Source organism: Lactuca serriola, chromosome 8 (genome assembly GCF_051521515.1).
Source record: "Lactuca serriola cultivar US96UC23 chromosome 8, Lser_US96UC23_V15, whole genome shotgun sequence".
Lineage (NCBI taxonomy): Eukaryota > Viridiplantae > Streptophyta > Magnoliopsida > Asterales > Asteraceae > Lactuca > Lactuca serriola.
In genome coordinates, this window is record NC_136415.1 from 288398143 (window position 1) to 288470231 (window position 72089).

General features: G+C 34.7%; 2 protein-coding genes and 1 long non-coding RNA gene across 5 annotated transcripts; 1 reads left to right on the plus strand and 2 right to left on the minus strand.

The window, feature by feature from the left end:
• Window positions 1-19987: 19987 nt before the first annotated feature.
• On the minus strand, window positions 19988-26525 carry LOC145069081 (uncharacterized). Its single transcript, XR_013689268.1, has 3 exons — window positions 26375-26525; window positions 26085-26176; window positions 19988-20899 (listed from the first exon to the last, which is right to left on the minus strand). It is a non-coding gene; the product is annotated as an uncharacterized LOC145069081 (long non-coding RNA).
• A 726-nt stretch (window positions 26526-27251) lies between these two features.
• On the plus strand, window positions 27252-34585 carry LOC145068168 (uncharacterized). The gene is made up of 13 exons (XM_079015143.1): window positions 27252-27271; window positions 27645-27787; window positions 27896-27973; window positions 28097-28246; window positions 28393-28524; window positions 28603-28791; window positions 28898-29333; window positions 29421-30346; window positions 30451-31668; window positions 31804-32532; window positions 32660-32803; window positions 32888-33300; window positions 34490-34585. The coding sequence occupies exons 1-13, from the start codon at window positions 27252-27254 to the stop codon at window positions 34583-34585; spliced, it is 4674 nt and encodes a 1557-aa protein (XP_078871269.1).
• Window positions 34586-39025: 4440 nt separating this feature from the next.
• LOC145069782 (alpha-glucan water dikinase, chloroplastic-like) lies at window positions 39026-48225 on the minus strand. Of its 3 annotated transcripts, XM_079016727.1 has the most exons (32): window positions 48069-48225; window positions 47510-47808; window positions 46909-46953; window positions 46677-46777; window positions 46496-46574; window positions 46284-46375; window positions 46040-46193; window positions 45516-45929; window positions 45327-45434; window positions 45072-45170; window positions 44680-44817; window positions 44480-44571; window positions 44267-44401; window positions 43984-44146; window positions 43813-43902; window positions 43553-43738; window positions 43411-43473; window positions 43269-43331; window positions 43136-43195; window positions 42907-43059; window positions 42742-42825; window positions 42486-42662; window positions 41728-41834; window positions 41300-41617; window positions 41073-41214; window positions 40851-40976; window positions 40303-40413; window positions 40110-40208; window positions 39843-40016; window positions 39673-39765; window positions 39481-39596; window positions 39026-39403 (listed from the first exon to the last, which is right to left on the minus strand). In XM_079016727.1, exons 2-32 carry the CDS (start codon window positions 47774-47776, stop codon window positions 39199-39201), a joined length of 4254 nt encoding a protein of 1417 aa, XP_078872853.1. In that variant the 5' UTR covers window positions 47777-47808; window positions 48069-48225; the 3' UTR covers window positions 39026-39198. The 3 variants fall into 3 exon arrangements, with proteins under 3 accessions (XP_078872853.1, XP_078872852.1, XP_078872851.1); XM_079016726.1 differs by lacking the exon at window positions 48069-48225 and having other exon boundaries at window positions 44480-44568; window positions 47510-47875; XM_079016725.1 differs by lacking the exon at window positions 48069-48225 and having other exon boundaries at window positions 47510-47875.
• Window positions 48226-72089: the final 23864 nt, after the last annotated feature.

The following is a 72089-nucleotide window of genomic DNA, read 5'->3' on the forward strand; positions in this document are numbered from 1 at the left end:
ATCCTTGACTAAAGATGATTAAAACCTCAATATAAGCTTTTAGAATTGAAATGAAGTATAATTTCCTCTCTCTTAATTATAGAAAAACAACTTTTCAACCCCTACAACTTCACGAATTGAAACTTTTCTTTTCTATAATTAACATTGATATCTTGCAATACTAATAATAATTACAATGCTCCCACTAACATGATGATTATTAGCATGAAGCTTATGCTCCCACTAACATGATGATTATTAGCATGAAGCTTATGCTCCCACTAGCTTTGACATGTACTCAAAAATATGTTGGACTTCTAGAAGTCAATATTTTATTGACCTTCTTACCAAAGTTCATATTTTTGATACGAGATGCTTTAATAAAACTTTATCAAAATCATACATCTTTCCTTAGATAACACCCATGTGTGTCTAAACAATTTCAGAACTATGAAAAGAGATGTCGTAATCATAGTCTCAATTGTTTAGACCTTTTCCGTTTCTCACAAGTTCACGTTAGTGTGCCGGTTAACCACACACGCTCCACTAACGACTTTGAGAATGTGAATATCACAATTGCTATCTACCTAAAATCTACTTAGTAAAGTGTTTCCTCACCATCATTTTCATGAATCGGAGAGAAACCTTATGACACTTAGAGTTTATGGTGTATGTGTTCCTATCCATGTGAATTTGTCAAAACCATAATCACAAGACAAGGTTAGTGACAAATCCAAACTCATATGGATTGAACTTGTGCAATCTTAACTTCTTGCCACCTGGCAGCACAAGGGCCTGCCATTGCTTCCAAGTTGTTATGCAACCAATTGAGAACTCTCAGAACTCATATACAAATCCAACTTTAACTAGAATGGACACAGAAATAGAAATATGTCAACACGATAGGTTATAAACCTCACATCGTGTGCTAATGTGAAACTTCAGGTTTTTATTCTTGATTAGATCTTGAAAATCTTTCAGGATCTTTAAGACTCCCAATATCCCCTTGACATATAAGACTATCTTGCCAAAAATTCAAGAGATAGTGCGGATTCTTTGTCAAGATAAACACTTCACACAATTGGCCTTAGTTGGTCTTTGTTTTATCCAAAACATCACAACTGACCAACTTCAAATATACAAGAGTAGAAACCATATTACTCTTACATTTGACAAGTGTTATACACCTTTCATTAAGATATGTCACTCAACTTACAGTCTTGGAGTATGACTCTAAGACTTATTTTGGAACGAAGTATGACTTATCTTCTTGATTTAACCATTTCAACAATTCAAGATTCCTCCTCTTAGTCATAAGAATGAACTAGGATGTCCTTAGAGAAACAATTGTGAAATGGTTTCTTAATCATTGAGATGATCACAAAACTTGACACTAAAGTACTCTCCCATCTTTTCAGATTTGAGAAACTTTTATCCTTCTGCCTAATTTGATTCTTCTCATTCGCTCTGCCATACATCGAAACTTTTCTAATGTTTCAGAATTATACTTAAACTTGTAAGTATAACCATATTTTCTAAACTTTAGTAAATCATGACGAATAGACTAATTGATCTTTTGTGGTGAACTTGATCAATGTACAAGAATATGTACTCGATCCCTTAGTCCTTCACTTGACTCACATATAAATGTGAACAAGGAATTAGTCTTAATTTTCCAAAGGTGAAAATTCTCATTCATCATACTATACAAATTGTATGATTCCAAGTTTCTATCCAACTGAAAACTTGGGTAATGAGAATCTTTCCTTATTTGGTAAATTTAGACACTACCTCAAATGAAAGAATCAAATTCATATTTCCATTATTGCTATCAATGGAATCATATAAGCAACAATTTTTCACAATTGTCATTGTAAGGATACTTAGAATAAATGGAATCAAAATTTTTCCTTTTATTTTAAAGCTTTGCGGAAACACTTATCCTTACAGTGCAAAATCATATGAAAAACTTGTTGTTATCTATTCCTAAGCAATATCTCATAACTCCTAAGCAACAGCTCAAAATTCTGATCACCGAACCATGCGATCTAAATCCATCTTCGCGATCAGAATCAACATATACTTCCTTTAAGTTTCTTCACTTTTTCTTTGATTCTTCAGACATCAACATGTGACCCAATCACATCATGTAATAAGAATCTCATAATAGAAACTTAACAAAGTTAGATAGTGGACTTTACCTGAAGTAGAGTCAAACTTCTTGAGTTGATCAACCTTATGATCTTTCAGGTAAATAGGCAGCTTCGCAAGCAATGCCCCTTCCTTTGGCAAGAGAAACATATGGACTCTTTGGAAATGGTACATGGGACTATCGCAGACTTACATTTCTCTTTACCATTTGGTCAACCGAGTTGACTATGGTCAATCCCTTTCCTTGGGAAGAAAAGGATTTTCTAGATGTCTAATGTTACCATTGTCAATGTCCATGGAAGTCTGGGAAGTTGATCTTCTTAATCAAATTTGCTCTACCAGTGCTCCAAATTGTTGCTAATTCAGCAGCATCAAGCAAATAGATAAGATCATTAAGGGTCATGTCATAGTCTTTTACATAGTAGTCCCAAAGGAACTCACTATGTGACTTAGAAAGTGATTGAACATCAAACTTCCTTAAGACTTTGACACCCAACTCTCCCGGCTTGTCAATATGTGACTTCATCTCCAAGATGCAATTACACATAGACCTTGCTTGCCAATAGGGCTTGAGTGACCTTGAACTTGTGGGTTAGGGAGAATAATAGGAGGAGGTGGAGGAAGTGAAATTCCAAGAGATTTAGGAAGATCATAGATGTTTGAACTAGACATCTTTTGGGAGATATTCAAGATAGTTGATCTAAAGTCCTTAATATAACACCCAATATGAATATTAAGGCTAAGACCCAACACAATACTTTTATAACTTAGAAGAGGGATGTCGTAATCCAAGCTATAAATATTTGAAGGTAGGCGAATGACTCACCAATTTCCACCATGAAAACGAAATGATTAATTAGGTTTTACTTGGATTTGAAACTCCTAGATCTTTTGAGATTCATTGAACTGCTCAATGGCATTTTTCAATCTCGATTGTGCCCTCTCAAATTTTGTGACTGGGATGTCGAGGATCACAAAACAAGGTGTGAATAACCATGCAAGTATACTTGGTACCCTTAATAATTTACCCCTCAATCGATGTGTCGGTTAACCACACGTGCTCCACCGATACTATGATAAACATTAAGTTACCCTTTGCATACCTTGTTAAATCCAGGTTAGTGTGTCGGTTACCCACACACTCTCCACTAACCGACATAAGCAAAGTGCAAAGTGTAATTTCATGGGTTAGCACCAAATTCACATTTTCCTAAAGTAACTAAGATTGGGAATTTATAAAAGTTTATTTACTTTATATTTATCACTAATACTTTTAATGAAGGGAGAATTCTTGCCCTTGTCCTACCCGTTCGGCTAACGACCCTCCACCAGTCAAGGAAGCGGTGGGTGAGAGTGGACACCCATTAAACTGCCATTTTATAGGCAGTAACCTTATACCCCCCTTATAGACCAGCTTCGTGAATGAGGCCTACTAACAGTAAGACTGACTTGCTCTTATACATATATATATATATATATATATATATATATATATATATATATATATATATATATATATATATATATATATATAAACTTATAATACTATAAAGTATAAGGGTTGAATTTTAACTTTTAAAATTCTAAGGGCTTAACATGGAATTAAAGTATTCATAAGGGAAAACTTTATAAACTCCAAAACTTGAGGGCAAGTTTTGAAACTATTCAAAACTATTCAATTCCATAACTTATGTGTTTAAAGTAGTTTTAATTCAAAAACTCTTCAAGTCCATAACTTGAGGACAAGTTATGGAAGACTTTAAACTATTAAAAGAATATGAATTTTCTTTATTTATAACCTATGGAAATATTTATGAGTTTTATGAATCTTAAATGTGACTTTTCATATAACTTGAGGACAAGTTACAAAAACACATTTTAGAAACAACTCTTAGATTAATTTGGATTGAAAACAACAATTTCACATAACTTTTCTATTAATCTAAGCAACTCATAAGAACAATATAATTCAATCAAATTTTTTCATGTAATTAGCCTAACCATTAAACTAATACAAAACATGAATCTATTGACAATTATCTTTGAAATTGGATTAGCATGAACATTACCACACCAAAAACAGGTTTATAAGTTGAAAAACAGCTTAGGGTAATGTTCCTAGTCCAATTCCAACCAAAACAGTCGAAGATATGATGTCCGGGGGTCCAACTCGTCGAGTGCATGAACCAAATCGGCGAGTTAGATGACTTTAGCCTTGGACACGTCGAGTCCCTTCATGGACTCGGTGAGTCTGCTGAGCAGACAACAACAAACTTCGATTTTTCAGCCAATTTTGCAAGTATAACAAGAAAACAAGCCTAGGCTCTGAAACCACTAATGGGTTATGAGCATTCTAACACTCCTAGGTGTACATGCAACCCTAAATACCTTGGATCTATGTTTTCTCTATTTTACATGCAAATATGAATATGCCAAGGTATTACCCTAACTAGCATACAATCATAAGTACTAGTATAACAAAACTAGATAGAATACATACTATTTTGATGTAGTTTGATTCCATGGAGCTCAAGAGCCAAGTGCCCCAAGTGTGACACCTCAAATGGTTCACACAACATCAAATACACTTGGAATAACTTAGAGAAATATGAACCACTTCATGAAATTGGCTAGCCCTCACCATTCCTTCATAGTGCCAATTTTTGGGAAGAATAAGATGCTTATATAGTGTCACAATTAGGGTTACACCATGTAAACCCTAATTGTCATGGCCTTTCATTTCCATGATCCATGGGTACAAAAACACCATGGAGCATCCTATAGGTTTTAGCCCAACTTGATAATCCATTGAGCATTAGCCCAATATACAAGTATGGATGATTTACACAATCAACCCATATATTTAATTAGTCTCCTTTTGATCACTTTATTAATTCCAAATTAATTCTTGATCAATACTAATTAAATAATCTTATTAATATATTACAACTTATAATATATTAATAAACCTTAAGTGTTATTTCTCTCATTTTATTCTATCCAAATGTATGATGCCATACAACCCAAATGGACCATGCCAATCGGGTCAAGTACATACCAAATATAGTTATGGACTTAGACACTAATCCAACAGTCCCCGATCAGGATTCATGTATGCTTGTGTACGTTGAGCGTACCCAGGGAGGTACACCCCGCGTAACCCCACTGTGGACTTTTTGGGCTAAGTCTTATATTGGGCCTTAAGTGTTGGGCCTGGAGTTTGGGGTTTTTGTGCTAGAGATTTGGACCAGAGGAATATGTATATGTGCCTTGGGCCCTTGTGTTGGGCTTGCCTCTTGGACTTGAGAGTTAGGCCTCGGGAGAGCCCATTTATTATTGGGCCTTGGTGGGCCCAATGGGTTTTGATTTATTTATGGCCTAGTTATTATACTACCTTAGACCTAGAGAATGAGGGTTGGGACTTAGATCCTAATTTAGGATAATTGTAGATTTGGCTTAGAGGTAGAGGCTGGTGCGTAGCGGCAGCATTTATAGGAGTTGTTTATCATTTGAGGTGAGTCTTCTCACTATACTTACCATGAGTGGTATCTTTGTGTGACCGGAGGGTCTTGTATGCTTATCTTGAGTATTGTGATAGCCTGCATTATTTCTTTGTGTTGTGTATTATACTGAGTTTACTGAGTTAGGACCGGAGGGTCCACCCGAGTTATAGGACCGGAGGGTCCCACTGAGACACATTGACCAGAGGGTCTTATTCGAGTATAACCATGAGAGGCTAATGAGATATGTGTGGTAGTTTGGGGAACTCGCTAATCTCCATGCTTACCGTGTTATGTGTTATGTGCTTCAGGTATTTCTCAAGATCACGGGAAGGCATCGGCTTGATTGTACACACACCTGAATTAGAGACATGTTTTTGGAGGATCTTGGATCGTGATATATATATATATATATATATATATATATATATATATATATATATATATATATATATATATATATATAGTTTATGGACATGTGTTTTGATGATGTGGTATTTGTGGGATTTCTGTGAAATTTTGAAATGAGATAATTGTGTTTTTATATGAAAATTTTGATTTGAAAATTTACGGTGTTACAGATTGGAAACAATGAACTGTCTGAACTGCTCAACAATATGGGGATCCAAGGTGGATGGTGGTGTAAAATTTGTTTCATTATCAACTGAAGGTGCAACAGCAGCATACTGTGGTGGCCTAAAAGATCGAAAAGAGGGACGTAAATGAGACTGTCAAGAAGACCTATTCTGTTGTGAAGGCTGAGACTGTGTGGGTGATCTTGTTTGTTATTGCATCTAATTTCCCTTGCTTATCAGCAAAGGACAATTTTCCTTTCAATGGTTCTTCTTCTTACAGAAACAATACTCATCAAATGTAACTTTGGAACGATTATGGTTTGAAGATTGAGGTCATTGTGGAACAGCATAGACGGCAGAAGTGGTTGTCTTAGGAACTTTATCAATATAGGACTTGATACGAGTTTCTTTAGCAATCAACTCATGAACAACCGAATCAATAGTGAGAAGAGGTGTGTGATGCAAGATTGTTCCACACAATCCTTGAAAATTTGAACATAATGCCATCAAGAATTGAACAAAACGTTGCTCTTCCCTTCTATCACTAAAAAGCTTAAAAGTATTCAACACATCAGGTTCTATAAAAGCATAAAATTCCTGAACACTGAGATTGTTCTGTTGGAGGGCTCGAATAAAATTCCTGAACACTGAGATTGTTCTGTTGGAGGGCTCGAATATCAAAATCTAACTGATACTTCTTTTCAAAGTTAGACTGAGTATACACCCTAGCCAAGTGATCCTATACCTCCTTTGTTCTGTCATACTTCTCCAACTAAGAACCAATAGACTACATAACAGAATTATTAATCCAAGTAATGATCTTGGAGTTATCAGTTTCCCATGAATCCAGTAAGATTTCATAATTAGTAGCCTTCTCATCTCTTGGTTTCTTCTTGTCACCTGTAACAATCTTCCACAGAGTCTTGCCTCACAAGAAATTTTTCATAACATAACTCCAATTGGCATAGTTCTTGCTATCGATTTGGATACTAACGGACTAAAGAGAGTCATCTCTCGGTGCCATATTTCCAATATCAGTCAAACGAGAATAACCAAAACAACAGTAAATACGAGTAGCAGTAACAACAATCAAGATCTTGAAATCAACAAAACCAACAAACGAAACGAGACCCTTGAAATTGACGAAATGAACAAATCAATCAAACAGAATACAGAAACGAGAAAGAAAACCATACATAAAATTACGCAATGTTGTTCCTGCTACAACTTGTGACATCCCCTAATTTCTCGGTCAGAAAAGATCGATTTAATTTATGCTTTTTAAAATAAACTCAGAATAATCCTTTTAAAAGATGTTGTGGAATTTGTTCCCAAAACAAAACATGATAAAAATTTATCAAAACCTTTCTTTAAGAAATATATTTTCATTTTATATCAAAACCTCGGGATGTCATGTTCCGATACAGATCAAAAGCATAAACAAGACATTATAAGCCTTACAACAGTTATTTACAACTACTGGCCCATAATCCAAAAATCTCTCATCATCATCTGACTATGCTTGGGGTCCACTACCTGTAATATAAAAAGCTGAGTAGGTCAGGCTTGGGAGTCTGGTGAGTATATAGGGTTTTCAACCCACAATAATAATAAATCTATTAGATTTGTCAATCAACAATAACCCATATTACCCATTCCCGTTATCCTCACTTTACGTCCATAAATACCTATCACAAGGGACCTAGCCTAAGGAATATCATCAGGATGGACACTACTGCTAAGGGGACTCCTCAGCCATGCATGTCCTAAAGGCAACCATGAGGGGGATGGAGTACACCAATGAACATATAATTCACCAACACCTATACGATACGAACCTGCTAGTGTTCCGCTAGACTGTCTAGAAAGGTCTGTGGACGTCATCTATACTCCGTTGGACGACTACAACAACAACAACATCGAGGCCTCTCATCATTTTAACACACATAGACTATTTCGTCTACCCATGTTTTACCCAACATATTTGTAGATAAAATACATATAGAGTTTAAAACTTGTATAAAACATCTATTCAACAGTCACCTCAAATAAACAATTAATATAATTACACATAGCACATATTTTATAGAAAATACTTCATATCAATGTGTAAGATGCAAGTGACTACACACTCACTTGATTTAATGATAATCGGGCAGCACTTCGTTTCCTAAAACAGTCGTTTCTAATAAAACCGAGAGTTTTATTGAGAAATCGGGCTCTGCGAGGGTTGGGCTTCAAGACCGAAAAGATAAATTTTCCTGGGTCTTTGGGCACTTCAGAAGGTATTTTGGGTGTTTGGTATAATATCGGGGCTTTGGGGAAGTTGGAATAGAAGAAATATTTCTTAAGGGGTGAAAATTACACTTTTCCAAAATATACCCAGGAGGTCTCGCACCCTTCTATTTATAGCGGCAAGGCTTCTGATCTGAGGGTTGAGAAGCGAACAGATATCAGCAGATCCGAGAGGCTGGCGGCACGCAAGTGCGAGGCTCCATGTGGCGGTTTCTGATTGGACCGAGGTCTATGGTGCGAGGGGTGGAGAGGTGGTGCGCCTGCGAAGCTTAGACATGTCAGGAGGGAACGCGTCGGACGCCCATTGAACTGCGCTTCGGATCTGCCACCGGTGCAAGGCACGTCGAGTTCCTACTATGCCGCACCTTTGGTCGAATAAAAAATGAGCACGTGGCGGACACGCAGCGACCTGCGAGCGAGGGTGACGTGGCCGAAGTCTCACCATGCGAAATTTCTCGGATTTTGGGATTTTCTTGATTTTTGAGCCAAAACTTCTAAAATCCATAACTTTCACATACGGGCTCTGTTTTTTACGTTCTTTATATGCACGGTAGGTAAAATTACGCTCTACAACTTTGGTTTAGACTTCGTCGGCTAATTTTGACTTTAATTTTAATATTATTATTTTTAACAGACTGGGACAGGAAATCCGTTAAAAATTCATAACTTCTTCATCCGACGTTCGTTTTCGTCTATCTTTTTACCATTGTACTACTATTGACGAGACCTTCAAATCTCTTTTAGGTTGCGTCGGCTAAAAATCACTCGATCTAAAATTCGAGTTTTTAGTTGTCTACTGCTAAGCTGAAACTTAGAAAAATCATAACTTCCTCATACGAAGTCAGATTTGAATGTTCTTTTTATAAATACTCTCGGTTTAACGAACACTACGACTTTCATTTAGATCACTAAGGCTAAAAAGTAGTTTATCAAAAACTCACTTTTTACGTCATTCGGCGTCGTGTCGGTTTTGTCGTGGAACTTCGATAGGTCATAACTTCTTTGTTATAACTCGGATTTCGGTGTTTTTTATATATCCGGAATCCTTGTCACGACCACTACAACTTTCTTAATAGATATCGGCTTTATCTAATATTTATTTTCGACAATCATCTTTATTCTTAATTAATTAAATCCTACTAATTAAGCATAAAACACATAATTCACATAATAATCACATAGTTCCTCTCCATTTCTTCAAAATGAGTTACAAAGGTTGACCTAGACTATTACATCATCATTAATGCCTATCCTAGAAACACGGGCGTTACAATTCTCTCCCCCTTAGGATGATTCCGTCCCCGGAATCACACATCAGCAAACAAATGCGGGTAGCGACTCATCATGTCACTTTCCGTTTCCCAGGTGAGATTTGGCCCATTCGTATGTTTCCATTGCACAAGCACTAAATCGACAATCTTGTGTTGCAACTTCTTAGTCTTACGGTCAACGATTGCCTCTGGTTCTTCAATTAACCTCTTGTTTTCATCCAACTTTAATTCAAAAATTGGAATTATGTCAGACACATCTCCCGTGAACTTTCTCAAATAACACACATGAAAGGTAATATGAATACCCTCTACTTCTTCTAGTAATTCTAGCCTGTAAGCTCAATTTCTAATCCTCTGAAGAACTTTAAACGGTCCAATAAACCTTGGACTCTATTTTCCCCTCTTACCAAATCTTATAAGTCCCTTCCACGGCGAGACTTTGAGTAAAACCGAATCTCCAACTTCAAATGATATCGGTTGTCTTTTCTTGTCAGCATAGCTCTTTTGTCTATCTTCAGTTGCCAACATCCTTTCCCTAATCACTTTCAACTTTTTAGCATTCTGATGGACTATTTCAGGTCCCATAAACTGCTTTTCCCCAGCTTCCAGCCAACATGACGGCGTTCGACGCTTTTCTCCATACAAAGCGTGATAAGGTGCCATCTTGATGCTCGAGTGGAAACTATTATTATAGGAAAATTCTACTAGAGGTAAGTGTTTATCCCAGTTGCCTTGGAATTCCAGGGTACATGCTCTTAGCATATCCTCCAACGTTTGAATTGTTCGTTCGCTCTGACCATCGGTTTGCGGATGGTAAGTTGTACTCAAACACAACTGGGTACCCAATTCCTCTTGTAGACTCCTCCAAAACCTTGAGGTAAAACGGCTGTCACGATTTGATGCAATCGTTAACGGAACACCGTGAAGCCTCACAATTTACTTCACGTAAGAATTCGCAAGCTTATCCATAGACCATTTCTCGTTAGCTGCTATGAAATGTGCACTCTTAGTGAAGTGATCAACGACCACCCAAATCATGTCGTGAATGTTCCTTGTTCTGGGCAGTTTAGTCACAAAATTCATGGTGATGTCTTCCCATTTACCCATGGGTACAGGTAAAGGTTCTAAACTCTCATACGGTTTCTGATGTTGTGCCTTAACCCTAGCACATGTTACACACTCGGCCACATACTTAGCAACATCGAGCTTCATTGTCAGCCACCAGTAATAGGGTTTTAGATCCCTATACATTTTTGTGCTGCCCGGATGAATCGAGTACATGGTCTTGTGAGCTTCTTCCATCAGAAGATCTCTTAATCCTCCCGTCTTAGGTACCCAAATCCTATCTTGGAATACCTTCAGTCCTTGACTGTTTGTATCAAACACTAACGTTTTTCCCAAACGTTCTTCCTGTCGATCATTTTTTTCTAAAGCTTCCTCTTGAGCTTTCTTTATACTTTCCACAATTATACAGACAACTTCAATTCTCAACGCTCTTGGCCTTTTCTTTTCAAGGTTTACCTTCCGACTGAGAGCATCAGCAACAACATTTGCTTTACCAGGGTGGTAAAGTATCTCACAGTCATAGTCCTTGAGTAACTCTATCCAGCATCGTTGCCTCATGTTCAATTCCTTCTGATTAAAGAGATATTGAAGACTCTTATGATCAGTGAAAAGTTTTCATTTAGTACCATAAAGATAGTGCCTCCATATCTTTAAGGCGAATACTACCGCTGCCAACTCCAGATCATGAGTGGGGTAGTTCTTTTCATGCTCTTTTAATCGCCTCAATGCATACGCTATCACTTTATCCCTTTGGGGCAGAACACAACCTAACCCAACTCCAAATGCATCCGTATAAACTGCGAAGTCATCAACTCCTTCAGGTAACGAAAGAATCGGTGCTTCACACAATTTCTTCTTTAACTTCTCAAAAGCTTCCTTATCCTTCTCATTCCAAGTATAAGTAGCTCCTTTGTGGTTCAAAGATGTTAATGGAGTAGCGATCGAAGAAAAGCATTGGATAAACCTTCGGTAATATCCAGCTAATCCTAAAAAGCTTCGGACCTCCGTAGGACTTTTTGGTTGTTCCCACTTTACCACAGCTTCAATCTTCGCTGGGTCAACCATTATCCCTTCTTGGTTAACCACATGACCCAAAAATTGGACTTCTTGAATCCAAAATTCACATTTGGAGAACTTTGCATACAACTACTCCTTTTTCAGAACTTCTAGCACTTCACGCAGATGCTTTTCATGCTCCTGCTTGCTTTTTGAATAAATCAAAATATCATCTATGAACACTATCACAGATTTATCAAGGTATGGTTTACGAACCCTGTTCATCAAATCCATGAAAGCCGCTGGAGCATTGGTTAGTCCGAACGACATAACCAAAAACTCATAGTGTCCATATCTTTTTATGAACGCAGTCTTCTCAATATCCTTCTCTCTTACCTTTAGCTGATGATATTCTGACCTAAGATCGATCTTCGAAAAATAACTCGAACCTTGCAACTGATCGAACAGATCATCAATCATCGGCAACGGATGCTTGTTCTTTATTGTTGCTTTATTCAGCTCTCTGTAATCAATGCACATTCTCATGCTCCCGTCCTTTTTCTTTACAAATAACATTGGGGCTCCCCAGGGTGATGAACTAGGTCGAATAAAACCTTTTTCCAATAATTCATGAAGTTGTGTCATAAGCTCTTTCATCTCTGTTGGTGCTAGTCAGTACGGTGCTTTTGCTATTGGCGTCGTTCCTGGTAACAAGTCGATACAGAATTTTACTTGTCAATCAGGGGGCAATCCGGGAAGATCTTCGAAAAAGACTTCCGGATAGTCACACACCACTGGAATATTCTGTACCTCCTTCTTTTCCTTCTTAGCATCGATCACGAATGGTAGATATGATATACATCCCTTGGCCAAACACCTTTTGGCTTTCATTAGGGAAATGATTCCAGAGTTTACTCTGTGTTTGTCTCCATACACCATAAATGACTCTTTCCCTAGCGGATTTACTTTTACTATCTTCTTCCTGCACAATATTTCGGCATCATTGGCGCTGAGCCAATCCATTCCTAGAACGATGTCGAAACCATTTAACTCGATAGGTAATAATTCCTCGTGGAACTTATTCCCATTCAAGTCAATGAAGATGTTTTTCATACGATGGATAAAAGGTATAAACTTGCCACTAGCAACCTCGACTAGTAAAGCATTAACTAGTTTATCGACAGGAAAAGCTAGTTTTCTACCAAATTCATGCGAAATAAAGGAGTAATTGGCTCCAGAATCAAACAAAATTTGGGCAGGCAATTCGTTTACGAGAAAGGTACCTGAAGCGACATCAACTTCTTCTTTCACAGCTTCAACTGTCATCTGAAAGGCTCTCGCCTTCGGCTTTGGTGGAAGATTGGGCTTTGTTGCGTCCTTCTTCTTCGAGCAATCCTTCAAAATATGCCCCTCTTCATTGCACCCAAAAAAGACTTTCTTAACAAAGGTGCATTCATTGGCATAATGCCCAGGCTTTCCACATTTGTAACAAGTGACTTCCTCGCTGCATTTCCCAGCATGTCTCTTCTTACACTTGTCACACCACTTAACTTCGACTCCTCCTCCGAATTTCCTCGAACCAGTCTTCGAGAATTTGTTTTTTTTATTGGAACCTAAAGTTCCTTTAAACTTTCTCTTTTCGCCAACTTCAACCTTTCTGGCGGCTCTCCCCTTAATCATATCTTCAACAGACTTGGCAGCCCAGACAGCTGCCTCCAATGTAAGTGCATGACATACTGGCACAGCATACTCCCATGGAAGTCCCTTTGCGTACCTGTCAATTTTCATCAGCTCATCTGGAACAATACGCAAAGCAAACTCCATTTTCTCTGTGAAGCTATTTGTGTATTCATCAACGGTCATACTTCCCTTCTTCAACGTCAGAAATTGTATTCTAGCTCAAGCACATTTGGGGCCAAGCAGTACTTGCGCTTGAAGTGCACCAAGAACTCTACCCAAGTCAGCTGCAGTGGCTCATTAGGGCTTAAGGTTTTCCCCAGAGTGTTCCACCAATGAACAACACTACCTCTGAACTAACGCACTGCAAATGTGGTTTGTAACTTGCCTTGGCAACCACATGTCATGAAAGCCAACTCCATTTCTGAGATCCAATCTAATACTCCGATGGGATCTTCTTTTCTAATGAAAGTTGATGGCTTCCAAGTCATAAAGTCTTTATACTTGCATCCATTTCTCTCCACTCTATCCTCGTGGTTATTTCTCCCAACCACAAGCGGATCAGTTTGACCAACAGATCTACTGTTGTTTCCTTCTTCAGACTGACTATCATTTAATTCAGATTGTTCAACAGGAATTGACGGTTCACTCCTGTTGCTTAGCAACATTTGCCTTATTTCCTACTTTTGTTCGGCCATCATTGTCTGAATCATGTCTTGTACTCCAGCCATGGTGATGGGTTCTGGTGCAGCTCCTGCTACAGGCACCTGTTCCACCACTTAGGGTTGAGGTTGTTGGTTTCTGTTTGCATTTCCAGCTCCACTTCGAGTTCTTGCCATTAAAATCTATACACCGAATAAGGAGAATTTATTTCTTTATCCTTGATGGATATTTAAATTCTCCTTATCACTCCGAAACGTTTACATGTTAATTCTAATATCGTAATCGTACGATTAGAATCCTACACACATAAGTTTTCCAGATCCGATCGGAAACAGACCATAGGTCCGAACAAATAACGGCATATATGACAACCATATAGCATTTAGCATAAAAAAGCATTTTAGGTATCTTTCCTAAAATATACTAGTGCTCGTGTCTAAAATATACTAGACACTCATCTCACGATTATCACTTAACATTCTAAGTTTAAGTCTAGAAATCCTACAAATTCCTAGTTCGCTTAAACTAATGCTCTGATACCAACTGTGACATCCCCGAATTTCTCGGCTAGAAAAGACCGATTTAATTTATGTTTTTTAAAATAAACTCAGAATAATCCTTTTAAAAGATGTTGCGGAATTTGTTCCCAAAACAAAACATGATAAAAATTTATCAAAACCTTTCTTTAAGAAATATATATTTTCATTTTATATCAAAACCTTGGGATGTCATGTTCCGATACATATCAAAAGCATAAACAAGACATTATAAGTCTTACAGCAGTTATTTACAACTACTGGCCCATAATCCAAAAATCTCTCATCATCATCCGACTATGCTCGGGGTCCACTACCTGTAATATAAAAAGTTGAGTGGGTCAGGCTTGGGAGCCTGGTGAGCATATAGGGTTTTCAACCCACAATAATAATAAATCTATTAGATTTGTCAATCAACAATAACCCTGATTACCCATTCACGTTATCCTCACTTTACATCTATAAATACCTATCACAAGGGACCTAGCCTAAGGAATATCATCGGGGTGGACATTATTGCTAAGGGGACTCCTCAGCCATACATGTCCTAAAGGCAACCATGAGGGGGATGGAGTACACCAATGAACATATAGTTCACCAACACCTACAGGATGCGAACCTGCTAGTTTTCCACTGGACTGTCTAGAAAGGTCTGTGGTCGTCATCTATACTCCGCTAGACGAATACAACAACAACAACAACATCGAGGCCTCTCATCATTTTAACACACATCGACTATTTCGTCTACCCATGTTTTACCCAACATGTTTGTAGATAAAATACATATAAAGTTTAAAACTTGTATAAAACATCTATTCAACAGTCACCTCAAATAAACAATTAATATAATTACACATAGCACGTATTTTATAGAAAATACTTCATATATATATGTAAGATGAAAGTGACTACACACTCACTTGATTTAATGATAATCGGGCAGCACTTCGTTTCCTAAAACCGTCGTTTCTAATAAAACCGGGAGTTTTATTGAGAAACCGGGCTCTGCAAGGGTTGGGCTTCAAAACCGAAAAGACAAATTTTCCGGGTCTTCGGGCACTTCGGAACGTATTCTGGGTGTTTGGTATAATATCGGGGCTTTGGGGAAGTTGGAATGGAAGAAATATTGTTTAAGGGGTGAAAAATGACACTTTTCCAAAATATACCCAGGAGGTCTCGCACCCTTCTATTTATAGAGGCGAGGCTTCTGATCCGAGGGTTGAGAAGCAAACAGATGTCAGCAGATCTGAGAGGCAGGTGGCACGCACGTGCGAGGCTCCATGTGGCGGTTTCTGATTGGACCGAGGTCTATGGTGCGAGGGGTGGAGAGGTGGCGCGCCTGCGAAGCTCGGACACGTCAGGAGGGCACGCGTCGGACGCCTATTGGACCGCGCTTTAGATCTGCCACCGGTGCGAGGCGCGTCGAGTTCCTACTGGGCCGCACCTTCGGTCAAATCAGCAACGAGCACGTGGCGGACATGTGGCGACCTGCGAGCGAGGGTGACGTAGCCGAAGTCTCACCATGCGAAATTTCTCGGATTTTGGGATTTTCTTGATTTTTGAGCCAAAACTTCTAAAATTCATAACTTTCGCATACGGGCTCTGTTTTTGACGTTCTTTATATGCACGCGTAGGTAAAATTACGCTCTATAACTTTCGTTTAGAGTTCGTCGGCTAATTTTGAATTTAATTTTAATATTATTATTTTTTAACAGACTGGGACAGAAAATCCGTTAAAAATTCATAACTACTTCATCCGACGTCCGTTTTCGTCTGTCTTTTTATCGTTGTAATACTATTGATGAGACCTTCGATTCTCATTTAGGTTGCATCGGCTAAAAATCACTCGATCTAAAATTCGAGTTTTTAGTTGTCTACTGCTAAGCTGAAACTTAGAAAAATCATAACTTTCCCATACGAAGTTAGATTTGAACGTTCTTTTTATACATACTCTAGGTTTAACGAACACTAAGACTTTCATTTAGATCACTAAGGCTAAAAAGTAGTTTATCAAAAACTCACTTTTTACGTCATTCGGCGTCGTGTCGGTTTTGTCGTGGAACTTCGATAGGTCATAACTTCTTTGTTATAACTCGGATTTCGGTGTTTTTTATATATCCAGAATCCTTGTCACGACCACTACAACTTTCTTAATAGATATCGGCTTTATCTAATATTTATTTTTTGACACTCATTTTTATTCTTAATTAATTAAATTCTAATAATTAAGCATAAAACACATAATTCACATAATAATCACATAATTCCTCTCCATTTATTCAAAATGAGTTACCAATGTTAACCTAGACAATTACATCATCATTAATGCCTATCTTAGAAACACGGGCGTTACACAACTCGCCCCCAAAAGCGAAAATACAGACGATCAAACCGACCTCTAATACCATGTAAGCTAACACGACATAGAATTGCTAGGGTTTTTATTATTATCAAATGAGAAGTACAAGATACAATGAAAGGAAACCGAAGAATATACAGACTAGCTAATTAGGGTTTTCTAGCTTATGAACCAACATAAAACCCGATACATAATAAAGTCCAAAATCTTATTAATCGATTTACCGCTTAAACATTAAGGGTTTCAAAAGCTAAAAGTCAAAATGAAATAGAGACCATAAGTCGATTTAGGGCTGAAAACATAAACTAGTAGAATACCTGAGACGGTGAGATGACGAACATGTGAAATGGGAAAGAGAAAACCAAATGAAACAATCAGGCATCTTCTTAGTTTTCTTCGGGAACAAGATCAATATAAAGAATTCAAACCACAACTTTGCCAAGGGCAAAAATGATATTTTAATTTAATGAAGCAACGAACAACAAGAGCAAAAAACCCTTGAAACATGAGAATTTCAAATGTTTGATGGAGGAAAGAGGCGGTGTGTGGAGAAGGAAATTGGCCTGAAAGAATGGGAAAGAAGGAGGGTTGCAAATCTTTGAAATTTGAATAGATAAGAGTAAATGAACCGAACAATCCAGCATATTTTGAATTCTTGATTTTCAGGAATGAATGAATTAAAGGACCAGAAGGGTAATGAAGTAAATTAACATTCATGGGAAAATGATTTAGGAGTGACATTTATAAATAAAAAAATGTATTTTATTAGATAGGGGGATATATATATACAGAAATTAATATACGAATATGATAGTTGCATACTTCATCAAAATTCTTTACAACTTCTTTTAGCTTCCTTGCAATCATCAACCCTTCATTTTGGGAAGAGCATTGCAAAAGAATAAGTACAATGTTATTATTGGATCTAGTGTGTGCTAGAAACAAAGAGTTTTACTACATATACTAGTGATTATATATGAACATACAATAAGTTTATTATTTACCCCCTAGACTAAATAGTTTCAAAATGGTTATTTATTATATTTAATAAAGAAAAATAAAATAATGAGTTTTATTAAATAAACAATCATTTTATGTATTAAAGCATTTAATTAAGGAAAATAATTATTAAAGGTTTTGACTTACTAATTTAATGGCTTGAAAGAGAATTAAAAGGTTTCACCAATTAATGACAATCTACTCTACTAATAAAACAGTACCAATACAGACACGTGTAACCTCCTTGCGTCCAACTCCATTCATTTTCCCGCTCAATAGTGTTAACTGAAATTACCACTTTGCCCTTCCGTTGAAACAATACTGCAAATCCGCCAAAAACAGCAAATTTGATTTTCAAAATTCTAATTATCAATTATACCATATTAATCTGCAACAAATTAGGAATAAAATATGAGCTAAACTTTATCTCTATCCCAAATAATCAGTCAATCGAATAGCAATCCCAAAAAATCAGGCAAAGTCTTTCTAATTTGAATTTAAATATATGTATATACACAAACACCTACGTTCCTCTTTACTTTCCTCTTTCAGTACGAATAAGTCGATTATTCATCGTCTGGTAAGGGATACTACATTGTTTTGATTTTGTTCTTCATATATCGATCTTATACTCATCGATCTTATACTCATTTGTTTTGTTTTTGTTCTTCATATATCGATCGTATACCAATCGCCTTCTTTTTCTGGACTGCATAATCAACCAGGTTTACCTTTCTTACGTATATTCATTCTGTCTTTCTATGTTATATAATTTATGCTTCTATATATATTTACTATTTTACTCTTTCCCCTACATTCCTGTTTCTCTATAATTATAGTATCAAATACAACAAATAGAATTAGTAAAATACTATTTGGTTTTTTCTGTTTATGTATTCTGAATAATAAAACTTCTGTTATAGTCTATGATATAGGTTTCGATTTTTTTTCTCATTATATTATTTTACTTTCAATGCTTTATACATATGTTATATATAACTATACTTTCTAAACCTCACAACTGTTATACAGATTTTTAAACGATAATTAAACCATAATGTGACCTCATTATCAACTTCATTTACTATAGAAAATACCATAATGCCCTTAATTTAAAAACAAAAAACTAAATGTATATTGCTATTTATGTATTCTGAATAATAAAATCTGCTACTTATGTATTGTGAATAATAAAATGTGCTATATCAATCAATCTATGCCCTTAATTTGAAAACAAATAACTGAATTTATATTGCTATTTCTACTTTTTTTTTGTTTTTTATGTATTCTGAATAAAAAAAAATTCTACTATAGTCTATGATATAGTTTTTTATTGCTTATAACTGTCATCTTACCCTTTTCTACTTCTTTTACTTCAAAAATGACCATATTGCCCCTAACTTGATAAGTATTTCATATATCGCAATTAACAATTAAGACAAATAAATGAATCAATCAATTTGTATAATAAAAATACTGCTATATATGTAAAGACCATATTGCCCCTAACTTGATAAGTATTTGATATATTGCAGTTAACAATTAACACAGATAAATCAATCAATCAATTTGTATAATAAAACTTCTACTATATATGTATTCTGAATAATAAAATCTGCTATTTATGTATTCTAAATAATAAATCTGCTATATCAATCAATCTATGCCCTTAATTTGAAAACAAATAACTGAATGTATATTGATATTTCTCCTTTTTTTATGTATTCTGAATAAAAAAATTTATACTATAATGTATGATATACTTTTTTATTTTTTATAACTGTCATCTTACCCTTTTCCATTTCTTTTACTTCAAAAAGACCATATTGCCCTTAACTTGATAAGTATTTGATATATCGCAGTTAACAATTAAGACAAATAAATCAATCAATCAATTTTTATAATAAAATTCTGCTATTTATGTATTCTGAATAATAAAATATGCTATTTATGTATTCTGAATAATAAAATCTGACCTATAACAATCAATCAATCTATTTGGTTTTTTATGTATTCTGCTATTTATGTATTCTGAATAACAAAAAATTCAATGTGTATTGCTATTTCTACTTTTTTTTTTTGTTTTTTATGTATTTTGAATAATAAAACTTCTACTATAGTCTATCATATAGTTTTTTATTTTTTATAACTGTCATGTTACCCTTTTCCACTTCGTTTACTCCAAAACGACCATATTGCCCCTAACTTGAAAATGTTTTGATAAATGCCAGTTAACAATTAAGACAAATATATAAATAAATCAATCAATGGCTTTCGATTTTTCTTTTTATATTTTAACATTTTTGTTAACAAAACAATTATTTTTTAATTGCAAGGTACAATGGAACATATTACTCCTATAAAGGAAATTGACTCAATCAAGGATGATTTCACAATTAAAGTTCGAATCATACATCTTTGGACTCAAAAGTCAAAATTTAATGCAAAAGAAACATACTCGATAGAAATGATTTTGATGGATGAGGAGGTATATGATGTATATATTCAATTATTATTTTTGTAAAAATTTGTATATATTTATAAACAATTATATATAATTATTTGTTATTTGTTTATTTTTTAGGGAAGGAAAATTCATGCATCTTGTGTGAAAAAATGGTTTCCAAAATTCAAACGCTATCTTAAAGAAGATAGTTCGATATATGTGAAGAAACCTAATGTCGCACCAAATACTTTAAATTTTAAGTTTGCTGATCCAGAAAGAAAAGTTAACTTTTACCACGATACAACTGTGAAAGAGTGTGAAAACTTTTCTGGATCTGCACACGGCTTTGATTTTGTTGACTTCAATACAATCGTTTCGAACAACATCCTGGAGTCAAAATCTTTTGGTTAGTTCATTTAATATTAACTTTTGTTATATAACATCCTACTTTCTTTTTTATCTGCTACAAATTGATAATTTTTTTTAACTTAAGCAATCTATTTTGTTGCTTTTCTAGATATTATTGGACACATATTCGAATATGGGCGTATGGATACATCTGAAGAAGATAAATCAAAACACAAAATGCTCTTGCATCTTCAAGATATAGAGTATTTACCATTATGACAAACAAATAATATACTTTCTTTTATATTAGCTACAATATTTTTTTATTCTTGTCAGGGATACTAAGCTTAAGGTAACTTTGTGGGGTCATAATGCATACTACATGACAGAATTTCTGGCTAATAATAACAGCCTTGCACCGGTTGTTGTTATTGTTCAGTTTGCCAGAGTGAAGTTTATTAATGGTTTGTAATTATTTTTAAAACGTATTTTTTAAAATTTTATATATAATTAATTAATCAGAAGTGTTTTTGCAGGTCGTCCTTTTTCCTCCACTTACTTTGATGTTAGTAGGTTGTTCATAAACAATGATATCGATGAGATTACAAGCTACAAAAATAAGTACTTATATTTATAATGACCATTGTAGTTTGAGATTTATTTTTTTCATAATGTATTTAATTTAATTATTTTTTTGTTATGAATTAACAGATTGGTTTCTGAAAATGGACAACAACTTTCGTCAAGTGGAATCAAGATGATTGCATCAAAACAAAACACGGAACACGATGACTTTCTCAAAAATCATATGTTTTCTAACATTGATGATTTGTTTGAACCTTTAGAGGTACTTTACATTATTTTTAAACAAACTATATTGTTAGTAAGAAACAACCAAAGTATATTGTTATAACGAAACTATAATGCATTTTTGCATACTAACATTTATTCACATTGCACATTTTTTAAATTTCAAGGAGAAAACGGTCATTATTGTTGGTACTGTTAAGGGAATACGTCAAAACATACGATGGTATTACCTTGCTTGTAGCAACTGCTACAAGTCAGCAAAAGAAAAAGATTCTTCTACTGATAAGGTTGATGGTTCTCATGAAGTGGCCGAAATTGTTACTTATGAATGTTCTAATCCTAATTGCAAAAATACCAAAATTTCGGTTATTCCAAGGTATTACATATTTATTTTATATAAAAACAATATATGTTTATCATAATTTTTTAATATAATATCATTTTATACTTTATTTAGATTTAAAATCCCACTTCGGGTTCAAGACAACACAGGAACTTTGACTTTAACCTTATTTGATCAAGAAGCAAAGAAGCTGTTTAAATACACAGCTAAAGAGTTGTATGATAAAAACAAGAAGGTAATTATTTTATGGTTTTTAATATATTCTATATGTTATACATTATATGTTTTACATACAAAATATTTAACAATATTTATTTTTATTTTAGCTTGGCATCAGTTTGGATTTGTATCCAATGGAGTTGAAAGTTGTTGTTGACAAAAAGTTGGCAATTAAAATTGATATCACGAGTTACAATGTGGATAATAAAAGTAATATTTATGGGATAGCAAGATTGACTGAGAATGCAAACATAATTGATGAACTAGAGAAAAAGAATCTGAATTCACAGGTTTTTTTCAACAATTATATATATATATATATATATATATATATATATATATATATATATATTTACGACATTGGCCCAATTATACATGAGTAAAATAACATTTTCTTTTGATCTTATAATGCAGCCTGATAATTCTGATTCATTCATTATTGGTTCTTCAGATATTGCCTCCCAAGAGACCAAAGTTGTGAAGGTTCTACTTTTTTAAATATAATTTTTAAATATTTCAATTTAATGTATAAGAACTAACTAAAATTTATTGTAGGATTCTTTTTCACACACATGTGAAAATTTAACACCGTGTGCTAGGGACAACTCAACTGCAACAAGTCCTACAAAGTTGTTTTCTACACCAACCGAATTAAAAAGAAACCTTGCTACATGCATAGATCTTGATGAAATGGAGAATTTGTCTACTTCTAAAACTCCTCGGTTGTCACCACCAGATGAACAACCAATCCCTCTTTTGGTACCCAAGAAAGAAAAGTAAATGCACTTTACTTCTACAAACAATATTACTTCGTGCTTAATTTTGTTTCAGCATCATAGACTCCTAAGCCGTTTACATTTTTAAGTTTCTTTATTTTAAGTTGGATTTATTGGAATTTTATGATTTTCATATTCGTTTCTTCATATTACATTGGCTCAACTTTTTCAGTACTCTAATGGCATTTACTATGTTATTTTGTTTCACGTTTCTGAACATCATATAATCCCAAAATTATTATTCACTTAACAATCACGCTACCCTATTAAAATATTCGTCATTGATCTTAATTTTGGTCCCCATTTTCTTCTTACCTTTTATTCCTTTTGGTTTGTTCATTATGTAATTATCACATGTCACTTGACTTGAATGTGCAGAATTTGATTCATTTTTTAAAGCATAAAGATCTAAAAATTGTCAATTCGTATTAATTATATACTGCATATTATTTGCACAAAGTCTGTTTCATTCTCTTTTATGTTCTTATTGCATATTAGAAGGATACCAACATACATTAGCTTTTATGCTAACTTATTCTATTTTTCTGTTTTCTAGCATGTCCTAGGTAGAAAGAAAACTCAAAATATGTTCATTGGCTTCATTTATATTGTTTTTTTTCATACTGACAGTAAAAATGATCAAATAAATATTGTTTTATGCTACTAACCTTAACATCACCAAATAATAAATATTGTTTTATGCTACTAACCTTAACATCACCAACTTCTGTTACTAGCCAAAAATATTGCTCTTTCAATAGTAAACAAAAAATAAAAAATAAATGAAAAATTATAAAACAACACAAAAAATCAAAAAGGAAATCAATACTAAACTCCTTAATTTTATTGTTATTTATACTTTTTTTTTGTATCCAATGTATTCTGAATAAACAAACTTCTATTTTAGTCTATGATATACTTTTTTATTTTTTATAACTGTCATGTTACCCTTTTCCACTTCTTTTAATTCAAAAATATCATATTGCACCTAAGTTGAAAAGTATTTCATATATGTCAGTTAACAATTAAGACAAATAAATCAATCAACCAATCTGTATAATAAAAATTCTGCTTCTATATGTATTTTACTATTTTAATATTTCCCCAGCATTGCTGTTTCTCTATAATTATAGTATCAAAAACAACAAATTGAATTACTAAAATACTATTTGGTTTTTTCTGTTTATGTATTCTGAATAATAAAACTTCTGTTATCATCTATGATATAGGTTTCGATTTTTTTTTCTCATTATATTATTTTACTTTCAATGCTTTATAAATATCTTATATATAACTATACTTTCTAAACCTCACAACTGTTATACATAATGTGATATAGATTTTTATTTTTTATAACTGTCATGTTACCCTTTTCCACTTCTTTTACTTCAAAAAGACCATATTGCCCCTAAGTTGAAAAGTATATCATATATGGCAGTTAACAATTAACACAAATAAATCAATCAATCAATTTGTATAATAAAAATTCTGCTATTTATGTATTCTGAATAATAAAATATGTTATATTTTCTAAAACTCACAAATGTTATTCAAATTTTTTAACGATAATGTGACCTTAATTTGAAAATGTCGGTTTTAAAACAGTCTTTTTTGTCAGCGAAATGGGACAAACTGCAGCACTTTGTTGTATACACCAATGTGTTTGGAAGAAGCATCCACTTAATAGAAAAAAATGTAAAATGATATACTTTTAGATTTATAATTATTTACTCAGTATATTATTGTACCTTCAATGCTATATATATGTATGTTCTTTAACTGTATTGTGCTTATAATTCACAACTGTTGTTCAAGTTTTAAAATGACCATCTTACCCTTTTCCACTTCAATTAATCCAAAAGATACCATATTACCCCTAAGTTGAAAACTACTTAACACATATACTTATACAAGTTTAAAACCGACATAATGGCACTTTTCTAACCGATTTACTCAAAAAAAGAGCATATTGTCCTTAAGTTGAAAAGTATTTGATACATACGTTATACAAATTTTAAAATGACCATTTATCCTTTTACACTTCATTTACTCCAAAAAAGACCATATTACCCCTAAGTTGAAAGGTATTTGATAAATATGTTATATAAGTTTTAAAACAACCATTTATCCCTTATCCACTGCATTTACTTCTACTTTTTTGAAAACAAAAAACTGAATGTATATTGTTATTTTTACTTTTTTTTTTTAAGTATTCTGAATAAAAAAAACTTCTACTATAATCTATGATATACTTTTTATTTTTTATAACTGTCATGTTACCCTTTTCCACTACTTTTACTTTAAAAAGACCATATTGCCCCTAAGTAGAAAAGTATTGAATATATGGCAGTTAATAATTAAGACAAATAAATAAATCAACCAATATGTATAATAAAAATTCTGCTATTTATGTATTCTGAATAATAAAATCTTCTATATTTTCTAAAACTCACAAATGTTATTCACATTTTTTAACGATAATGAGAACTTAATTTCAAAATGTCGGTTTTAAATGGTCTTTTTTGTCAATGAAATGGGACAAACTGTAGCACTTTGTTGTATACACGAATGTGTTTTGAAGAAGCATCCACTTAATAGAAAAAAATGTAAAATTATATACTGTTAGATTTATATTTATTTATTCAGTATATTATTTTACTTTCAATGCTATATATATATATATATATATATATATATATATATATATATATATATATATATGTTCTTTAACTGTATTGTGCTTATAATTCACAAGTGTTGTTCAAGTTTTAAAATGACCATCTTACCCTTTTACACTTAGATTAATCCAAAAGATACCATATTACCCCTAAGTTGAAAACTACTTAACACATATACTTATACAAGTTTAAAACCGACATTTTTACACTATCGTAACCGATTTACTCAAAAAAAGACCGTATTGCCATTAATTTGAAAGACTAAACTAACAAAAGTTGAACTGTTGCAATGGTTTTATTTCTTTTCTTACTCACCAAAAACACTACAATATTCAACAATTAAACTAATTGGCTTAATATGTTACCTTGATGAAAGAACATAACAACAAACAACACACCTGGAAAACAGTGTAGCAACAACAATTTCTGCATAACTCTTCTTCTCAGATGTAAAAAATGTACTAACACCAATCTCTGGACCATCATTTTCCTGTTCAGGTTCCAAAAAACAAATTTATATGTTCATACATATGTTTTTCATTGCTGGTCCATTATTGAAAACATAAATTTAGAAATCAACAAAAATCATCAAATTTGTCGATTTCCAAATCTTGTATATTTTACATAAATAAAAATCAATATTTTCTTAATTTACTTAAGTACATAAATATTTTGTATGAATAATCACCTGAATAATCGCATTTTCAAATTTCAAATTTCAAATTTTGAAGTTTTGATTGCTGAAAAGTCTTCAAAACAGCCAATAATTTATTTCAATAATTTTACGTTTTTTTCCACTTCTCTGTATGTCTTCTTCTGTGTACACTCCTACTCCATCGATTCTACTGCAAAATTAACAGGTATGTTTTATTTTTACTTTAATCTATTTTCTATGAGAAAAAATTAACGAATACGATGAAATTGCAAAATATTCTAAATAGATATTAGTGGATACCCGAACTAGATAAACGAAGGAAGAAAAAACAAATGAATATGTAGCATATACATGTAATCGACTTCGGTTGATGACATACATATAAGAAATCGATAGATGAAAACAAAATGTTAGAAATTAAACACATGAATGAACGATACTTACTGTAATCGGGATGATAATGATTTCAATATGGGTGGTGAATCATAACGATTTTGTTAGGGCAATAATATTGGATTTATAAATACCATTCATCCAATTTCTCTAACCTTCAAATCCAGAAAGGTAAAGTTACAAATGGGTGGGAGGAGGATTGCTTCTGTTTGTGCCGATTACATTTCCCATTTCCCAAAATGTATAATTTGTCTGTAACCACAGATATTATAGCTACAAATTTATTATTTAAGATTTATAAATAAAAATAAACTATATAATATAAATACATATATTCTTAATTTACGGTTCATTTTTAATACAAAAGTGTAAATGCATTTCTATAATATTAAATAAAATTGAATTATTGTATTGGTTGATTAAAACATTTTGAAAAAAAAAAAAGAATGATAAAAATTATGTTTTAAATTTATTTAGTAATAATATAAAAAAATTTAAATGCAACCAAATTATAAGGATGGTTCCACTTACAAACTTGTATAAAAAATATTGCAAATTTATGTCAAAATCATCGTGTTGCTTTATATCTTATCTTTTCTATATTATATTTTGTTTAATATAAATATTATTTGTTTATATTTTATTTACCAATAATTGACCGACTTAAAAATTAATTACGTTTTATTTATATAAAAAAATATTGCAAATATATGTCAAAATCATCATGTTGCTTTATATCTTATATTTTCTATATTATATTTTGTTTAAAATAAATATTATTTGTTTATATTTTATTTACCAAAAATTGACCGACTTACAAATTAATTAGGTTTTATTTAGATAAATTATTATATTTTTTAAGTTTCATCTTATTTTATAAATTAATTGTTATTATTTGTTTATTTTGCAGACATATCATGAAGTCGTTTAATTCTAAAAAGAGTAGAAAATTAAATAGTTTTTATTTAGATAATATAAGTAACATTAACTTGTCCACTATATCAATCGAACAAGCTTCAACCACTACAAATGTTATTACTTCAGCTAACAATGGTACGTTTTTTCTTTAACATTTATTTATAAATTTCTTATTACAAACATTTTAACGCCTAAATAGATCATTTAATAACATATAAATATGATTTATATTGACATAACAAGAAAAAGCAAATACATTGCCTTCTTCATCGACCACTGAATATTCATCATCTGCGGTATTTGTTAACAACGGTCACAAAGGTACATTTCTTTGTTCACTATTATTATTCATTATATATTATTACGAAAAAAATATAATGTTAACCAACTTTCAATTATTTTTTATTTTACATTTTATATCATATACTTTTATTTCTTATGCAGAAGCAAACCATAATATGTACTATTTGCAAGCAAGAGAGAAAAGAAGACAAAGAAAATTATATCTGGATAATAAGAAATCGAAGAAAATGAAAACAAAATCGAGTGTTCTCAATCCATCTGCTTCAACTGTTTTCAAAAACACGGATAACTGTAATTTACTTATTTTATTTTTCAATTTTTACACTACATTTACCTATATAAAAAAAATGCTTTATCATCATTTTATATTATTGCCTACATTCTAATTATATTTTATAACGTATGTCTTCCATTTTTATAACAAGTTTCTTTTACAGATCAATCAAAAGAGATTGTTCATCAAAATGAAAATGTCAATCCATATAAATCACGTGGAAAACAAAATTCACCCCTACAATCATCTTCTTTGTATATAAATGTTAGAACTCCGTTATCTAACATTTCAAATGGTAATAACTTTTTTTTTTTCAAAACTTACTTTAGTCCACTTTCTAATAAATTTATATATGATCGCTATTTTTTTACAGTTAATGTTACATGCAGAAATGCATCTACAATAACTGTTTCTTCATCATCAATCAAGTTAAGTACAGGATGTCATAAATTAAAAAGAAAGTTGAAAGATTTATCTCCTATTCCATTGATTGACTTGACAACAGATGTAGAAAATATACATGAAGTCCTTACTGATAACCTAATAGTTGGTATTTCCAAAGGTAATCACTATGTATACCTGTTTTTTTTTCTGTTACAAATAAAATACCATATTTTATAAACTTAAAATTTTAAATACTTTACTTATACCGTTTTATTTTTTTACAGAATATTTGGATCATGGTGATCAAATTGTTGTATGTAAAACATGTCATGCAAAGTTATGGAAAAATGAATCTATTAGAGGAAAACAAAAAGGGAACACAAATTATTCATTATGTTGTGGTTATGGCAAGGTTCAACTACCAGATTTAAAGAAACCACCACCAAATTATGAAAAAATGTTTCGACTAACAGATTCTAAAAGCAAAAACTTCATGAAAAACATTCGACGTTACAATTCAATGTTTTCTTTTACGTCGATGGGTGGTAAAATAGATTCTTCAATCAATAAAGGAAATGCTCCATACATTTTCAGACTTGGTGGCCAAAATTATCATAGTATTGGAAGCCTTTTACCACCAAATGGATCGCAACCGAAATTCTCTCAGTTATACATTTATGATACCGAGAACGAAAATTCAAATAGACAAAAATGCTTTGGGTATATTTTCAAACTTCTTATTCATATTTAATTTTTATATTTTTATCTTTTTTTTACTAATATTATGTATATATTCAATTTTTTTAGTGGGGAAAAGCATCAATCTACATCCATTGATAATGATATTATTGAATATTTGAAGGTGATGTTAGATTCAAATAATGTCTTGGTTAGGTCTTATACAATGGTAAGAGATGTTTTTCAGAAAAATCCTCAAGTTGATGTGAAGTTAAGAATTATTGGAAAAAGGGATCGAGATGGAAGGACATATAACCTACCAACTGCTTCTGAGGTTGCTGCTTTAATTGTAGGTGACATTTCTGATTCAGTTCAAAATAGAGATATTGTTGTTCAAACGAAATCCGGATTTCTACAACGTATCAGTGAATTGCATCCTTCTTATATTCCTCTCCAATATCCGCTACTATTTCCATATGGTGATGATGGTTACAGCGTTGATATTCTTCATAGAGGTGTTACATCTACAAAAAACAAGCGGGCGAAATGTACAATGAGAGAATTTTTCGCTTTTAGAATTCAAGACAGGGATCATTCGTTCTCACTAATTTTAAATTCAAAAAGGTTATTTCAACAATTTTTGGTGGATGCGTATACTATGATTGAAAGTGAGAGATTGTATTATATACGCAGGCAACAACATGTTCTCAGATGTGATTCTTATGAGAATTTACGTAACCAAAAAGCTCAAGGAAATACAAATATCTCCAACATTGGCCAACGTGTCATATTACCTTCATCCTTTACTGGTGGTGCGCGCTATATGCTGCAAAACTATTTGGATGTCATGTCGCTTTGTAAATGGTTTGGATATCCTGATTTATTCATAACCTTTACGTGTAATCCCAAATGGCCTGAGGTTAAAAGGTTTCTTAAGGATACTTCACTTCAACCAGAAGATAGACCTGATATACTATGTAGGTTGTTCAAGATCAAGCTTGATGCATTTATTAAAGACCTAAGGGAGAATCACATTTTCGGCATTATTCAAGCAGGTAATTGAATTATCTTTTATTCATAATCCATAAAAGTTTAAGTTTTTTTTAATATTTTTTCTTACGGTCTATTACAATTTTATTTTGTTCAAAATGTTTTGCAGTTGTTTATACAATAGAATTTCAAAAAAGAGGTTTGCCGCATAGTCATATATGTCTATTTATGCATTCTGAATACAAGTTACCGACTGTTGAATTTATCGACCCGATGATTTCCGCCGAGATACCAAACAGAGATGAAGATCCAGAATTGTATTCACTTGTGAATGAGTTCATGATTCATGGTCCATGTGGAGCTGAGAATATCAATTGCCCATGCATGGTGGACGGAAAATGCTCTAAAAACTTTCCAAAGCAATTCTGTAACCATACGTCTGTTGATCAAAATGGTTTTCCCTTATATAGGAGAAGAAACGATGGTCATTTTGTTGAAAAATCGGGTGTGCATTTGGATAATAGAAATGTTGTTCCATACAACAAGTATCTATTGAGAAGATATCAAGCACATATTAATGTTGAATGGTGCAATCAGGGGTCTTCTATAAAATATTTATTTAAATACATAAACAAGGGACCTAATAGAGCTACAGTTGTCGTTGAACAAAGCAATAATGAATGTGATAATAATGATACGGTCGATGAAATCAATGAGTATTACGACTGTAGATATCTATCTGCCTGTGAAGCATCATGGCGAATTTTTACATATGATGTTCATTACAGGTATCCTTCTGTGGTTAGACTGCCTTTTCATCTGCCTGGTCAACAACAAATTATTTATGGGGAAGACGATGATATTGACGATGTTCTCGACAAAACTTTTGTTGCTTCTTCAATGTTCACAGCTTGGATGGAGTGTAATGCAGTTAACAGTGATGCACGGAAACTTACGTATGTTGAATTCCCTACAAAGTTTGTTTGGCAACGTGGTGATAGGATTTGGAAGCCACGGGAGGTAGGAAAGTGCATTGGTAGAATTCATTCGGTTTCACCTAATCTAGGGGAAGCCTATTTCTTAAGAATTTTGTTAAATAAGGTCAAAGGTCCGAAATCATTTGAAGAAATCCGCACAGTAAATGGTGAACTATATTCTTCTTTTAGGGATGCTTGTTATGCTCTTGGGCTCTTGGATGATGACAACGAATACATCGATGCAATCAAAGAAGCAAGTCATTATGGATCTGGTTTTTACCTACGATTTTTATTTGCTACATTATTGATGTGTAACAGTATGTCTAAACCGGAGGTTGTTTGGGAAAACACATGGGAATATTTAGCAGATGGAATTCTTTATAACCAACGACAGAGATTCAAATCTCCAGGTATTAAAGTTTTATTATTATTACTATTTATTTAAAAACTCAATTATTTATTTTTAAACATACATTAACTATTATTTTAATTATAAATAAAAATTGTTAATAATAATTCTAATTAATTTGCTCTTTATCCTCCAGACTTATCACTCAATGAAGATCAACTTAAGAACTTAACTTTGTTCGAGATAGAACAAGTTTTACTAAGGAACAATTCCACTCTCAAAAATTATAAAAACATGCCTATCCCAGATGTAGATTCTGTTTCTTCTTCAAACAATCGACTTATCACTGAGGAGTTAGATTATGACATTCCTGTTATGAAGGCTGAGTTTGATCGTATGTTTCTTGCATTGACAAATGAGCAGCGTCACATTTTCCTTGATATCATGGGTGCAGTTAAAGAAAATAAAGGAGGTGTCTTCTTTGTTTATGGTTATGGTGGGACTGGTAAAACTTTTTTATGGAAGACAATATCTGCAGCTATTAGATGTGATGGTCATATTGTTTTAAATGTTGCTTCAAGTGGGATTGCTTCATTATTATTGCCTGGAGGTAGAACAGCACACTCTCTATTTATAATTCCATTTGAACTAACAGAGGATTCTGTTTGTAAAATAAGTCGAGATGGTGACCTCGCTAGGTTATTGAGAAAAACCTCTTTGATAATTTGGGATGAAGCTCCTATGGTCCATAAGCATGCATTTGAAGCTTTAGATCGAAGTTTGAAAGATGTATTTAGGTCTGAAAATTCTAGCAACTCAGATATTCCTTTTGGAGGGAAAGTTATTGTTTTTGGAGGAGATTTCAGACAGATTCTACCTGTTATTCCTGGTGGAAGTAGACAAAACATTGTTAATGCTTCTTTAAGTTCTTCATATTTATGGGAACATTGCAAGATCCATAAATTAACAAAAAAACATGAGGCTAACTGTTGGAAGGGATCAATCTGGTATAGAAAAAATCAAAGATTTTGCAGAATGGTTGTTGGATATAGGAGAAGGCAAACTTGGTGGTATCAACGATGGTGAAACAGTTATTGATATTCCAGATGATATTCTCATTGATGATCCACATGATCCTATAGGTTCATTAATCGACTTTGTATATCCTTCAATTTTGGAAAACTACAACAATACAAGTTATTTTCAAGAAAGAGCAATACTTGCTCCAAAGAATGAAGTCGTTTAGGAAATAAACGATCGTTTGTTATCGAAGTTTCCAGGAGATGAGGTTGAATACTTAAGTTCAGATAGTATATGCCAATCTGAATTTGTCCATGATCAGTTTGATGCAAATTTATATTCACCTGATGTTTTAAATGGTCTAAAGGTATCAGGTTTACCAAACCATAAGTTAGTTTTAAAAATCGGTGTTCCAGTTATGTTGCTGAGAAATATTGATCAGAAAAATGGCTTATGCAATGGGACAAGACTCCAGGTTATATCATTGGGCAAACGTGTTATTGAGGCGCGTATCATATCTGGAACTAATATTGGAAACCGTACTTTTATTCCAAGAATGTCTTTAACTCCATCAGAAAAGAAGATTCGCTTCAAATTCCGAAGAAGACAGTTTCCATTGGTTGTATGTTTTGCAATGACCATTAATAAGAGTCAGGGACAATCATTATCGAAGGTTGGTTTGTTTCTCAAACATCCAGTGTTTTCACATGGGCAATTGTATGTTGCCTTATCTAGAGTTCAAAGCATAGATGGATTAAAATTATTAATTTTAGATAAGGACGGTGCCCTCACAAATCAAACTTCCAATGTTGTTTATAAAGAAGTTTTCCAGAATTTATAAACAGTGTTTTTGTACCATATTTTATTTACTTGTAAAAAATAATATTTCATCCATCATATTAAATAAACAATTTAAAACACTTTATTGCATTTCATTTATTCATGTAAATTACAATATCACTATTCTTCATTTTTTGTGAACTTTGATATGTTTTTTTATTATACAAACAAAATGAAAATTATAATTCTATTTCAATTTATCAACCGTGGATTTCCACGAGTTTTAACCTAGTGTAAGTATATAAGGAAAGTTTCTATAGGCTTTAAGAACAGGGCTGATTTTTCCACATAAGTATTTTTATCCATCCACTAAATAATTAATGTAATGACAATTGTGCTCCTCTTTTTAATTTAAAGATATTGAATAAAGGCAAGAAACACAAAAATGTCAAGAACTAATGTATTGACATTTATCCATCGGCTACATCTTCCAACGAACCACAAGTTTAAACATCTCCCTTTCTCCAATGGCGCCAACGCCTTCCCAAGTCCTAAAAGACATCGAATATCATTTTCTAAAAGCTTATGAATCTGGTGTTGAATTCTCAAAATTGCTAGCATTCTCCAATGTGGGTCCTCTTGATCATCTTCATTCAAAAAGTATTAGTGTTTAAAAACCTTATATTCGTGGCAATTCACCATAACCAAAAGTAACCTCAATCTAATTCGCATTTTTTTCTTCTTCAATTGATGGAAATCTCCAAGAAGTTTATTCCATCGATCGCATGTCACAAATCGGCGATAACCAGATCACCATCGTGTAGAACAGTAGAAGTTTTCTCTCTAGCAGCTCTCAGAGTTCATCGACATCGTCGGGAGTCAACAGTAGCAATGATATCTTCGAGGAGACCGGAGGAATGGAATCCGACAGTCATTTATTGACGTCAGGGAGGTTATACACCTGGGAGAAGAAGCTTTACGATGAAGTTAATATATGATAACGGATAACAAATCGTTGAATCATAAAACCTCAAATCTTTTGCGTTTGTTGAGTTATTATCGATGATTTCGACATTTTTTAGGCTGGTAGCAACAAGCATGAAATCCAAGAAGAAGTCAACGATTTGTACTCCATGATGTTGGTCAGCATAAAGATCTGCAATTCCATCTCGAAATGAATTGAGAAAGTGAGAGATGCGAACTTTAGCCACAGCTTATCGAGTTGAAACCCACAACTTTGTAAACTTTGCTATAGAATATCAAATTGGGTAGCATTTGAAAAGCAAACTTTAGTTCCATTTAACTTGTTCAAGTTCCCATCTTTGTTGTTTTTACCTCTAATTTCGTTTTTTTCTCTGCAAATTACGATCAGGTTTTAGATAGATGTGGAGGAGGAAATTAAAGTGGAGATGAATTTACTAGAATTTTATTTGGGTAATGAGAAGATAAGAGATCATGAAGGTTGAAGATGAAGAACTTACATTTCGAATTTAATGAAGGCAAGATGCAAAGTAATCGGAGTGACAGGGGATTGTTGAGCGTTTCGTGCCTTTGTTTGAAAAAAATTCTTTGGATCTTTCTGTCTCTTCATTAGTTAAAGGAGGGCATAATTGTCCAATGCATTAAATTTTCAGTGGAAAGATAAATAAAGGTCGTGGAAATTTTCTGTCTCTTCATGGTTTGATTTTACTTGTGGAGTATTATTATTTTATAAAATCAGCTTGCATGCATTTCATAAACAAACCACTAACATGTTTTGCAACATTTTCAGATTTTGCTCAAGATGATAATGTAATCTTGGTATTTTTCCATGAAAATTTCATTCGTTGATAGAATAGATATATACACGTATAGATCAAAAAAGGGCCAAATACAAAGAGGCCGTAAATAAAATGGGCCTAAATATAATACAAAACAATACTAATATTTATACACTAACAACCCCTCGCAGTGAGAACGGTCGGAGAAGACCGAACGTTTAAGCTGGACCAAAAAATCAATAAACAATGGTGAAGGGAGACTTATGGTAAAAATATCGGCATGTTGAGATGAGGATGGAACCTGAAGGACGCGAACATGACCCGTGGCAACTTTGTCGTGAACAAAATGAAGATCAATCTCAATATGTTTAGTTCGTTGATGTTGAATGGGATTGGAAGACATGTAAACGGCACTAACATTATCACAGTAAACAATAGTAGCCCCGTGAGGCGAATAATGAAGCTCAAGGAGTAAATTACGAATCCAACATGTCTCAACAACTGTATTAGCAACGCCCCGGCACTCGGCTTCAGCACTTGAGCGAGAGATAGTGTTTTGACGTTTCGAAGACCAAGACAATAGATTGTGTCCTAGGAAAACACAATAACCAGAGGTAGATCTTCTAGTTACCGGGCACCCTGCCCAGTCGGCATCCGAATATGCTACAAGATTGCGATTAGGAGATGTAAACAGCTGAAGGCCATGATCTGTGGTACCTCGAAGGTAGCGTAAAACGCGTTTAAGAGCTGTGAAATGCGGTTCCCTGGGATCATGCATGTACAAACATATTTGTTGAAACAGCGTATGTGATGTCAGGTCTCGTAAATGTAAGATACTGCAAAGCTCCTGCAAGACTACGATATAAAGTGGGGGTCATCAACAAGAGGCTCATACCCATCAAATTTAGCAGACAAGTCAGTCGGAGTTCTGGCTGGCTTACAGTTGAGCATACCCACACGTTCAAGGATGTCATTGACATATATCAGATGATCTAACAACAGAGCTACCAAGAAAATAATGAAGATCACCAAGATCAGTCATAGAGAACTCCGTACTCAAAAAGGAGATAATGTGAGTCAGCAACTGTGAAGAGAAACCGGTAAGAACAATATCATCGACATATAGAAGTAAATATGCCATATGTGATCCCTGCCTGTAGATAAATAAGGATGAGTCACACCTGCTATGAACACAACCAATGCGTGAAATAAACATTGTAAAACATTGAAACCATGCTCATGGAGCTTGCTTGAGACCATAAAAAGACTTCTGAAGAAGACAAATATGACTAGGTCTGGAAGGATCCCGAAAACCAAGAGGTTGTTGAAGATACACTGTCTGTAAATGACCATGAAGAAAGGCATTCTTCACATCCAACCGTCTAATGGGCCACTTGTGGGTGATAGCAATGCTGAGAACCATGTGAATGGTGGTAGGTTTAACCACAGGACTAAACGTCTTATCACAGTCAATGCCAGGTCGCTGACTTCTACCGTTAGCAACCATTCGTGCTTTATATCGCGACAAGGACCCATCTACATTAAGCTTCTTTTTGAACAACCAAATACAATTTATAATATTGGCAGCAGGTGGTCGTGGCACAAGAACCCAAGAATTGTTAGAGATAAGTGCATTATATTCTTCAGTCATTGCATTTAGCCAGTTAGGATCTTTAAATGCCTGAGAATAAGTCTTAGGGACAGGAGATTCGGAGTCCACATGAAGATTAAGTTTTCGAATAGGTTTAAAGATACCTTGTTTGGCACGAGTAAGCATGGGATGTTGAGATAAAGGATTAGTGATATTGGGTGATGAAAGCGGGGGAGAGATTGGAGAATTTGGAGAAGTTGGGCTACCAGGAGAGGAGTTATCCTCGGATGAGGGGTTGGCGGAAGAGAAAGTTTTGAGAGGAGATCGACTCTCAGAATTAATAGAAGTATTTTGTGAGGTAGGAATAAAAGGAATAGGTGAAGAAACATGATCGAGAAAAGAATAGGAAGGAGAGGTGTTAAGATTCATGGACCCGAAAGGGAAAATAGATTCATGAAAAACAACATGACGGGATAGAATGATTTGATTTGTATCAAGATTGAGACAACGATATCCTTTGTGATTAGTAGGATATCCTAGAAAAATGCATGGTATAGATCGTGGAGAGAGTTTATTGGGAGGCTCAATATGAGGGAAGCAAAGGCGGCCAAAGACACGAAGATGCGAGTAGGTGGGTTGTTTTTTAAAGAGTTTGTGAAATGGCGTGTCATTGTCGAGAGTGGTTATGGGTAGAATATTAAGCAAGTGAGCAGCCATATAAAGAGCTTCAACCCAGTAAGTGGGAGGAAGACGGGCATTGAAAAGAAGTGTACGAATGACATTATTAAGGGAACGAAGCATGCGTTCTGATTTACCGTTTTGTTGAGATGTGTAAGGACAAGAGAAATGCATTTGAATGCCATTTTGATCACATATTTGATGAAACTTATGATTGTCATATTCACCCCATTGTCACATTGAATAGATTTGATTTCGGTTTTAAAATGATTATTGAAAAAGGAACGAAAATGAACAAATTTATCAAAGACATCAGACTTGGCACGTAAAGGATATACCCACACATAATGAGAAAAATCATCCAAAAATATGACATAATATTTGATACCACTAGCACTTGCAATAGGACAGGTCCAAACATTCGAATGCACGAGTTCAACTAGACAATGAACTCAGGAATATCTCTATTGGCAGTTCTACAGTTATAGAGTATTGTAATCGTATAAAAAATCTAGCTGATCTTCTGCATAATATGGATGCCAAAGTTCCTGAACCTAATCTGGTTGCTTACACTTTGAACGACTTGTCTCCAAAATTTCGAGTTTTTGCCACCACAATCAGACATCGGGATCCTCTACCATCGTTTTGGGACATCAGGTCTATGCTTATTCATGCTTATTCAGGAAGAACAACAAACTCTTCAGGAGGAGTCTCGACAGTCCTCCCTTACAACTTCCGATAATGCTTCTTCTCCTCACACTCTCATCGTCGACTCTCAAAATCTGTCGCAATCCAACCATCGAGGGGGCTATCGTGGGGGACGTAATAGAGGAGGTCAAGGCGGAAGACACGATGGCCGGCAGTCTCACGGTGGCAACGGCAATTTTTTTCACGGGCAGCAACAGCAACAGCAAACCTGCGGAAATCCCTCCGGAAATTAGGTATACGGCTGGCATCAAGTCAATTCTCCAATCAATGGGTTTAATACACTCAATGATGCTCCAAATCAAATTGGGCTTCTCCCAACGCCTCCTGTCCCTTCTAATCCCAATAGATTTAGGTCAAAGTCCCTTCTAATCCCAATAGATTTGGGCCAAGACAATCTATGGTCCAACAGAATGAATGCAGCCCATCAACACCAATTTTTTAGCCCACAACAGGCTTATCAGATTAGCACCCCACTCCCAACAGTTCCCGTGGCCCAACAACAATAATTCAGCAAATCCGGAGTTCACGTCACTTCCTCAAATGTTTAACACTATGTCATTAAATGACCCGGGTCAAGATGACTGGTATATGGACACCGGTGCTACATCTCATGTTCACGCCAATGCAGGTATTCTCAAATTTGTTTTAGATAATCATTTATTTTCTTCATCTATATTAGTCGGGGACGAATCTTCTATACCTATGACTAAAATGGGCCTAACTATAATACAAAACAATACTAATATTTATACACTAACAGATAACAACTATAACGAAAGATCATCTCTTGACGTAATCTTGACCAAATACAAAGGTTTTCTACGAAAGTAGTGAGACAAGTTTTAGTACTAATCTTATACAAGTTGAAAGAATAGATCCTATTAAAACTATAAACCGATTCTCTAACAAGCTTTATAAATACAGAGTAACTCCAATATGATTATACATTTACTTGAGAAGTTAAATAACCTTTATTCATATTATTAATACAACATTTTGATGTTACCCTATTTATTCTTACATTTCTAGGAGTTTTTGTATGAAGTAATTATGATCACATTTGAGGTCGAGTTTGAACAACATAAATTTTCCCATCACGTACCACACCTTCAATATCTTGTGGGGATCCATATAACTTCTCTATGGCATCACCTGCACGAGCAATGCTCGAGAGGATTGATTTCTGGAAGTTTCCATCAACCATTAATGGATCAGATGAGTAATCAAGTACAACTTTTTCTTCTTCATCCATAGGCACACTGTAGTAACATAGAATTTTCAAAATATTAAAAATAGTTTTCATGAGAGGAAGGAATCAAATCTAGTGATGGTTTACCTATCGTAAAGTCCTGCACCAGCATAGCCTTCTAGATCTTCACCATTGGAATCAGATCGGAAGATAATGGATCTTTTTATGAAAAGCCCAATCGGTTTGCTTGGGTAACCCAAAACCTATAAAAAATAAATTTATATCTGATTTAGAATCACATGAAATGAAAATTTTAAACAAATTATAAACTACATATACCTTAGGAGAATCAAGTTTATCTTTCTTGGAAATGAAACTCAATGCTCGACCTGGATAAGCTCCTACCAAAGTCTCCCCAAGACCCTTTACTACCTGTAGCATAACAACAGATAATAAAAATGAAATTTTATAGAAAATAATTGAGATTAAATAATAATAATAAAGGAAACCTCGGCATATATCTCAGATGGGTCTCCAGAAGATGGATTTGTGGTATGAATAACAAATGCATAATCAGCATTTATTATTTCTTGAACCAATACAGCCATGCATAGGAGGTCATGATCTAGTTTCACTTTTCTTGTACTGAAGTAGGCTCTTTCGTTCCATTTTGAAGCCCAAACCTGAAAAATAAAAACCAAAAATAATTTTATTTTTTTTATTTATATAGTAAAAAGTACAATGGTATAATAAATTAAAAATCATGCTGTTCTAACCTTCTTTATAGCAGTCCATGCTTGTTCCCATCTTTTCTCACCTTCATCCCCTGGCCATGGCATGCCAGAGCTTTTTATTTTGTTTTTCAGCTCTTCTACCTAAAATAATAATCTCCATTATCAATCAGACAAAAAATGGAATCTTCTGACATGGGACATGTAGAAAAGACAGAAATACCCTCCTCGGACTTACCAGCTGGGGTGGTGGAACAAGGTCCAAAACTGTCTTGCGGATCTCCTCAAGGACTTCAAACTCTCCTGCTTCTAATTTTTTCTTCAAGATTTTCATCTTTTCGGACACACCCTGCAAATTAATGTATTTTTTTATCAAACCTTTTGAAATTTAAAAAAAAAAAAAAATTACACGAATGGTCCCTATGGTTTGGGGTAATTTGCACGTTTGGTCCCTAACTTATTTTTTTAACTCGGAAGGTCCCTACTGTTTGTTTTTGTTGCGCGCTTGGTCCCTGTCTTACCAAAAAAAAACTATTTTGCTCTTAATTTTTTTAATTTATTTAAATAAACACACCCCCAACCCCACTTCCACCTCACCTTACGGCTTACCTACCCCATTTTATTTAAATAAATTAAAAAAATGAAGGGCGAAATATTCTTTTTAGGTAAGATAGGGACCAAGCGTGCAACAAAAACAAACTATAGGGACCTTCTGAGTTAAAAGAATAAGTTAGGGACCAAACGTGCAAATTACCTCAAACCATAGGTACTAAAAAGTTAAAGTACCTTATTTTTTACATCAGAAAGAACTTTCTCAAAACTTCCAAAAGGTAAAGCCACGGAAGTAGGAATCCCAACCCACGATGGTACTTTTCCTTTTAGGTATGCAATGTTACGTGATTTAGCTCCAACCTTAAAACATTTCATTACAATTACAAAATAACATTAATTCAGAATATTATAATATAAACAAAGAATTACAATATAAAAAAGTAAAAAACCTCTCACCATTTCACTTGTGAACTCTTCAGCCGAAACAGCAAATTTACCACAAAACTCCTTTTTGACCAATTTTATATTTGATGGCAAACCAACTTCTTCCGAATTACTTGATTGTTTTAAGGAATTTAAATCTCCCTCTTTCACCTCACTAAGATCATCATCATCATCCAAACACAAAGTAAGATGAAAATTCAAGATTTTATTATAAAAGGAAATGATGTTTAGTTGTTTACATGTAAGTTATATCAGCTGAAGTAGGTTTTAGTTTTAACAATTTCCCTTGTTTTGCACGAAGATCATCCAAAATATTTGGATCAAAACATGTTGCAAAGCAGACTTTGCTGTTTCTTGCACGAACAGAAACATGGGATAGAACATCTGGCATATCGGGTGTTATTACAGCAACTGTTCCATCAGGGATTTCTTCTTCTCCTCTTACAGATTTTGCTACTAAAATTGTTGGTGATTCATAAGATTTGTTTTGAACTGAAAGTAACTCATCAACCACCACAATGTATCCAACAGCTTCAATTGGGCTGATTACCTGCCAACTGTATACAACAAGGGAAGCTGCATTTATAAGAAGTTGTTTATTTTTTTTTTATGATTGCAGATTGACACTTTGTAACTATAAAAGATTGGAAATTTTGATTAAACCAACCTCCCCAAATTAGCCACATTGCGAAGAATGGGGTCAAGTCGATTAACCAATGATGATAAAGAAGCAGCTGATCCTGCACGAATCATTTCTTCAGTAAATATGCTTACCTGCATAAATTATAATACCAAATTAGATCAAGATAGTTAAACATAAAGGCTACATTTATTACAGGGACAGGACAAGATGACAAGGGCATTTACGTCTTTTACACAGACAAAAGATCGAGAGCGAGTCCCTATCCCATCTAGTTTCGTCTTTTTGGGTGGGACAAAAAATTGCAATTATTGTCACACAAGTAAATTACACAAATGGTCCCTATGATTTGGAGTAATTTATACGTTTGGTCTCTAACTTATTTTTTTAACTCGGAAGGTCCCTACAATTTGTTTTTGTTGCGCACTTGGTCCCTGTCTTACCTAAAAAGACTATTTTGCCCTTGATTTTTTAATTTATTTAAATAAAGTGGGGTAAGTAAGGTAAGGTAAGGTGAGGTGGAAATGGGGTTGGGGTGTGTGTTTATTTAAATAAATTAAAAAATGAAGGGCAAAATAGTCTTTTTACGTAAGACAAGGACCAAACACGCAACAAAAACAAACAGTAGGGACCTTCCGAGTTAAAAAAATAAGTTAGGGACCAAACGTGAAAATTACCCCAAACCATAGGGACCATTGGTGTAATTTACTCTTTTCATACCGACATCAGTCACCGGCCCAGTCCAATGCATTCCAAATACAGTACAGTCTGTTATGTTATCATACCGCCCATTGGTCTAATCCAAGGCGGGCCCCAAGGTACTCAGCTGAAGGTTGCAAAATTTGATGATACAACTCCCCCTTGGTGGCAAGTGCAAGTCGGGTTCTATCAAGGACTGATTTTGCAAATAATGCCCAACTACCATCTCCAGTTTCCAACATGCTTAGTGCTTGATTCCATCCCTTCATAGCAAAAAGATATAAGGGTAGTTTGGTCATTTAGTGTTTTTGAAGAAATAAATCGGTAGAAACGAGAGGTTACCTTTAAGCAATATATCAGGTCCTCGTTGTTGTCTGATGAGAGTATGAGGTTCTCGAGAAGAAGAGTGATTAAATACATAACTTTCTGAAAAAGAACATTGTGGTCAAGGTTGAAGAGAACAGAAAGGGCAAAACTGGAAATAAGACGTGCTAAAATATGATTTACCTCTGGCTTAGCATTGCTCAGCTCTTCATAGCTCCTTTCAATGGCTGTCCTTACAGTAGAATCGAGGGCAATGTCCAAAAAGAGAAGATCCTTGAGACGATCATTTGGTTTAGATAGTAATGGCCGAAGTTCCTCACGTGCTTCCAGCAGTCCCTGGATATATATATAGATAATGAGGGTATTTTTGTCTTTTACACATATTAAAGCCTGAAGAGAGACTTTGGAATACCTCAAGAAGGGTTTCCACGTTCCTATCTTCCACATGATTCAAAACAAATTGAAGCAGTTCCTGTTTGAAACATTGTAAGTTATACAGAAATCATGGAGCTCAAAAAAAATTTCCCCAAATAAATGAAAATTACCGGAAATCCAGATGGCAGACCTGAAACAGGGTTGATATTCACCCCTACCATAAAACCTTGTCCCTGAATTTTTAAAAAAAATTAACAAAAATTTAAGGTTTGATATTTTAATAACTGATTTAAAGCAGAATGCTGGAGTCACCTCAGATTTATAACCCATGCAGTTTGATATCGCAGACTCAAGATCTGCACCTGAATGAACTGCCTGTGAACAAAAAAAAAATTGAAGGTTTGCAGAATATTGGAAAAATAAAAAAAGAAAAATAAAAAGAAAATAAAAAAACCTTTAATGTTCTCAAGTAGCTTCCCAAATCACGCAAGAGGCTTTCCTTTTGGTCTCTCCTGAAGCTTGGCTCATGGTGGATGGCTCGATCATAGCTTAAAAGTCTTTCTTTTGTTATTCCATTTGTATTCAGTGTGTTCCAGTAAACACTCATGTCAAAGTCATTTTTAATATAATCAATTAACGCCTGAAAAAAATAAAAAATGAGTAATTATTTATGGTTTCAAAAAAGATAAGTAGACTGGTTATCATTCAATATACCTGACAAATCACAACATCATCAGGGCTTGTGTTGTTGTGAAGTTTCTGATGCCATTCTTCCATCATTCCACCTGCACAATCATTATTTCTCTACACTTGACAAATAGATGAATATTAGTGAATTTAATGATTAAAAGGAATGTAATAAAGATTTTTTTTTTTAAATGCCACCTGGATCACAAGGATTTCATCTCGGATACGTTGACCTACATCTCCTTCACCTCCACGTCCAACAGTTGACATGATCATTCTCAGAAGCTCATTATATTGTGGATAATTCACATAAACATTTTGAAGCAAATCTGTGAGCCTATCCTGAGCTCTGCTTATCTCACTGCACAAAACATAGAAATGAAAACCATGGTTAAGTGACCAAAATACCCTTTTCATATGATTGAATTCCATTTCATTATGAGTTGTATCTCACAGAAGAGATGAGCATAAATAAACTTACCGAGGCTTTACATTGTAGTTTTTATTCCAGATTAGTTGTCTTGTAGCCATAAAACGCATCCAAACTAAAATTCCTGAAAGACCCAACTCACCAGTGTCTGTGGCTTCTTCCATCAAATCAGCTGCAATATTAAATCTAAGAGGAAAAGAAAGAATTCATGATTAATCATGTTTTGATATCAGAATGTTGTCATGAAATTAAAGAAATGCAAACCTATGCATGAAAGACTTCTGTGCTTCACTTTCCAGCCCTGCTATTTTGTCTAACAAGGCCTTAGCAGTACCCTTCCCATCACCTGCATCCTTCTTACAGAAAAATAATAATAATAATAATAAATACAAGTATGAAAAATGAAAGAATCAAATAACTAAAACTATAGAAATTCATTGATTGAAGATTAGATGGAGAAGAACCTTTATTGCCTTCTTGGGTCCAACAAATTCAATGTAGAAGTCTGAACCATTATTCTTAATCCAGCTATTTCCAGAAAAAGTAACAAAAGGCATCCCCACATAATCACCCTCTTCAATTTCTATTTCTAATGATTGTATCTGTTATACACAAGAATTTATCCACAGTTTAATAATTAATGATAATAATAATAAGAGGAAACTGCAGAAATGGTCCAAAAAGGAATCTTTTTTTAATTTGGTCCCTCATTTTGACACTGTTAGTTTTAGTCCATTAAACTTTTTATAAATGACCATTTTACCCTCCATTTTAAAACATACCCTTCGTTTCTCATCTGATAATCATCTAAAAGAAATTTTAAAAAAAAAAATAATAAATACTTCTCTTTGCAGACCTTGTTAGCTGAACCATCAATAGAGATAGTAGAAAATGGTGAGTCAGCGCATGTAGCTAAAGAAGAAGACCCTTGTGGTAACAAATTTTCAGGTGGTGCCTGAAATAAGTAAAATTATTAATGTTATTCACTTTAGGAAGTTGTACATATGCTTAAAATAAAGATTTTTTATCATAAGAAAGGGGGCAAATTATATATATTTTTTTTCTTTTTGTAAATTGTTCTAAAAAAACAGCTAGAAATATAGAAACTTGCCAGCCACTCCCCAGGTTTTTTTGACAAAGCCCAGTGAAGAGTGAGTGGCTCTTTGAATCCTGTAGCCAAATGAACTCTTATCTTACTAGAAGCCTTTGTCACAAGTACCTAAATAAAACATACAAATTTTTTTTAGACATAATGCAATTAATTTAACAACAACAAAGGTCTTTTGTTACTAGAACCTACCAGAAGCTCATCATCAGCAACTCTGTATGTCTTTTTGTTCAATATATTTATGTCACTTTGTTCCTCTATGAGCTTAGAGTAAAGTTCCAATGCAGAGAAAGATTTTGGTGTCATGGAGGATTTTTCCTCTACAGACTTTACAGAAACTGGAATATGTTTGTTGAGAAGTTGCATGAGGTCCCTCTTCTTTCTTTGAATGCTTTGAGTTGAGTAGCTTCTAGTTTCCTGATGCTTTTGAACCTTAGTTTTTATCTCTCCTTTGGTAATTTTCTTTTGTTTGTCATCATTAGAAGTTCCAAAATCTTTTTTGGAATTTTTATCATCTTTTTTAGTAAGCCTTGCTCTTATGTCCTCTATGGAACTCCCCCTAGAAATGTCTTCATATAGTTCTGCACGAGCTGCTTCATATTCCATCTGTGAGTTGTTAAATTACTTCAGTAAAAATTGCATTTTGTAATGTGTAGCACTTCTTAAATTGGCATTGATTGAAAGAAAAGATACAAGAAATGTGAAATTTTACTTGCCTTTTCTTGTTCTGGTGAATACATTTGTTTCCCCTTCTTTTCCCATCTCAAAAATGCTTGAATTTGTACAAGGTCTTCGGGAATTACAACATTTGAAACTGGATTTTCCCTTGAAGGCAGCTTAACATGGAAGTTTTGACCATTATTTTTGTACCTAAATGGGAATGAGTGGAGAGATTGACTAATTGACTAAAAAGTTGAATGTGCATTTTAATACCAACAAGTGTCAAAAAGATAGGCTTACCATTTATTCTTTGCTTCATCTACTATTAGGAACTCTAGAGCTTGAATTGAAGGATCATTAATCTCTACTTTCAGGGATGAACTGGAACCAGACTATGAAAAAGGACATGAAGGCATAAATTAGTTGGTGTTTATACCCAAAAAAAAAAAAAAAAAAAAAAGATTTGTTCCTCATGTAGAATCTTGTATAATTATTTTTTAACTGTAACTTACTTTTATAAAGGGGGTTCTAAGAGCCCTTTCCTTGTATACTTTAGTCCCTTCAGGACGACGATTGGGGAGTACCCATTTTCTGTAACAGTAGAAATGAAAGAAGAATGTGAAAATCATGAAAGGTTGAACACAAATTTTAAACCTAGAAGAATCACAGATATTTTCACAAGTGAAAGCTTACTCCTTTACATTCCGTAGACCTCCCCAATGTAGATATAAATGGTCCCTACTATTAGTGAGCTGAATCTCTACCATTGGAATAGAGGATATCTTAACATCAACCTGTATGCAAAAATATGGTACTGATTTTAGTAGATAAAGTGTATGAAAGTTTTATAATTGAATTCCCAAGAATTTAACAAGTGTTTCATTCAAAGTAAGCATGTACATCTCATGTCTTAATCCACATATACCTGCATCTCAATATCTTCTTCCAAGATAAACTTTTGTCTCAGTTGCTACAATGAAAGAAAAAAGAGTATTAAACCATGTAATTATGTCACCAAAAAAAGAAAACCGAGTTCAAACGATTGTTTAACAAGAAGCAGTGAATGACACACTTATAGCAAATCATTCAAAGATCTTTACTTGATACATGTGCCCATTCTATGCCCTTTTATGATTATAAAATATATATATATATATATTTAAAGCAGAATGGTAAAAAGAACTAGGTAACAAAAGCACATATCATAATAGTTTTAGAACCTTTCCATGTAGTCATGTAGAGCAGCATATTTATTGTGTAAGATGCATGCAACGTATATAATTATATTAGGAATGGTGTTTGGCATTCGTGTGATGCTGCTGGGATACATGTATGTTCTATGTTTAGCTTTACAGATAAACGCACATAATCAAAAGATTTAGCATTAAAGTATCATCTTAAGTAAAGTTTCACAAAAAGGAGATAACAGCGCGCTTTAAAAAGATACGATTGCCATAATTTACAGCTATAATCCACTGGAGAAGATATAAAACGTCAATAATATTAATGAAGTGACAAAAAGGTACCTCGGATGCCGGATCGGTGGCTAAAACAGCTTGAACAACGTCAGAAAACACTGGATTCCGCAATCCTGATCTTCGCAAAGTCAGTCTATGACCACGGAAATCGCTGGATAATATAGACGACAAAGCCGACGACGATGACTTCCGTATCAGAGAAGTAGCTTGAGCTTGAAACAAAGTATTTCCGCCAATGCAACTACAAGAATTTTTTTGACTTTGATGCTGTAAAACTGGCCCTCGAAGCAAACTATGCCCTACTGAATTGCTCATATTCCTCTCTTCCTTTAATCGATTCAATGTCACTATCCAACAAAAACTCGTGACAGAGCAAGAATCAGTACCATGAGTATACATACTTTCACAATCTTAACAAACAAAAAGTTCACCCATAAACAAACACAAACTGCATCAATTCAACCCATATATACATTGATTAATCGATAAGAACAAAAAATTAACGTAAAATCGTGAAATTAACTATAAGAACACGGAAATTCAGTTAAATGGCTGTGAGGTTGTCGAATTAAGAAACGATAATGTCTGAATTTCGGTGAAATCTTACCTCCGATCAGACTTATTGGGATATGCACAGTGTATATCTCGAAAAGAGAGATGGGTGATGGAGGTTGAAGAGAGTGGAGGGAGTATTATTTTAGTAAAGAGTGCGGTTGAGAGAAGCTTCAAAAATTGGGGGAAAAAAGACGTCGGAAGTCGTATACTAATTTTAAAGGCGATGGAAGTCCTTGTGTTTATGCTAATCGACATAGAACGCCTTTAAGTTTTAGATTGTTCTAAAATGATCACTAATGTTGTGTGGCTTATTCTTTGATGGGTTTGGGCAAATGATATGGGTGAAATATAAAATAAAGTTGTTACAAGATTATATTTTACGATACGATACAGTGACATATGTGGTATGAATTTTGATTTTCTTTGTACTTTGACTTGTATTCGTGATATGATTTTGACATTTGATTTCAGCGGTTTCACTAATAAAGGCAGAATCTCTCCTAAAGCCCATCATACATTGTTGAGTGTCTTTTTAGTAAAATTATCCAAGACATAGAAGTTCACTTCGACATGACTATTAGGCAGAAAACAATTTTTGGGTGTCTAAGGGCATTACATGCTTAGAATTTTCTTATGACTACTCATATTGACGGTCTTAGCCAGCGTATGTCGTCAGTGGAGTATTGTGTTATCCTCAGGTATCGTCTTCTGATTCTTTTATTTCCGATTAACAAGACAACCCCTTTTTTGTCGCATGGCATGTTTGGACTCCTTTGGAGATCATGAAGTTCATTATAGAGATCTCTTAGGTTTCGAGTACCAACATAATCTAGTTATGGATGTTCTTTTCGACATATTTAGGCACACTTAGTTTGTGCCAAAAAATAGTCGCCTATGAACTTTTTAAATGGCCCTTTGGAAGGAAGATCGACATTTAGACCAACTAACGTTTTAGTTTTTAGATGGACATGAGGGAAGCATGTATGTGGAGATCTAACAAGGGTTTACCCTCTTGCGGCTTGAAGTGGGGTTCATTATGGGTCAGGTTTCTTTACAAGTTGTCTCATGTAAAGTGACAAAACATGAGAAAATGTCCGTCCTTATGTATTATTGAGTTAAGTTAGGGCTTAGGCCCTATTTTCTAAAGGGCCCCACTTAACCCAAATACCTCTCTAATGTTGATACATTCTCTTCCCCATTCGCTGATACGTACACCTCAAAAATCAAAAGCGACGATCACACTTATGTTATTCTTCCTTCTTTCTCCATTATTGCACTATGATTGATTAATTCTCGATTCTTTCTCCATTATTTAAAATCTACATTGTCACGAGAAATATTAAATGGGTTAGCTATTTTATCAATTGAAAAACATTTAGTAAAAAAAATTTATTATGAAAAATTTATTAAAGAATTTGCATTTACAACGGCTAGAAAAATTAACTTAATGTCTTAAATATATTCACAAAAATATATAAATAATAAAAAAAATTAACTTTACAATTTATAAACTTTTTAATTTATTATTCTCAGTTTCAAACCTAGATAAAAGAAAATTGTTTATAATATTAAATATAGTAAATGCCAAATTACCCCAAAATTTTGATTTGTCCAAGCCTTCAAATTAGTTGAGTCACCTCTGCATGAGATACTATGCATGAAAAATCAACACATGTTTATACCTTTTGCGTTTAATATTTTCGGTTTTCTTTCATCATATGATGTGGAACTTCTTAATAGAGTACAACAGGTCATGCATAGTAATGTTATGACCCCAAAATTTATGAATATTGTTTTTAAAAAAAATTAATTTTGTCATCCAAAAAAGATTAATAGGACAACTTGTTGTCCATTTATCCGTTATGTCGATGTAAAACTTTTATAATTTAACATTATAATACTGATTTAGTATCCTTCCATTAAAAGGAAATTATACACATGTAGTAACTTATATATATATATATATATATATATATATATATATATATATATATATATATATATATATATATAGGGCTTAGGGAATATGTGGCTGTCATGTACCTAAGCTTATATATAGAACCCTCCAAACAATGTAGTTTTGATCTATTTATATCCAAACTAATCATGATCTCTTTTACTATTCTTCATTAATCATGTGACTTACTAAATCGATCAAATTTATGTTCTTTTTCTTCATTGTGTTTAAGAACTTAAAGTATTAAAAGTCGTGACCATTTCATCAACCCTACTAAATTCTAAATGAAAACTAATAGAATAAAAGATAAAAGAAGAACATGTCATAACTCAATCAAGCTTTTCACAAAATCATTGGATATATTTTTTCAATTGAAATACAAAATGCTTGAGTTATATTCGTTAAAAACTATTGGTTTTTTATTTTCTTTATAAACTCAATAATCATTTGCAATAAAAACATATATAATTGATCTTTTTCATACCATAATTGAACTTAATTCAATGGTATTCTATTAAAACAAAACTAAGATAAAATGAAATTGGATTTGTTTTGTTTAAAACTACGTCGTTTAAAAGGTTCTATACCTAAGCTTAGGTACATAACAGCCACATATTCACTTTTCCCATATATATATATATATATATATATATATATATATATATATATATATAGAGAGAGAGAGAGAGAGAGAGTTAGGTTCAAATGTTTTCACTATCTATTGTGTGTCTGTATGATTAATTCTGGACGAATCATTTTAGTTATTTTAAGAAAGTAATTAATGCTTATTAAATGCTGAAGATGTAATTAATACCTATTATATCTTCAACATGTAATATGCATTAATTACTTTCTTAAAATAACTAAAATGATTGGTCCAAAATCAGTCATACATGCACACAATAGATAGTGAAAACAAAATAACCTAACCCTATATATATATATATATATATATATATATATATATATATATATATATATATATATATATATATATATAATGTTTAAAGAGTATCATTACGACCGGTAATTATGGGTTTTCCGATTACATCAATTTGTTAACTCATTTTCGTTTTCTATTGTACTCATTTATAAATGAATTTACATAAAGCATTCAAAAAATACTATTATTATTGACAATTAAATGTTTTTTTTTCGGTTTTTAGCAACTTTTGATCTCTAATCATCTTCTTCTACGTCGAGAACGAACAAACACCACCATACACTTCCTACCACTAACATCCACCTCCCAACATCATTTTATTTTCGTGAAGATTCAACTACACACAAAAATTACAAATCAAACACAGAAATATGGAAACCCACGACTAGATCTCGAAGAAGACCAAAATCAAATCAAACTAAATTTCTTCACCAATCAAAAACAAATGGTTTATTCATATTTTGTTTAGGAAGAATTCTTAACTTACAACTTGAAATCGATATCCTATATCATAACCGGGGTAGTAGAAATCAAAATCAGAAACCATAGTAAATTGATTTCCCCATATCTTGTTTGGGAAGATATTTTAAGAAAGATCCAAGATTCATTCACATATTTTTTTAGAACCCACATCAAACCAGAAAAACAAACCAAAGTTGTTTGAGCTAGTTTTATATCCTTTATTTAAGTTTGTTTTAGAAGAGCATGTAACAAAAAACATATTATGTTGGCCGGAAAATATCGTTAGAAATCGAGAAAATCTTTAATTGCCAATTATAATGGCGTTTTATGTTTTATGAAATTTAATTGCCAATTATAATGGCGTTTTATGTTTTATGAAAGTTTATTTGCTTAAATATGTATAAAAACGAAAATTGACTAATTGTAATTAGGAAAAACTTTAATTGTTGGTCATAATAGCTTTTTTATTTTACGTAAATTTTATTGGTCAAACGTTTATAAAAAAACGAAAAATAACTAAATGTATATAATTGCAATAGTTTATTGCATTCATATGTCATTATCCTTATTGTATATATCATACGATCTAGTTGCTCACTTTAAATTACAGGGTAAAGATAAAAATAATAATAAAAAAAGGCATCAAGTCAATATTAAATCTAAAACTCTTAAGCATATATAGTTAGACAAAAAAAAAAAAACTCCAAAATTCTTTATTATTGTTTGTTGTTGACGAATTCAAATACAACCACCAATAGTTACACTTCTTTAAGACTATACATCATGTCACTAATTACAAGTCGTGATAGCTTTAGCAAAAGTCCTTTAAGGTATTACATACACTCTAGGTTGGTATCCAATTTTCTTACTTTCGCAACTTTGGTCTTTATCAAAGCTTAAAAATAATAAGTATTCGATTAAAATAAATTTGAAATACTATTTCATAAAAACATGGATATTACAATCTTTCACTCACAAAAGATTTCATTATTAAACTATAAGCTAATTACAAAGATAAATATGAATATTTAACATTCGTTCCATTTTCGGGCAATCAAGTCAAATTCGTGTTGAGATTTTAGGAGTTATACGTACAAAATTCCAAACCAAGGATCCATATGAAATGCAAAATAAACCGATGAAACCTTCATTAAAATTTCGGGAGAATTCAAAAGTCTGCTGTCATTCTCTTTGTTTCTCTCATTGGATTGTAATCCTTCATTAACACCACACACACATGTGCCAATGCCATTTTTTACAATATAAGGGGGTGTTGTTGTAATTCAGTGAACGACAGAAGCGTACAATGTGGATCATGCAACAGTTAAAGGGGCATTAGAGTAACTTCGACGGAATTATAAACAAGGACACGTGTTGGAATGCAGTGAGTGTACGCTTGGTCGACACGTATTTTCAAGCTTTATCACGTGTGATATGCTGAATAAACATGGATTTGCCAAAAATAGCTCGGAAAGGTGGCCCCGTGACTTGCATTGATATTTATTTTCTAACTTATATTAATTGTAAGGAAAAGCCCTTCTGTTCTAAAGAAACTTTCAATTAACCCCCTGAAGATAATATATGTGTTAGGTTGATTTTTATGCATCATTTTAGCATATTTTTAAAATTATTTTCACGATATATTGTGTATATTTAACATGTATTTTATACGTTTTATTACATCGTTTGGTATGAGACAATTATACTCATTTAAGTTTAATTTCTATGTATTTATGTAAGCTGATAATAATGTCTATGAGCATCGATAGAAGTCACTTGCAAGGCCTGACAATTGCGATTGAAATCTTTATAATATTCATGATAAAGTAAGAAGACAAAGCGATTTAATTTTTTTTTTTTGTTTTTTGGAAATTTGGCAGCAATGCGCGATCTTCGTAAATTGATTGGATCGAAAGGTAAACATGGTTCGGTTGAGTTGAAGTTTTACTGGTGTCTACCTAACTCATAGATCTTTAATCGGAACCGTAGGATTGAGCTTGGAGGACATTTGATACAAATTTGGGCCTCATGAACAACAGCAACCGAATCTGCCCGGAATATGTTTTGACAGCCCGTTATATGGTTGTGTTTGGCGCGCCACAGCTAGCTTATTTTTTGAACTTTTTTATGTTGTCGTGTTTGGTAAGCCAAAAAATAGCTGATAAACCAACTTATATGCTAGTTTTTTGAAAAGCTACTTAGACTAGCTTTTTAGGAGTTTTTTTAAAATTTTCCAAATACGCCCCTTAATTAATTATAGAAGCACATATTCTTACATGTCTTTTTATGTAATTTTATATATTTCAACTAGCATTTCAACTAGTTTTACCAAACATTATTTTTTATCAACTAGTTTTTTATTTAACAGCTACCTTTTCAGCCATCAACTAACTTTTCAGCTAACAGCTAACTTTTCAGCTAGTCCGCCAAACATAGCCTAGGCCTTTTAAAATCAGCCAATAAATCTAACTTTTAAACACATTCTTGGCAGCCCACTTTGATTATCTTCATCCCAATGTCATTAGTTTAGCCTTCGACTCTCAAATAAAATAAAAAGCCCACGTTTTGGTCTCAGAAAAAGGGATGGGTTATATATATATATATATATATATATATATATATATATATATATATATATATATATATATAATTAAATCACCATTCATAAATTAGCAAATAATTAATTAATTAATTAAATCAAAAAGGGAATTTCTTGTTTTTTACACTTGCAATTACGGAAACAAAATAAATATATGTTGACCTAATATCTCTTCTTTATAACCATCGACCATTAGCAGACATACATCTGCATCCCTCGTCTTGCCACTGTCATATCTTCTTCTTCCTCCCTCTCCATCGTCGGCTTCGTATTCCAACACCGAAATCGGTCTATAGATGTCGTCGTACACCAACATCATAGCCCTGGTATGTTCTTGAACTCAATTTCTAATTTTTAAACCTAATTTCGGAGGGTTTCGGGGCTAGAGAGAAGTTCTAGAGAGAGAGTGAAGTTATGGGAGGTGTGAGGAATGAAGAGGGCTTCACCTCTTATTTATAGGGGCTGGAGGGTCACTCACGCCGTGAGTTTCTTGATGCTCACGTCGTGAGCCAGCTGGAGACAACCAGGCACAACCTGGTGCTGACACGTGGCATCGCACACAGGGTGGAAATCAGCCAATTTTCAAAAATTCATAACTTTTGCATACGAGCTCCGTTTTCAACGTTCTGTTTTTTCCACGCATAGGTAAAAACAAGATCTACAACTTTAATTTAGACTCCGTCGACTAACTCTCGACCAATCTTGAATTTAACAGTAGGAGGATATTAGACTGTTAAATGACCGCGAAGAATTCGTAACTCCTTCATACGGACTATGTTTTTGTCTGTCTTTTTATCGTTGAGTTCCTATTAATGATATATTCAACTCTCATTTAGGCCGCGTAGGCCAAAAACCGCTCGAACTAAAATTCAAGTTTCGGGCCTTGCGCTGCTATGCAAAATCTTAGAAAAAATCATAACTTCCTCATACGAAGTCATATTTGGGCGTTCTTTTTATGGACGCTCTCGGTTTAAGGTATACTAAAAGTTTTGTTTAGATTACTAAGGCTAAAAAATCATCTATCATAAATTCACTATTTACGTCTCCAGTGCCGTGTCGATTTTGTCGTAAAACTTTGACGGGCCATAACTTCTTCGTTATAACTCGGATTCCGGCGTTCTTTATATGTACGGAACCCTTGTAACATATACTAAAATTTGGTTAATATTAATCCTTCTAATTAATCTTTCATAAAAAAAAAATCATTTTTGACGCTCATTGTCTCTAAATTGACTAGTCCGGATCTGCGGGCGTTACAATTATCTCCCCCTTAGGATGATTACGTCTCGGAATCATCAACGAAACAGGGCTTGTATAATGATTCCATACGTTATCTCTTCATCCTAAGTAATAATCGTAACTTTGATGTTTCTTCGAACGAGTATCTAACTCTAAGACTTCCTGACTGCAGGCGGTGCTCGATCTTGCACTTGTTCCCTATCTCATGATAGACTCCAAATGATGACCCTCAAGTCACAATCTCGATCCTTACTGGAGACTGCTTCTTCTTTTTAACAAACTTATGATAAGTTATTTTATTACCACAATGGACCGGTGTGTAATATTTTAATGACCTATCATCGTATGTTCCCACGCTTAGACTCAGGTCTCTTAGAGTCTTCCAGAACAGACTATACATTTCTTCATGCTCTAATCACATCTTAAAAGGTAGCATCTCTAGCTACAAACAACCGTCGCAATACCTCTACTAATCGCTTTGATTAATTCTTCTGGCTTAAGTCAGGTGCTACATTGAACATGGTTCTCGGAACCACGTAACATACTCGTCGTAGTCAGGCTCAATTTGGTATGACCACTAGGGTCGAAATAACAATCATCTTCTTAGTCATTACCGAAACGATGGTAACGACATGCTTGAATAAAACAGAATCAATTACTAGCTTCTTGGTAACCTTGTGACTTTCCCTGATCCAAGTGTGAGTCATGTGCTTCCGGTAGTATAGGCCTCTACTACCATTCACACCTACTCATACTCGTCCCAAGTATTGTCTCGTAGTTTTCCAAGTCATTATCATAAAAAAAACAATTTTAACACATATAAATGTATCCAAACAATCATAAAATTTTCCCTAGACTGTACTAGGACTTCTTCCATGCGTATCTTCAATCATCAATTCTACATCAACTCGGTTGGTGGTGGAAATGCCATACGATGGGACAACTTCGGGAATTACACTAATCGTTCCATCATCCCGCCAATCGAAGGTGTACTTCGAACGTACCGTACTCCTCTAAACATACTGCCTGGCGTATTCTAAAGGCAAGATACCACTCTTACGATATCTTCTGATAGGTGTCATTCAATATCATAAGACTTTTCATTTTCTTTATTTACTCAATTCTCTATGAGTCTTCACCATGATGTTATTTTCACGGAAGCATGCATTCAGTGCATCGAGACGAGAATATAGATAAAGAAGATTTAGACGTGTAATCCTCCTTATTACTCTGAAAAGTTACATGCCATTTCTAATACCGTAATCTAACGTTTAGTAATCTGAACACATAAAATTTCCAGATCTGGTCAGCAACAGACCATAGATCCGATCAAACGATAACATCATAAAACATCACAATCATTTAGCACATAAAGCAATTTAGGCATCTTCCCTAAATGAGCTAGTGCTCGTGTCTATTTAGTTGTACTTTCCTAAAATTTATTAGAAAAACTCATCACCATCATTGCTTAGCATTCTAAGTTTAAGTCTAGAAATAAATCCATATTCCTAGTTCGCTTAAACTAATGCTCTGATACCAGCTGTGACATCCCCATTTTCACGGCCAGAAAAGACCGATTTTTGTTTATGCTTTATAAAAATCTGAGTACCTCTTTTAATAAAAATATGCGGAATTTGTTCCTAGTAAAACATGATAAATACGTTATCAGGGCATTTTCGAAGAAATGTATATTTATTCATTTTAAAACATTTGGGATGTCATCGTCAATACATAAACATAAGCATAAACAAAACTTACATTCATTATCACTAGTGATTTATATCTCCTTAATCTCTAAGTGTAATGTGACTTCATATCAACACCTATGATATACTGAGTGGGTCAGGTTGGAAAACCTGTCGAGTACATAGGGTTTTCAACCCACAATAATATAATTATTATGTCTAATCATCAAATAATTAACCCAATTACCCATCCCCATTCTCTTCTTTAATCTTAAGGATCTACCCTAAGAGTCAGCTATTCTTCATTCATTCATTCCTAAGGATTGTCCTAAGGAATAGACACGAAGTCCATCGTTGCCTATGACACAACTGTCAAGTACATCTGCTAGTTCTATCACTTAGGAGCAACTGCCAGGATTGTGACATTCTCTATGAGGCGCATCTATCGGTATTGTCCTTTAGGCGCATCTGCCCGGGTTATGAGGTTCTCTATTAGGCACTTCTGCCGGTAGAGCCCTTTAGGCGCATCTGCCAGGGTTATCTCGTTTATTAACAGTATCATTTTCGAGAGTCCACTCGCAATACATGTCAATGGGTTTTTTAGAGTACACCGGTGAACACATCGTTCACAACATCTACAGGTTGCGGGCCTGCTAGTGTTCCACTGGACTGTCTAGAATAGTCCGTGGTTGTCATCCATACTCTGCTAGACGACGGGGCTAGCATTTAGGAACAAGGATTCTCACATCGTCCACCTCTCACCCTTACCTCATAGTCTATATCACCTCTCAACTCATCATCCAACTCATATTTCATCTACCCATGTTTTACCCAACATATTATGTAGATATAAATACATATACAGTTTAAATCATATAAAACTTGTATAAAATCGTTCATCCAACATAGATAGCAAGTATACAGATAATATGCACACATAGCACGTAGTTTATATAAAATAATTCATATCTATATGTAAGATGAAAGGGACCATGCACTCACTTGTTAAGGTGGTGATTCCGAACTCATACAACGCTTCGTTACTCTTAACACAATTTTCCTTTGACAAAACCTAGTATCATTACCACTAGAGTTTAGTCTATTATTTACCGAGACTAATTAATAGTCTAGATATTATTACTATTATATAAGCATTAAACAATACGTATATAACCCATAATAATAGCCCAAGTATTTATTATAAGGTCCTAATAACATTACTATATTGAATCATAAGCTATACTAAAGATAGGTTAGGCGTAGCTCACTTACAATGAGTTTTTCTCAGAACCGGGCACCGCTGGAGCAGCGTTCCAGAGCTGAAAGGCTCTTCTTCTCAAAGCCTTCAGGTACTCCGGGGCTTCCGCCTCGTCTTAGGGAGGTTCCCTAGGCTTTTCGGGGGGTTTCGGGGCTAGAGAGAAGTTCTAGAGAGAGAGAGAGAGGGAAGTTATGGGAGGTGTGAGGAATGAAGAGGGCTTCACCTCTTATTTATAGGGGGCTGGAGGGTCACTCACGTCGTGAGTTTCTTGATGCTCACGTCGTGATCCAGCTGGACACAACCAGGCACAGCCTAGTGCTGACACGTGGCATCGCACATAGGGTGGAAATCAACCGATTTTTAAAAATTCATAATTTTCTCATACGAGCTCCGTTTTTGACGTTATTTTTTTCCATGCGTAGGTAAAAACAAGATCTACAAATTTTATTTAGACCCAGTCGGCTAATTCTCGACCGATCTTAAATTTAACAGTAGGAGGAGATTAGACTATTAAATGATCGCGAAGAATTCGTAACTCCTTCATACGGACTCCGTTTTTGTCTGTCTTTTTATCGTTGAGTTTCTATTAATGATATCTTCAAATCTCATTTAGGCCGCATAGTCCAAAAACTGCTCGAACTAAAATTCGAGTTTCGGGTCTTGCGCTGCTATGCCAAATCTTAGAAAAATCATAACTTCCTCATACGAAGTTAGATTTGGGTGTTCTTTTTATGGACGCTCTCGGTTTAAGGTATACTAAAAATTTTGTTTAGATTACTAAGGCTAAAAAGTTCTCTATCATAAATTCACTATTTACGTCTATTGGTGCCGTGTCGGTTTTGCCGTAAAACTTCGACGGGCCATAACTTCTTCGTTATAACTTGGATTTTGGCGTTCTTTATATGTATGGAACCCTTGTAACATATACTAAAATTTGGTTAAGATTAATCCTGATAATTAATCTTTCATAAAAGAAATCATTTTTGGCGCTCATTATCTCTAAATTGACTAGCCCGGATCTGCGGGCATTACACCAAGTTGACCAGGAAGGGTATTCCCTTTAGTTGGGGGCCTAAGCAGTAGGCATCACTTGAGAATCTACATTAGAGGTTGTGCGAGGCCCTAGTGCTTGCCCTACCAGAGGGAGGTGAGAATTTTGTAGTTTATTGTGAGGCATCCATTGCGGGATTGGGGGTTATGTTGATGCAGAGAGGGCATATGATATGCTTCGAGGCAACTGAAGCCTCACGAGGTGAGGTACCCCACTCGTGATTTGAAGTCGGGGCATTGGTTTTCACCTTCAAGATTTTGCGCCAATATCTATATGGTGTTCGGTGTACCATCTACACGGACCATAAGAGCCTGTGATACCTTATGGATCGACCTAACTTAAATATGAGGCAGAGGATATGGTTGGATGTAGTGAAGGACTACGATTTTGAGATCTTGTATCATCTAGGAAAGGACAATATGGTGGCCGATGCCTTGATCCGGAGGGCAGCGAGTATCTAGATGTGAGATGTATGTATGAGGATGACAATGATGACTCCAGTTTTAGAGATCTTTAAGGAAACACAATTGGAGGCCATAAAAGAAGAAAACCATAAGAGTGAGCGGGTGATCAGTCAGGTTTCGGCATTTGATATGGATAGTAGAGGGCTTTTGAATCTTCATAGGCAGGTTTGGGTACCATATGCGGGTGGGGTAAGGCGGATTTTGATAGAGGAGGCTCATAAATCGAGATTTCCTATCCACCCGGGGGCTACACAGATGTATCTTGACCTGAAGCATAATTATTGGTGGCCATGTATGAAAAGAGATGTGGCATGGTTTGTGGAGAGATGTTTGACCTGCCGAAAGGTCAAGGCAGAGCACCAGTGCCCTCATGGCAAGGTGCATCGTCTGGAGGTTCCCCTATGGAAGTGGGAATAGATCACTATGGATTTCATTACTAAGCTACTGAGGACTGTGAGGGGTGTTGACACAATCTGAGTGATAGTGGACCATTTGACGAAGAGTGCTCACTTCTTAGCCATGAGTGAGAAATCTTCTACAGAGAAGTTGGCTGATATTTATGTTCGTGAGGTGGTGGCTCGACATGGGGTGCCGATATCTATTGTGTTTGATTGGGATGAACGCTTTACTTCCAAATTCTGGAAGAGATTTCATGAGGAGTTGGGTACACGACTACATTTTAGCACCACGTACCACCCACAGACGGACGAGCAGAGCGAGCGAACGATTCAGACGCTCGAAGATATGTTGTGCACCCGCGTTATTGATTTAGGTGGGATTTAGGATGCCTATCTTACTTTTGTTGAGTTCTCTTATAATAACTACCATCATGCCAGTATCGTTATGCCCCCAAGCTCCATTATGGTCGGAGATGTCGAACTCCTATTTGTTGGGGCGAAGTGGGCCAGAGAGTCATGGGGAGCACGAAAGTCATGCTCAAGACGACTGAGCTCATACATCAGGTTTGACAGAGACTTTTGATCGCGCAAAGTCGTCAAAAGAGTTATGTGGATCGGAGACTCTCTGAGTTAGAGTTTCAGGTGGGGGATTTTGTGCTCCTGAAGGTATCACCCTGGAAGGTTGTTATCCGCTTCAGGAAGTGGGGCAAGCTAGGCCCCAGATTCATTGGCCATTTTAAAGTGTTGGCCTGTGCGGGCAAGGTGGCTTATCGGTTGGAGCTACTGGAGGAGTTGAATCGGATCCATGATACATTCCATGTCACCCAGATGAGGAAGTGTATAGCCAATGAGGCATATGTGGTTCCCTTGGAGGACATTCAGGTCGACGATTGCCTGAATTATATGGAGAAACCTGTAGCCATCTTGGATTGTAAAGTGAAAACCTTGAGGAACAAAGTCGTGAACTTGGTCAAAGTTCAGTGGTAGCACCGTAGAGGTTTGGAGTGGACATGGGAACCGGAGGCAGCGATGTGTGAGAAGTATCCTGAGCTGTTTCAGGAGGATGACTTCAAGGGCAAAGTCTGATTTTCGTGGGGAGAATTGTAACATTTCGAAATGAGGTACAATTAGCATTCTTGAATCTTTCCATATTATGCTAAAATTAGTCCTTAATTGTAAAAGGTTGGCAAATCAGTACGTGGGGCATACGTATGAGTATGCACAACGTACTCATGCACCATGCAGAACCGTAGAGGCCACCTAGTACAATGGGTGTACCCCTTGGTATGCTAGGCGTACTAGGATCAGATGAAAACCCTAATATTCATTTGTCCCCTTTAAATAGAACATGATGGTCTCATTTCTAGCCACCCTTATCAGCCTCCAACCCTCTCTAAAACCCTAATCTTGTGTGTGTGGTTTATGAGTGTGATTTTGCAAGTTTTGATTGATTGTTGGCTCTTGTAGTTGAAGAAGAAGGTTAGAGAAGAAGAAGAAGGTGCCATCAAGCTTAGAGATCCATAAACCTCTCACCTTTGTGCATCATTTTCATGTATAAAGCTTATACCTTGGCTAGTGTTCTTCAAGATTTCTTTAGTGTAATATTTATGAGCTTAAGTTATAACATCCCAAAAATCGTGACCAAAAATTTCTTTAAAAAGCATTACTAAACCATAGCATTAATTTGTTTCAAACATACAAAAAGGGTTATATGACAAATCAGAGTATCTTTTCCAAAACACTTATTCATTTTATCAGAGTAAACATCCCAGGCTAGACTTCTTGGTGTGTGCCATGCGATCGTCCCGAGCTCTTCATTTTGCTATCGGAAATACCTGAAACCAAAACTGAAAACCGTAAGCATGAAGCTTAGTGAGTTCCCCAACCTACCACATACCATACATATCTACTGATCCATACATGCCATACATAATACTGAACACATAACTACATACTGGGCCCCCGCCCGTTGCGTCGGGCCTCGCCCCTCCATCGGACCCCATCCGGTATCAGGCCCCGCCTAGCATCACGTCCCACCTGGCATCGAACCCCGATCGGTATACATATCTATTTTCCTTAGGCCCCGCCTGTCTCTGGGCCTTGCCGGCCATACACATACAAACAATCAATTAACATACTAGAACACACATAAACATACCCTGACCATACCCTGATCTAAGGCCTCGCCTAACTTGGGCCCCACCCCTGGTCTGCTACTGAAGTAGTGGAACCCCATCCATACTCCTACTAGTAGTGAGATACGGGCCCCCGCCCACACTCACGACCTTCCTATCACGGGCCTCGCCCCTGCTCTACTAATATCGAGATATGGAACCCCATCCATACTCAGCTAGTGATGAGATACGGGACCTCACCCACATTCACCTCCCTACCAGGCACATACAAGTATCACGAAGACAACAAGTATAATCTAACATAATATATAAGAATCTTCCTCGGGATTTCCCTCAACATTGGAACCCCGGTCCGGAAACATACTATCATCTAACATACTTCGGGCTTACCCCGTCATCAGACACTCAGTCCGAAACCTATCATACTGGCACATGCAAGAATCACAAAGACCTCTAGCATCCTAACATTCCTCGGGCCTTGCCCGACATCGGGTCATAACCTGGAACATATATCCATAAGTTGCTAGGGCTAACCCCCGGGTCTTCCTTCTATACGTAAGCATAAACATAAACATAAACATAATAGGCCGGCATTGTGGCCGTAGACCCATGCACACAGTGAGGAGACTGACCTCGTACTGCTGAAGACTCGTTGAACATCTTCGACTGCTAACTGGCACTTCTAAACCACTGATCCTTCGGCTTCCCGAACTATCAATACCCAAAACAACATTTGGGCCATAACAATCTAAAAGTCAACCGTGGTCAAACTTTGTCAAAGTCAACGGTCAAAGTCAACTTCCAATTGACTCGACTCGTCGAGTTGTTCTACCAACTCGTCAAGTCCATAATCCTCAAATCCCAAAGCAACCCCGACTCCACTCGTCGAGTCTGGAAAGAACTCGACGGGTTCTCCTTCAACCATACTATCGGGACCATCTTCAACCGATTCACCGAGTTCGTCCTTGAACTCGGCAACTTCATCATCCACATATGAATGTGTCTAGTCTGCGATTCATCAAGTTGTATGAACAACTCGCCGAGTCTTTCTTCATAGCTAAGGAGATTGCCTTGGACTCGTCGAGTTCCTTTTTGAACTCATTGAGTACGATGAACTTCCTGACCGTTATGGATTCAGATCGGCTGAGTTGTGACAACCCGAAATTTCCATTCTGAACAAACCATTTGAAGCCAATAGGAGTAGAACAGTTATAGTGAAAACTCAGATTTCGAGTATAAGTTTGGCAGTTTTCAGGATTTTACACTTAAGGAGATATTAGGAGAGTGGATGCACTAGAGTTTTGTGCAACACTGTTATTCCAATACTCTAGGACATTAGAGTTCGTTCCAGGAATAAAAATATTTTCTGCCAAAAATATCTCAGGACTATAAATAGAATTCTGAACCAAATTGGTTCATTAGTTGAATTTCAATTAGAGAAAAGCCAAAATTCTCTCTCTCACGGATCTTCGGGTTTTTATCCCAAATTGTGAGTACTTCGATCTAGTTATTTTATATAGCTTAGATTGTGTTTAGAAACGCCAATTACATATCAAATCTGCAAGATTCGGGAGTTTACCGCCCAAGAACGTTCTTGGGGAATAAACTCCAAAAAGTGGCTTAAATGCTACCTAGTCCTTTCCCCGTGACTTGTAACTACCTTAGACTTGTATGCTAGTGTGTATACGATTAGAAAACATCGAAATCGGATTAATAACCCAAGATTTGGGAGTTTACCACCCAAGAACACTTGGGGAGTAAACTCCATTTTAAGGTCCTAAAGGGTTCCAATGACCCTCAAAGCTTTAGAACTCGAACTAGAAACCTTCATTTCATGTTTAGGACACCAAAATCATTTCAAAACATGGATGAAAGTGAGTTCACGGCCAAGGAACTTCTTGGGCCGTGAACTCCATGTTAAGTGCCCAAAATGCCCTAAATGCCTTCATTTAGCCAAGAGACTAGCCTGGCACATTACCTTGATGTGTCTAATACCCAAAAAACTCAAAATACCAACACCTAGGGGTGTTCACGGCTGCAAACACATGGCCAATTGGTACATGGGCCGAAAACTCTAGTTAGGGGTGTTTTGATGCCACAAACACTACCTAAGGCTTAGACTTGATTTTAGACATGTACCCTAAAGTGTTTAAAGCCTAGAAAACATAAGGAATCACAAGTATTGAGGAGTTTACGGCCAAGAGTAGTTCTTGGGCCGTAACACCTATAAAGGGGTCAAATGACACCCTAACTCCTTCCTTATGCCTAGAACCCAACATAGATCATTACCTAGAAATGTTTGAGACTTGAAAACACCATAAAAACCCTCCCAATGGAGTTTACGGCCTTAAACTCCAAGGGAATATGGTCTCTGGGCTGTAAACTCCCCAAAGGAGTTAATATGGCACCCAAACACTTGTTATAGCCTTGAAACAATTCACCACATGAGTTGTATAATTGGTAGTCACCATTTAGGGACTTGGTTGAGAGTTTACGGCTAGGAGCTTACTCCCCTGGGCCGCAAACTCCAAAGAACATGGTCATTAGACCTTAAACTCCCATTTGAGGTATTGCACTCCTTTGTTGCAACCCATTAGCCTCCTAGCACTTGACCAAAAGTGTTTTCCTCGCGTTTAAATGTTTATACTTGTATAATTAGTGTTTTAATCACTAATTATTTATATACATATGTCTTCATATATAATTAGGATCATTGTGTGTGTCTAAAGTCTTCACTTGACACCAAGCACTTGTCCGATCCTTCCTTACGATAACAGTCCGTTCAATTCCAGTCGCTTACTGCAGGTGAGTTCATATCCCTTAACTAATGTTTTAAACTATTTTTAAATGTTTTATGGGGGGATACAAGTAGAATCATGCTAGTTATTATATCAATCACATGTGATTAATAAGTAGAATTATGCTAGTTATTTCATCAATCACATGTGATTAATATACATCATTCAAAAGATTTGGCTACTCATTAGCCGTTTTACCAAACAGTTTCCTTCAAATGAATTTTATAAACATTTTATATGTTTAAACTCCTTATTAAATTGTACATTTTACTCTGTATATCATATTTCAAACTTATTTACAATTGTGTTTCTAACAAATGTTTCTTTATACTAAACTGTTTTTATCAAACCCATGCCTTCAAACTGTTTTATAGATTGACATCAAGTCGATCTTTTCTTAAGATAATATTTATGTTCAAATGTTTTACAAAACTTATGTATGTGTTTATATTATAAATTGCATGCCTCTCTATATATATATATAATTATATAAGAAATGTTTAAAAGACTTAGGAAGGCTATCCACCCTATTTCCTTTTCGCGCTTGAGATGTGGTCTGGTGGGATATCGGGTACTCGTCCGAAGGTCGTTTAAATATTAGTTATATATCATGTGTACATATATAGTCATAAAAGGTCCTTCCAGTTCATCCCATGCCCTTGGGTAGCAAGGGTATACATCCATGTACGTACCAGTTAGATTACTTGTAAACTACCATATGGATAGTTTAGGAAGATACTAGAACAATTACTAGAACGCGATATCACACAATGAGTCAGTTCATTCATGAGTCAATACTTTCTAGAACATTACAGTACATTACTATACTTGCTAGATAGAGAGAGAACACACATTACAGCTAGCACACATAGAACATTCCCGTACATTACACTTACATTAATACGTTAATAAAATTGTGATCCACTGTATGGGATCATGCCTTAATTGTCATGACCCGGATTGTAGCCAGAGTCTCTTGAAGGGAGAGCGTGAGTTTGTGTATATATCTATAATGGATTGACTATCCTACACCTTGCTGCTAGCTACAGCGGGACCTGCAGGTCTGCGGGTGCCAAACGTCATACCTTATTTTCGACTATACGTTGTCGTTGTTACAGTGTGAGTTTGTGTATAGATCTATACTGGATTGACTATCCTACACCTTGCTGCTAGCTACAGCGGGACCTGCAGGTCTGCGGGTGCCAAACGTCATACCTTATTTTCGACTATACGTTGTCGATGTTACCAGTCTATAGTATGGTGCAATTTATCACATAATGCCTTAATATAAATCCGGTTTAAGGTAGTTAGTACAACAATAGTTCTTATAGAGCTACGTTTTAGTACTACATTAATTTTCCCTGTACACGTATTTAGTGATCTTTTCACTTAAACTATAAATGTAAAAACTATATTTTGATAATGATAGTTACACTTGAGAAAATTACACACTTTTACAAGACACGAACATATAGAACAGTTAAGTCTTGGTAGAAGACTACACTGAGAACAGTTAGGTCTTGGTAGAAGACACCCTTATATAATAGTAGGAATCATAGGGATTTCTAGAGTTTTTCAAACGTTTACAGTTGTTTTACAAACATTTTCATACTTACAGTTCATATACATTTTCAATACTTACAATTCATCTACTTACAAATTCTTACATACAAATTAAGACACTAAATACTTATGATCTTACCAGCTTCAAAGCTGATACTCTCTTTCAAAATTACTTGTATCCTCAGGTCATCATAGACAGGTACCGATGCAAGGAGAAAGGAAGATGGAGCTTGTTCAAGACTCATCTTTCATTTTGATTTATGCTTTAGTGTTTATCAAAATTTGATAGAACATACTTGTATAATAATTCTATTATTAATGCAATGGATGATGTTGTTGCTTGTTTACTACTTTTCATTGTTGTGATACTGTACATGACGTCCTCCACCCCAGAACGTTTCCGCCGTTCTTGGTTTTGGGGTGTGACATGAGTCCCTCACCAAATCAACTCACTTGATATAACTCATAACCAGAAGGAATTTGGGTTTGCGACCCGACTCGCCGAGTCCATAAACCGAATCGCTGAGTCCGCTTTCTCACATCTCAATTTTCTCAATTACAGTCCATTCTAACACCTCCAACTCATAGATCTAGGTTATGGAATGGAGCCATAGCTGGATAAAGCTAGAAACTCTGAGCTTCTAAAGCTCAAGAGTGCCCAGATCTGAAGTCCAATACATCCTCAAGGGCTTAATACTCGGATTAACCTTGGAAATGGCCCAAAAGTGAAAAAAATACAAGCTAAGAAAGGGATTTATCAAATGAATGCTCAAGGTATCGACTTATTACCTTCTATCAACTGCCAAACTGAGGTGAAGGCTGGATCTACACTTCTTTCCTTGCTCCTTTCTCCCAAACCTTCAAGATGCACTCCAAATGGACCTTAATCTTCACAAAAGCTCAAGAAATGAAGTTGGGTGGCTAGGGTTTCGATTCTGGACTAGAGAGGCTGCAAATGAAACCCTAAAGGGGAGAATAGGACACTTAAATAGGGCACCAAGTCCCAAAATTAGGGTTTCCCAACCCAGACCTGACTCACCGAGTCAAGCCCCCGACTCTCCGAGTCGACAACTTAATCTGTGACACGGAACTCACTCCGACTCGTTGAGTTCTTCCTTCAACTCGACGAGTTGACTCACTGATTTCGGGTCCCCCTTCCCTTTTCTTGGTCTGCTAGATTCAGGGTGTTACATAAGTCGCCAAAGTTTGGACCTTTTTTGAGTTTGAGACTCTCAAGAAAGTTTAAGCTGTCCTTTCATGCATCTTTGGGCTTCTAGGTTGATAAAAATGTTTGCTTGATCTTTCCTTTGGCCCCATGCATGAGTAATGTACCTTGAATGGATGAAATGATGTTTTAGCCTCTCTTAGCCATGTAAGGGCTTAAATCCCACGACTTTATGGATTGAAAGGTCTTAAATTAGTCAGAACTATGGATGGAGTGGTTGTCTTAACGGACTAAGACAAAAAAAGAAAGGAAATGGGAGTTTGTGGAGTATATCGTGCGTACTCCCAATTACGTGCAGCGTAAACCGGAGATGCCTCGTCGCATGCTTATCCAGGTTGTACGCCTAGTGTTAGGGGTAGTACGCCCAACGTACTCATTGGGTGTTGACTTCCTGTTGACTTTTGCTGATTTTGACTTTTGGTCAAAGTTTAAGGTTTTGGACCTAGGGAGGGGCGAAAAGGTCCCTTTTCCATTAGTAGGTTTAACCGTGGACCTTGGACTTGTGAGTGGTTTGGACCTTAATTTTATTTAAGGTTAATTATTTTGTTAATTAGGCAGACTCTAGATCCGATAGCTCGGGTGCTAGGTTTTCGTGTCATTAGTATCAGGTGAGTCTCCTCACTTATTCTTACCCATATGGTAGGCTACCTGTGATATCATGACCAACTAGGTCTAGTTGTTATGTTATGTTATGTGCTGATATGATATTTTTTTTTGTGATTGGGGATGCTGATAGCCAACCGGGGGTTGCGGATAACTTTACAAGTGTGTTGTTAGCTCACCGGGACTGCTGATAGTCCCAGGGTTGCAGATAACCCATAGCTGTTTACTTATGTTGTGTTGTATGTGGTATCTTGGGGGACTCACTAAGCTTTGTGCTTACAGTTGTTGATTTGTATGTGGCAAGTACTTTGCAGGACCGCAGGAAGGCAAATGTCTGATTGTACACACGCATTGAAATTTACTACTGGTACATGATCTTTTATGTACTCTGATAACTTTGATATTTATGGTTTTGAGATGACTGGTAATTGATCTGGTTGTGAAACTATGTTTTTGGGAGTTTTAAAAAAATGAAAATTTTGGTCTAAAATTAAAGGTGTTACAACATCGGAGGATACAAAGCGCCACCGAAAACCCTTATTGTCGAAGCAACTGCCAGACCATCCATGTGAATTTGAAACCTAAACCATCACCCCAGGATCTACCTGTAAATTTTTTAGAACATCATATCGTTGGAAGTAACTTTCTTACCTCTCTTCTCTCGTCGGTCTACTTCCCCGTCCTGTCTAACTTAGTTGGTCACCGATGGATTTCGAAGTTGGGATTCCAGAAATTAGGGTTTAAATTCGGTGTTTCAAAAACTAGGTTTTGGAAGATGGGATTTCAGAAATCAAGTCACAGGCAGATTTTCGAAGTTGAGATTGCATTTCACCACCTTCATCTCTGCTGGAAACCACCTTCCCCCCCACGCCTCTTCTTTGATTCTTTGAATATAAAGTTTTGATGTTCAATTTCCTTTTCTGATATCGTTTGTGTGTAGCTTAAATTGTGGGTTTCAATTCTAAAAGTGAAACTAAAAAGTTCTTGTCGGATAAGATGAGCACCCCATTCCAACGAAGAGGCGCTAGAACGATGACCACCACCATTTGTAGGATTTTGATTTTGATTCCAATTTTTGGAACCATTTTCGATTTTGTTTTCTGGAAACAAATTCAAGTTTCTTTTTTATTTTGGTTTGGTTTGATGTTTAATACAGGTGGTTGATGGAGGTATATGGTGGTGGTTGATGGAAGTTGTTCTGAGAGAGAGAGAGAGAGAGAGAGAGAGAGAGAGAGAGAGAGAGAGAGAGAGAGAGAGAGAGAGAGAGAGAGAGAGATGTTAGAGGTAAAGAGTGGTGGGTTTTATTAGAAAACAAATTTGGCCTGGTGTCCGTTGACGTGTTTAGAAAAGGGGATTGAGTAGTCTTTAATGGTTGAGATTTAACAGCTGGAGGTGAAAGTGATGTCAGAAAGGTGGCTGGTGGTGGTCTCGGGAAAGGAATCTGGTGAAGAAGGGAATAGAGGGGAAGGGATAGGGGAGTGTGAGAGTTGGTGGGTCCCACTAAACTATAAATGAGAATATATATATATATATATATATATATATATATATATATATATATATATATATATATATAGTCGGGGACGAAACACGCAACTTTTAATCATATGAGGGACGATTCGAGTTAATTTTTGGAAATATGAATCAACGTGCAATTTGACACTTGGACCAAGGACGAATCGTGTAATTTACTCAATTTTTTAAGTTTTGAGGTTTATTAAAAGTTTTTTAACAACAATTTAAGAAAATATCTATAAAATAGATGTTTTTACTTCATGTTTCTTTAAGTGTGGTTATATCATTCCATGTTTTATGCCATCATCTAGTATCAAAGAGCAATTATTATTGTCGAATGTGGACGACCTCATGAAGATTTAATTGTTCAACACTTTTAGTTTACACATAACAAGTTTAATGCTCATGATCTGTATCATATCAAAGAGAGCCAAAATATTCTGATCTAGCGATGCGACAATTCGAATACATGTGGCACTTAGTAAAAGTGCTCAAGCTTTAACGGAGCTCACCATCTAAGGAGGCAAATTTGAATCGATCTTCTAGGATGACAAGGATGATGACGATTATCCTTTTAATGAATACCGTTAGACTCTACACGAATACAAACCAATCGTCTGGGACGAGGATATGTGTTCAACATTAAGTTTTTAAGTTTTGAAATTTAGTAAAAAAATCATAAAAAATCTTGAATTTTTTTTTAAAGAAAAAATAAATTTTCTTACGGTTTTTCGTGTTTCGTCAATTCTGATTATTTTGTTTCGTATCTTGGATAATCAATTAGTTAATCCACTTAATCTATTCGCTTTACCACGAATATATAAAATCTTAAAATTCGAAGAAACCATTGTTGGTTGGCTCTTTGGACTCTTGGTCAAGTTAAATAGTATTTTTTATTTATAACTGTATAATTGTATATCTTTTATAATTATTAATAGTTTTTACAGAACAAAGTTGTTAACAGCAAACCGTGTTGACTTTTTATGGGATCAAATGCAAAACTAACATGAAAAGTCTTGAGTACAGCAAATAAATAAACATTAACACTCTAATCTTGCGCCCTGTTATGGTCATGTATATAGAAATCTACCCATGTGATCAATATTATGCACTAATCTCTCCCAAAACAAATCTAATTAACCTGTCGACATGTAAATCCAAATCCTATATTTTTGAAATTAAACCATATTAAATCAATTGATTTGTTCCTATGGTGAGGCATGTCCAAGCCGATTTAGGCCCTACATAAAATAAATAAATAAGTCCCCTAAAATAATAGTAAGTTAGGGTGGTTTTTTTTATGTTGTTTTTTTTAAAAGAGACATTTGTTATAAATTTATCTTTAGATCGCTTCTGTATTACATGTAATAGTTTTTTAGTTATATTTTCTTTTATCACTACCGTCTAAATGTTTTTAGGCATCATTTATTATTTTAAGCTTATAAATAATGCCAATGTGAATTATCACAAAATAAAGGAAATAAAAACACCTGGTTGTGAACTTGTGAGCTTGAATCATTTTCCAACAAGTACAATAATTTTTGAATTGTTTTCTAGATTCTAGCAACAAGGATTTTAAAATTTGTCATGTTGAGTTCTCAAGTTATATAAAAAAAGTTAGAAATAAAACACATAAATTATAACTTTTTATGATAAAACTAATATGAAAGAAATGAAAACTAACATGAAAGAAGTGAAGAACAATAACTAAATCTTACAATTTACACGAATCAAAAATCATATTAACAAGCATCAAAAATCAAAAAACAGAGTTGATGAGGCTGCCTGAAATCAGATTTACACATATACAAGATTGATTTTTATTAAGGATGCGTGAAATCAGGTTATCAGAATCAATATATTAAGAAAGATTGAAATAAAAAATTGAAATCAGAAATCATAAGATTGCATGAAAAATCAGAACCGATTTTTTTGTTACCATCGAAAAAAATCAGAATTGATTAATAGAGTCCTTTGATCGGTGGTGAGAGGCCCAGTGCGATTATTATTCCAGAAGAATCATACGTCCCTTAATCTCATATGTTAATTTTGTTTTGGCTCCATTTTCTTTCATTTTTCCGCTTAGCCGTAACACGATATATCATAGTTTTTTTTTTTATTTTTTTATTTTTTATTTTTTTTTATTTTTTAAATTTATATATATATTTTTCTATATTA

Bases quoted from the DNA above. Each gene is read 5' to 3' on its own strand.
- LOC145068168 (XM_079015143.1), top strand. From the start codon at position 27,252: ATGGTTCCACTTACAAACTT. The intron at 29,334-29,420 runs GTATATTTTCAA...CAATTTTTTTAG, and splicing joins AATAGACAAAAATGCTTTGG to TGGGGAAAAGCATCAATCTA. The intron at 33,301-34,489 runs GTTGGTTTGTTT...GACATTTTTTAG, and splicing joins AGGGACAATCATTATCGAAG to GCTGGTAGCAACAAGCATGA.
- LOC145069782 (XM_079016725.1), bottom strand. From the start codon at position 47,860: ATGTATACTCATGGTACTGATTCTTGCTCTGTCACGAGTTTTTGTTGG. The intron at 44,572-44,679 runs GTTCTTCTCCAT...TTTTTCTGTAAG, and splicing joins GACCCAAGAAGGCAATAAAG to AAGGATGCAGGTGATGGGAA. The intron at 42,826-42,906 runs GTAAATCATATT...GTTCTTTTTCAG, and splicing joins TGAGCAATGCTAAGCCAGAG to AAAGTTATGTATTTAATCAC.